Raw genomic sequence first — 72,089 nt, forward strand, 5'->3', positions numbered from 1 at the left:
GTACTGTACAAAGAGAGAAAGGGAATATTGAGCAAGATGTAGAAATATACCAACTCACAGTCTTTGTGACTGCAAGAGTACACGTTGCACTGTACAAAATCCATTTGCAAGTCAGAAAATTCTTTCCAACTTGCAAAATGGCTTTTGTAATTTAACTTGCAATTAGTAGGGTGTGAGAAAGGGGCATTCCCATATTATTTGTGACTAGCAATACTTTATTTCAATTATTTGCCACACCAATTGTGGTCACAAACAATTAAAAGGTTACTAATGCAATGTGGGGTCGTAACCAATTAGCAAATTGAAAGCTGTCCAGGTGAGACAGCATTACCTTTGTGAATGATGATAGGAGAACTCATTGGAGCAAATAGTGGCCCGTGGGACCAAGCTCCCCAGAGCGTCATTTGTTCAAGTGAATATGATTTGACAATTTTTTTTAAAATAATGTTCACAATTAAGGAATGTGAATGAAGGGATAAAGGTCTGCTGTCCCTTGCTGGTCTTCATCCCTACATTTAGAGACATTCACAAGGGGTTGCAAAATGACTGCAATCTCATAAATATAAAAAGGGCATAAGGCTTTGGAACCTTCTGTGAATGTACGTTTTTTGATGTGATTTAGTATTAGAGCATTCAAATCACAAAAACAAGACCCAGATTACAATCCAGTATGCGAAAAATACCACCTATTTCTTGTCCCAAATGCTGACTCCAACACTTCTAAGCTATGGCATTAGACCTGGACACAATACTCCAGATTGTCCCCTTAACATGAGTTGCAGTAATCCAATGAAGACACTGAGACCTCCTCATAAAATAGAGCTTAATCCATTTGGCAATGCTTCACATGCCACCAACAGAACTAAAAGCCAGGTATGGACAAAAACTAGCACAATAGTGCAGTTGTTGCTTCCATAGGTAATAACAATATTTCAGATGTTTCTAACTCTTAATGCCTCAACACTCCAGATGTGACTTTGGACACCTGACACAGTACTCAAGTGTGACCTGTAGAACTGGACATAGAATTCCCGATTTTAGATGTAGAACTCCATACAGTCCTCTAGATGAGGCCTCCAGATCAGGACAGTAAAATGAGGACTGCACAACTGTACACCTTTCAGATACGTTCTAGAAAACTGAGCATAATACTCCATGTAATGCTTCACCAGTGATTAGTAGACTTTTGACTGGTAATATAACTCCCAACTTCAGCACCTCTGCATTGCTCTTGGCCTCACTGTGGCCTTGTCATGTTGTTTGCCCATTTTGAAGACATCCAGTTGGAGAGCTACAAAATTCTCTAAGACAAGGGAAACTTGCTCTGCTTTTTGCACCTGTGCTGTAACAAAGGATGGCCCTAGGCTAGCTGGTATTACCTGGTGCGCTACTGAAAACATGTAATAGGTGCCCGCTTCCTTTTGCCCTTGCTCCCCAGTAGCAAATATAGGCTAATATTTTTTCTCCTTTCGCTTGAACCTTTTTCACTTGTATGTGGCACCCACTTTACTTGGTGACTTAGGCTACCACTCAATTTACCTCTCTAGCTACAAATGTAGTTCCTGAATATAACTATTATGTGTATTAGTGCTATCATCTCTGCTATAGCCATTCTTTGTCAGTGAGGAGCCAGTGCACAGGGAGCTGAAGGAACAATGTCTCTGATGCTGGTTCCTCTTACTTCCAGTTTGCAGTTATCTGGTGGTACCTGGGAAAATGGCGTGTGTGCGTTGTCAGGCATGCTCATAGCGGCTTCATCCTGTGTGTGCACAGTTCTGAAACTGAGCCTTTCTTGTCACTCACATCCCTGAGGCTATAAAGGAGCCAAAATCAAGGAGCCAATTCTCTTCACATAAAGCAGTTCCAGTTCAAAGTGGCTAGTGGTAAATGAAAGGAGGGTAAAAAGAGGGCAAGTATCTGGTAAATGCACCTGAGAGGTAAAGTGTAGCTGGTGATCGTGCAGGGTGTCTAATACAGACCTGTGCTTCTTCCTGCTGCTCACTCCCTGTTTCATCTTATACCTCAAATAATTATTCTGCTGAGAGAGGTGACTTGTTTTCCTCACATTTTTCTGCTTCCCTTGCTGTTTTGATTTGACACTAAGCTATTTAAGTTCCTCCAGAGGTTGTCCTGCCAATATGTTTCCGCACATCCCTGTTAGACTACAGCCAATACTACTGGCCAATGAGAAACCTTTGTTGGGCACTTGGATATTAGACAGATTAAAACACAGGGTATGGAAGATGGCTAGGAAGCCCATCTTCTTTGTTTTGGTCTGTGGCCTTTGTTCAGGTGTCATATTCCAGAAGGTGCAACAGTCAGACATGGTTGCTGAGCATGGCTTTGGTTAAAACATCTATGATGCTCTAGTCACATTAAGTCAGAAACTGCATATCTTACATGACTAGCACACCTCACAACGCAGAAGAGGGTTGTGAGAAATTGGGTTGTTGGTTGAATGGGTGTGAGCCCTGATCAAGCAGCAACCACAATTATATGGCAGGACTGGAGGATCAGATTATTCTTTTGCTCTCTTTACCACTCCAAAACAGCAGCTAATGAGAACACAGAAATATATATAAACAAGCTACATAACCCAAAAAGCTTTGAGCCGTGCCCAACATATGTTGCACCAATAATATCCATTCCATATCCACAAAACAGTGAGACACCATCTTGACTGCCTCTTTCTTTGCTGCGTCAAAATCAAGATAAGTGCCTCACTGTTTATTGATTTGCTATAGTTATGTGTGAATTTGCATTTTTTTGTGCAATTATTATTATTTATTCTTGTTGTGCTTGTATTATATCTTTGTTTCAGTTGAACTTCGCACTTATTGCATTAATGGTTTGCAACTGCCTTTTTTGGCAGCTCGCTTTGTTTTCTTTCTTTCCTCAGGCATGTTTTACTACTCCTCACTTTACCAGGACAGCTCCCAAGCTGGCTTCTTCCCCTCCAGATCCAGGGGTTTTGAGGCTGTTACAACAAAGGTATCAACCAAGGTGGCGAGGCCTTCAATTCCCAAGCTACAGGTAATTCTTTTTCCTTTTTCTGGCTTTCCTTTGGTGGTGGCAGGCATCACTACTTTGTTCACAATTGTGGCTAAATTTCATCAGACTCTCGGGTTCTACACACTGTCCAAGGCTATTGTATAGAACTTTCTTGGACCCTGGTTCATCCCTGCCCGCCTTCTCTCTCCATTTTTCCCTACAAGATATACGTTTTATAGATTCAGGAACATCTGCCAAAACAGGCCATCACTCTTTCTTGGCCTCATCGCTATGGCTTCTGCAACAATATATTTCTGGTCCAAAAGAAAGGTGGGTGTCAGAGACTAGTGCTCAATCTGAAAAGTTCAATCAATGGGTGGTTTTCAACCACTTCAAAATGAAAGGTATTCACCTCCTTCTAGATTTGGTCCAAGAAAAGGACTGGATGCTGCCTCTGGATCTAAACTATGCCTACCTCATAATTCCTATCTGCCCTCCCTTCAGGCGGTTTCTTCAATTCCAATGGCAGAACCAATGGTTCAAGTACCTGACTCTTCCGTTCGGGCTGTCTTCAGCCCCTTGGGTGTTCACAAAACACCTGTGGTTGAAAAGTTGAGGGAAATGGGCATTCAAATTATTGTATACATCAACTATATGATTCTGTTGGGACAGGAGAAGGACAAGCTCCTCATACCTCTGTCCTGGACAACATCACTTCTTCATCAATTGGAATTTGTCATCAATATCAAAAAGTTGGTCATGGAGCCTGCCCAAGAGCTGGAATTCCACAGCTTCCAATTTGACCCAATCAAGGCTCAAATTCAATGATGAAATCCATCAAAAGAGAACTAAAAGTGGTTCTGTGCAAACAGATGGTATAGTTGAGATTCTGAGCTCAAATTGGGGGTCTGTTAGCTTCTTCTATTCACGCAATTTTCCCAAGCCCAATAAAATACTGAGCCCTTCAGAGATTGGAAATCCACCATCTTCAACAAGGTTTCACCAACGACTGTCAAGTCCCGCTTTCTTCAGAGGCAAAAGCAGAACTCAGCTAGTGGTTTCAACACATGGAAGCATGGAACAACAGAGCCATTTTCAGGGCAGTTCTGGACATTGTCATCAAATCTGATACCGGTTATTGGGGCTGGGTCACATAGTGAAGGGAGTTTTCTGCCAGAGGTTGGTGGTGTCCAGAAGAACTCAGTCTGCACATAAACTGCTTGGAACTCCTTGAAGGATCCTTTGCGATCAAATCCTTTTTCCCCAATAAGAGCAATTGTTGCATCCTCCTCCTGAAAGACAATGTATCCACAGTCAGGTACATCAACAGACTGGGGGGTACCAGATCGTGCCTTTTGGAGTACAGCGCTGAGGATATTTAGCACTTCTGCCTTCATCAGAAGATCACTGTGGTGATGGAATACCTTTTAGGGAAGGACAACATTGTGGCAGATAGGAATTTCAGGTCTTTGGTGGATTACAGCGACTGGAAACTCCATCCTGGAGTCTTTCAGTTGATCCTTCAGGTCATGGGCCCTTGTCAGGTGGACCTCCTAGCATCCAGACTGAACTGCCAGTTGAAAGATTTCTACAGCTGTTGGCTGGATCTAGTGGCACTGCAGTGGATGCATTTGTTCAGGACTTCGCCCATTTGCAATTATTCCTAGGGCTCAGGTCTGAAAGCAACGAGTGACACTGCTTTTGATGACCCCCATCTGGAAGACCCAATCTTGGTTCCTGGCCCTTCTGGAGATGTCTACCAGTCTTCCCCTCCTTCTCCCAATATTGACGGATCTCCTGTCAGACCCAGTGGGCCTTTCTCACCCTCTTCTTCTTCAAGCCCAATTGGTTCTCGTGGCCTGGAAAACATCGGGAGACATGGACAAATTGACGGAATTTCAGCAGATGCTGCCAGCTTTACTTAAATAGTTTTTGCTCCATCCACCAACAAATTATATTCTTCTGCATGGAAGAAGTGGGTGGGTTGGTGCCTTCAACAGGATGTGGATCCCTTGGGCTCAGACCTGAAAGATACTCTGAATTTCCTTTCTGGGTGTGCTTCTTCTAGATTATGTCACAGGTCAATAAATACCTTTAGATCTGCCTTGTCTACCGGTCATGACCACATAGGCGGTAAACCGAGGGGTATGCATCCTTTAATATGCAAATTATTCAAGGGTATTAGAGTTGCTAACCCCCAAAACCCAGGTATGCTCAACAGGTATGCACAGGTATGAATTGTGTTTTATCCCTATTTCAGAATTAGCTGAATAATGCAGAGTTATCCATTGAACAGATTTCAGCTAAATTGATGATGCTACTTTGCCTAATCTCCTGTAGGAGAGTATAGGATGTGAGAGCGTTGGACCTAGTAGGTAGGTTATGTTCTCCTGAAGGTGATTCTTTTGTTATATCTAAACGGACAAACGCTATGACAAAAAGTATTGAATATCCAGTTTTGCCCATAATGAGAAATTATGTGTTGTTAAATGTTTGAAAACATATGAAGACCATGCAGTGGCTTGTTGTGCAGATCACTATAGACCTTTGCTTTTGACTCTTTAAAAACCCTATTAGCCAGTGTCTGCTGTGACCTTGACTCCTTAGGACTGTTGGGTCATGGCAGAGGCTGATATTAATGGTTCTAGTTATGGAGCTTATTCAGGTAGTGGGACCATGGAACCAAAGCCTTTATGCTGGGTAATAGGTTGGAAGGTATTTTACATGCAGCTGATTGGTCATCAGACTCTGGGGGTCATTTTGACCTTGGCGGTCTTTTTCCAAGACCGTGAGGGACCACCGTGCGGAAGATCGCCAGTGGTGGCGGCTTGCCGCTCAGCCTATTATGACCGCTGGCAGCTCTCCGTCCTTTTACGGACGGAGAGCCGCAAACAGCCATACTGGCGGGAGGCGGGGAAGTGGAGGTTGCTCCACCTCCACCCCAACAGAACACCGCCCAGCGAATCACGTCCTGTGATTCGCCATGGCGGTGTTCTGTTGACGGTGTGGTGTCGGAGGAGCAGCCCCCATGGCTCCCGTCCCCTCCCAGAGGATCGTCGGACCAGGTAAGTCGATCGTCCGTGAGGGGTGGGGGGTGGGGGTTGTGTGTTGTGTGCGTGCATGGGGGTGTGCATGTGTGTATGTAGAGGGGGTGTGTGAGTGCGTGTATGCTTACGAGGGTGTTTGTGTTTGGGAATGAGTGCGTGTATGTCTGTAGGTATGTCTGTATGGATGTGTGCATGTATGTTTGAATGTGGGTGTGCATGTCTGACTGTGTGTGTGGATGTTAGCATGTATGTCGGTGTGTGTGCGTGTATGTGTGTTGGTGGTGCCTGTGTGCGTGTTGTGTGTGTATGAATGATGTTATGTTGGGGGTCGGGGTGGGTAGGGGGGTCCTGCCACCTTTGGGGGGTGGCAGGGGTGGTGGGGGTGTAGGGGAGGGAGTCGGGGTGGTGTGTGGGGGTGATAGAGACCCCTATCAGTGGCAGGGAAGGAATTCCCTGGCACTGATAGTGCTCACCGCCATGGATTTCATGGCGGTTTCAAACCGCATGAAATCCATGGCGGTCAGCAGGGTCCAAATACCGCCGGCGGTATAGTGACGCCCGCCGGGCTGGAGACCCAGGTCTCCAGCCCAGCAGTCGTCTCTGCACTGGCGGGCGGAACGGAGAAGCGGCGGATGACCATGGCGGTAACCGCCATGGTCATAATACAAAAAAAAAGACCGCAAGCCTGTTGGGGGTCTTACTGCCGCTTCTCCGCCTTCCGCCAGGGTCATAATGACCCCCTCTGTGTTTAAAGCATTTTATTACAAACCAATTGCGCATGCATCCTCTGTTGAGAGGAATCAGATGTGAACCAAAATAATCCGAGCCTTCGGTCCTGCAATGGAATAGAACGTTTTCTAGCATTTGCAACAAGAATTTTAGATTCTACTAAGGACATGGAGGCGAGGATTGTCCCACCCGTTTGGGACAATTTTTATGTATCTTGATGTTGTTTATTACCCACCCTTTGCTACTGTTCATTTGAATCAAGGTTCATACCAGATATTTTGATTTCAGGATCTGATCTGAAGCAACAATGAGACGTTTTGGAACACAAGTTTGCTGGTGATACCGGCTGGCCGCTGTAGTTTATGGAGAAGATTCAGTTGATTTCAGCTTCCCTTGTTATAAGGATATCCTGTGTTAGATGCGGACTTAAGAACATGCAAAGGAAGAGGCAATCAAGATAGTGTCTCACTATTTTATGGATATTAAATGGATATGGTTGGTGCACTATATGTTGGGGCGTGGTTCAAAGCCTTTTGGGGTATATAGTTTGTTTAGATAGTTTTTCTGTGTTTTCATTGGCTGCTGCAGAGTAGTAAAGAGAGAGAAAGCATAATCCTCGCCTCCCTAATACAATCTAAAATTATTGTCACAAATGCTAGAACATTTTCTATTCTTGTCAGAGTAAGGCACAAGCAAACCCCAAATTAACCTGTGCTTACTCTTTGGTTGCTTAGCATAGAGCACTCAGGCTTAAGTTAAAGGCACTGTGTATTTGTGTTACTTACAGAGGGCATTCAGACTGAAGATACTGAAGTGCTAGATGAATAAGAGAGGTTGGTGCGATCCAAAAGAACTACAGTGAAAACAGCCAGGTATTTAGTTGCTTTTGAAACAATACAAGGGGTGTAATACCCCTAATTTTAGCTGGTAGCGTGTTCCATAACTTAACAGCTGCCACTGACTCAAGTTACTGACTTCTCTCATGGAGGTTTGGAACCTATCTGCTATAATGTGTACATTGTCTCGGAAGGAGACAATAATTTGGTTATTGTCAGCATACGAGGACACCTGGAAATTGAAAGATCAAACCAATTTGGCCTGGGGGGGGCGCATACAAATTGAAAAGGGTCAGACTAAGAGATGACATCTAAGGAACTCCACAGGGGAGCTGAAATGGAGCTGAGCTAAATTTCCCAAACCTAACTGTCAATGTTCTTTCTTGGAGGAATGTCTCCAGGATGCTCAAAGCCGAATCCCTCTGACCTGCCTTATATAAATGTTGTGCCATTATCTGGGGCGAGATGGTGTCAAAAGCTGTGATAAATCTAGTAAAATTAGAATAGTGCCACCTCCCTGATCTACCTGCTTTCTAATGGAATCTGTAGTGGCAATCAGGGCGGACTCCAAGCTGTGGTTTTCCGGGGTCTGCGTTGGGAGGGATCCAGACAGTTATGCACTAGCAAGAAAGTGGCAAGCTCTTGGTTGATGTGTTTCTCCGAAATCCTGGCAAGTATAGGCAGGAGGGCAATGGGACGTAAGTTTTTGAGATCGCCTGGGTCCCCTCCTGTTTTTTTTTTTTTTTTTTTGATCGGCCTAACAATGGTCTCTTTCCAAGTAACCAGGAACACACCTGATTTCAGCACCTCTGCATACATCATTTCCAATGGCACTGCAATTGTCACGACCTACTCGAAGTCTGTGTCTGTGACCCACAGGAAGTGTGGCGGGATTCTTGTTCTTGTACGTTTTGCCTTGGCCCAAATAGGGGCAACCCTTTCTGGTAGCCACGGTGCTGCTGACGGAGAGAACACCAAAGGCAGTTCGTGCCATCCAGAAGGAGTCCCCGAGGGAAAAAAACAAAAGGGAACCCCTGAAACAAAACAAAAGTAAAAGAAAATCAAAACAAAAAGGAAAAGGAAAAAAAATGACCAGGAAAAAGCTGGAACAAAATCAAAGTATCGATATCTGACACAGAGGAACAGGAGTGAAGACCACCACCAAACAGGAAGTGTGGCAGCGCAAAGAGAAAAAGAAACACACACCTTATGTACCCCAGGAACAGGAAGTGACCGACACGAAGTAAAAGGTGCCGTATTGAATTGGGATCAAGTCTTAGAATGCTATAGAAAAAACACCATGGTAAATAGGGAACCAGTGCATGCAGGGAAAAAGGAAAGCATGCTGGGAAAAGAGAAAGAAACATGGGTAAAAAAGTAAGTATAAAAGTAGCATAAACAAGAACGACAGAAGAGAAGAATAAAAGAGGTGAGTGGGGGAAACAGGATTTAATTGGGGAGCGCCGCACCAAAGGAAAAACGAGGCCCCATGCCCAATTTGGGGCCTCGACAAATGTAAGAAATGCTCGGGCGCGGTGTGTCCAGCTGCCGCGTGCTGCGTCCCGAGCGGAACATTCAGCTTGCGGAGCGGCACGCTGCGCGACAGCAATAGGTTCATCATCAGAGGTACAGATTTTCTGTGATAAAGTAGCTGAGTTCTTTAGAGACAAAATCCTTAAGATTTAGTTAGTGGAGCGGTTGTGGGCCCAACCGTGGCAAATTTTGCACCTCTGATGACTAATAAAATCAAGTCCTTTTACACTTGGGGTTCCCTTTGGGGACAGGACAATTCACAACTCCATCTTGTGTACTTTGTGTTGTGGGTTTTACACGCAGAGCTCATGTCATCTTTCCCTTGTGTCACCTTCCTTTCTTGAGCACTCCATAGCCTCCTCCCTGAAAGCTTGAACCATTGCTTTTGCACCTGCAGATTTATCATGTGTCTTTTATGCAAGTAACACTATCCGCTGTGACCCACTGAACTGTACCATCATGCACTTGGTGTTCAGATACACTTGTTAATTGTTTCCAACTGCCATTTACACGTGCCACCTGCAAGGCCTCATATCCATTGTCTGTAAAACATGATTCTCTACAGGTTCATTGGAATATTCAATGCTTCCATGTGGGACACGTGCCATCTGGAACAATATCTTCCTATCAGCATAAATACCCCATATGAACCTGCATCTGCACTTGGGCCTCGTTCCAGTCTTGCAAAAGCATCGTCTCTGCACTCATCTCTTGAGTCGCCCAGAACTTCCATTGCTCTAGTCTTCCAAGCCTTCCTGATGATTCTGTGATCCTGGCTTCTGCAATGCTTTTAGTGTCTTCATTCATGATCTATGATGTTTGTCCTCTTGAGCTCCTTACACCACAGCCTCCTGTCTTTTTCAGATTCCAGTTAAAGTGCTAGGCAAGGCTAAGTAATTTACTCTCAGGTTAGTGCTCACCATTCAATAGTTTAGTAGATAATTCCAAGACTGATTTTCATAAAGGCGTGAGCTTGTCTTTGGATATTGGACATTGTTGAAGTATTAACCCCTTAAGGCCCAGCACTCTGGATTCTTTTCGTTGCAGTGCTCCAAAACTTTATTATAACAAAACTGAAAGTTTTGCTAGTGTGTTTCTTGACAAATTGTATCTAGTATTTTAGGAGTAACTTCTAGAGCTTGAAGTTGTATCTGGGTTTGGATCTGAACCTTGTATGGTATGGAGTGCCAAAAAACTCCAGTTTATTCTTGAAATGATGCCTGCTCTTTCTCATGCAATATTTATGAAGAAGTCTGTAAGTGTACATTATCGTGTAAGCAACTGCAAGATCATTTTGAGTTGAGGACTGAGGACAGGTGAGTAATGTTCCTTCTTTTTGTTTTAGTACTCCACACCTGCATTAAATATACGAAGGTCCAGGGAGTCCAGATTCTACTAAGTGGTGTGCAAAACGGCAGAGCGATGCCCCCAGGGATGCAAGTTCATCTTTTCTTTTTGTATTCTCATCTGTGGGGGAAGTTGATGGAGCTAGATTTTTGTTACTTGTTTTATTAAGCTGCCCCAGCTGGGATTGGAGGTCCAGCGTCATTTCCGTGTTTGGAATTAGGTGAGTGCATGACAGGACACAGCAAGTGAGGCTGTGTCTAGCTCCTCCCTCCCATCCTGCTCAGGATGGCCCATCATATCACACCTAATCTCCCATTGTGTGCGGGCTGTTTAGGAGGAATAAACAAAGCCCATCTGCCAATTACACCCAATCAGGTGACCATAGGCAGGCTGCAGACACCAAGGCCCTCATTCTGACCCTGGCGGTCGGTGATAAAGCGGCGGCCAAGCCGCCAACAGGCCGGCGGTCTAAAATATGCAATTCTGACCCTGGCGGGAACCGCCAACACAGCCCGCCAACTTTACACTCCGCCCGCCACAGCGGTACAAACAAACAGCGCGGCGGTTCCCGCCAACAGCCAGGCGGCAGACAATGTACCGCCCACCCTATTACGACCCACCAATCTGCCACCTTTTCCGGGGCGGGAGCACCGCCGATAAGAACACAGCGGAAACAGACTACGAACGGGAAAACGCTCACCTCTACGCACTCCATGCGAGATTCCGGCAGTATGGAACCAGAGTTGCAGGTCATCCCCGCACTCCTATTCCTGCTCATATACCAGGAGCACGCCCGGCGGCGCGGAAGACATCGGTGAGTACTGCACCTACGACACAGGGGAGGGAAAAGATTACCGGCACACACCCACCCACCCACACCCACTACAACACACACATCAATGCATTCCCACAGATCACTGTCACAACCCACAAACCACCCCCCTCCGAAATAATGCAAAGACCAAAAGAAGAGATCATAAACGGGCAGATATATTGAAATATGTACACCAGTAATCCCAATAAATAAATAAACTATGTACAAAATATATACAGCTACTAAATGTAGTCCAACCACTGTCCGTGGATCACAGGGGTCCTGTGCAAAGGGGCAAGGCCCAGTCCCACGACAAGAACTCCACGGAGAGAACACTGCAGGGGCATCAGAAAGAAAATAGGACAGGCACCTCAGGGGGAAGGGAAGGGGGGGCACCTCAGCCACTTGAGTACACGACGCCAGATCCACGAGGGGACTCCATGACCACTGGCCCATCCTGGGGAGAGCAAAGCCACAGTCCAAACAGTCCATACAGTGGGTGGCCTGCCCACTGGGCCATCCTGGGGAGAGCAAAGCCACAGTCCATACAGTCCATACAGTGGGTGGCCTGCCCACTGGGCCATCCTGGGGAGAGCAAAGCCACAGTCCAAACAGTCCATACAGTGGGTGGCCTGCCCACTGGGCCATCCTGGGGAGAGCAAAGCCACAGTCCAAACAGTCCATACAGTGGGTGGCCTGCCCACTGGGCCATCCTGGGGAGAGCAAAGCCACAGTCCAAACAGTCCATACAGTGGGTGGCCTGCCCACTGGGCCATCCTGGGGAGAGCAAAGCCACAGTCCATACAGTCCATACAGTGGGTGGCCTGCCCACTGGGCCATCCTGGGGAGTGCAAAGCCACAGTCCATACAGTCCATACAGTGGGTGGCCTGCCCACTGGGCCATCCTGGGGAGAGCAAAGCCACAGTCCATACAGTCCATACAGTGGGTGGCCTGCCCACTGGGCCATCCTGGGGAGAGCAAAGCCACAGTCCATACAGTCCATACAGTGGGTGGCCTTCCCACTGGGCCATCCTGGGGAGAGCAAAGCCACAGTCCATACAGTCCATAACAGACCCCACTGCCACTGGAGGAGGCAAGTTGGCCAGAGGACATCCTGCAGCCCTGCCCGAGATAGATCCTGCCCTGCCACGTCTGCCAAAGGGCCAGCGGTTCTTGCCTTGAAGGGCCCAGTTCAGCGGTTCCTGAGACGGCGGGGCCTAGTTCAGCGGTTCTTGAGACGGCGGGGCCCAGTGGAGCGGTGCGTGAGACGGCGGGGCCCAGCGGAGCGGTTCTTGAGACGGCGGGGCCCAGCGGAGCGGTGCTTGAGACGGCGGGGCCCAGTTCAGCGGTCCTTGCCCTGAAGGGCCCAGTTAAGCGGTTCTTGAGACGTCGGGGCCCAGTTCAGCGGTTCTTGAGACGGCGGGGCCCAGGGGAGCGGTGCGTGAGACGGCGGGGCCCAGTTCAGCGGTTCTTGAGACGGCGGGGCCCAGTTCAGCGCTCCTTGCCTTGAAGGGCCCAGTTCAGCGGTTCTTGAGACGGCGGGGCCCAGCGGAGCGGTGCGTGAGACGGCGGGCCCAGTTCAGCGGTCCTTGCCCTGAAGGGCCCAGTTAAGCGGTTCTTGAGACGTCGGGGCCCAGTTCAGCGGTTCTTGAGACGGCGGGGCCCAGCGGAGCGGTGCGTGAGACGGCGGGGCCCAGTTCAGCGGTTCTTGAGACGGCGGGGCCCAGTTCAGCACTCCTTGCCTTGAAGGGCCCAGTTCAGCGGTTCTTGAGACGGCGGGGCCCAGTTCAGCGCTCCTTGCCTTGAAGGGCCCAGTTCAGCGGTTCTTGAGACGGCGGGGCCCAGTTCAGCGGTCCTTGCCCTGAAGGGCCCAGTTCAGCGGTTCTTGAGACGGCGGGGCCCAGTTCAGCGCTCCTTGCCTTGAAGGGCCCAGTTCAGCGGTTCTTGAGACGGCGGGGCCCAGTTCAGCGGTCCTTGCCCTGAAGGGCCCAGTTCAGCGGTTCTTGAGACGGCGGGGCCCAGTTCAGCGCTCCTTGCCTTGAAGGGCCCAGTTCAGCGGTTCTTGAGAAGGCGGGGCCCAGTTCAGCGGTCCTTGCCCTGAAGGGCCCAGTTCAGCGGTTCTTGAGACGGTGGCCGGTCTATGGCCAACTGCTAATTGCCTGGTGGTGCCCTCCTGGGCAGCGGGGATGGTGCTCCTTCACTGCCCACCTGGGCTGTGGGTGGTGGGGCCCTCCTGGCCAGCTGGGCTGGGTCCTCCCTGGGCAGCGGCTATGGGGGTGGTGGGCTCTCCCGGGGCAGCTGTGCCGGTTCCTCCCGGGGCAGCGGCTATGGGGGTTGTGGGCTCCTCCTGGGCAGCAGGCCTGCTGCCTGACCTCTCCGACTTGCTGCCCTTGCCCTCCTTAGTCGTGGGCCTGTGGCCCTTTCCTCCCTTTGGAGCTGTGGCTGGTGACTGTCTCTGGGTGGTGTCCGGGGGGGATGTAGAAGGCGGGCTCCTGCGGCGCCCCTTCCGCCTTCTGCTCCTCTTCCCAGGGGGTGGGCTGGCTGTCCCCTTGCTGCTGGGCGAAGATCCAGACATGGGGGCTGGCGGGCTCCAATACCCCTGCACCCTTGTCAAGGGGGCTGCAGGGCTGGTGGTGGCTGAGGTGCTCTTCTTACCCCGACGAGAAGGAGGGGGGGGCTCAGGGTCAGGAAAGAAGTTAGTAGTGGCGAGGAAGAGCTTCTTGGGACAATGGAGAGTGGTAGGTACAGAGGGAATGGGAGTGGAGGGAGAGGATGTGGTTGTAGGTGAGTCACGTTTGCTGTCTTTGGGTGCAGGTGCAGGAGGGATAGGCTGTCGAGAGGTGGATGGCTGTTGGGTGGGTGGGTGGCTGCGTTTGTGTGGTGTGGAAGAGGGGGTGACAGACACAGTGGGAGAGGACACAATGGACGTGTAAATGGCAGTGGGGGTGGTGACTGCACGTGTGCGGACTGGAGTGGAGGGTGTGCTGGTGATGGAAACACTGGCTGATGGTGAGGTGAATGGAGGTGTGAGTGTAGACGTCACAGGGAGGGAGGAGGGAGACGAGGAGGTGGGGGTCACAGAGGTGGTAGTGACTGTTGGCATGTCTGCATCGGAATGTTGCGTGTGTGAAAGTCTGCGTGATCTGTGGTGCTTATGTTTGGATGAGCTTCTCTTGGGTGTTGAGGTGTGTGCAGGCTGGTCTGATGGTGTGGGTGGGACAGGCAGAGGAACAGGAGACTGGGAGGAGGGAGTTAGTAGAGGCAGGCAGGAGACAGGGACAATGGCTGCCGTCAGTGCTGAGGCCAGAGCCTGGAACGATCGCTGATGGGCAGCCTGACCCGAATGAATGCCCTCTAGGTACGCATTGCTGCGATGAACCTCCCTCTCCACCCCCTGGATGGCATTCAAAAGGGTAGTCTGCCCAACAATGAGCGTTCGGAGGAGGTCAATGACCTCCTCACTGAGGGCAGCGGGGGTAACAGGGGCAGGGCCTGAGGTGCCTGGGGCGAAGGAGATGCCCGGCTTCCTGGCAGAGCGGGCACGGGGCGAACGCTGAGGGGCTGCTGGGAGGGCGGAGATGGTGCGCTGGGTGGCGGCTGTACCTGTAATGGCGGGGGGCACGGATGGTGCCACCCCCGCAAGGGAGCCCCCTTCCGAGGACGTGTCCGTGTCGCTGCAGGGTCCAGTCGTCCCCGTCGTGGAGCTCCCCTCGCCCTCCGTCTCACTGGTCCAGTCTGACTCTGTGGCATGGCCCTCCTGGGCCATGTGAGATGCAGCTCCCTCCTGCCCCGATGCCACTTCTCCTCCGCCTGATGATGCTGATGCACACAAGCACAGAAAGACAAACAAAAAGGGGGGGGGAGAGAGAAATAAAGGGATATTGAGTACATGGATCTCCGGTACAGTTAGCGGACATGACAGACACAGATGCCCCCTGCACTAAGTTGCGCACTTGGGGTCCGCTACGCATTCCGTGGAACATGCCCTACACGCCTAGAGTTGACAACTGCACCCATGGATGACACGGCCCAGGGATGGCTGTACTGACAAACTACTGAGGGTGGTGGCTGGGGACACAGGGGCTTACGGGGGTGCCCAGCCTACAGATATCGCCCTGGCCTAGGGGGACCCCCAGCCCTCCTCCCCCAACCAGACACCTCCACTGCGCGACAACAGAGTAGATAATGCTTGTACTCACCCCCTTGTGTCTGCTGTGCTGCCCTCACGCGCCCATCCAATTCAGGGTAGGCCACCGCCAGGATCCGGAACATCAGGGGGCTCAGTTGACGGCAGGCACCCCGCCTACGTTGGGAGGCCATCCCCAGCAGAGACTCGGCGGTCTTCTTGGTCCCGCGGCGGATGTCCTCCCACCTCTTGCGGCAGTGGGTGCCCCGTCGATGGTGGACCCCCAGGGTCCGGACTTCCTTGGCGATGGCACGCCAAATCCCGATCTTCTCATGGGCGCGGACCTATATGACACGTACAGGGAGGGAGAAATACCACGTTCAAGTTTGTCAGCATTTTCCTTTCCAGTGGCCCAACGCCCCCCATCCCCGCCAGGCCCCCCGCCATGCCCCCCGCCAGGCCCAACATGCCCCCCATCCCCACCAGGCCCCCCGCCATGCCCCCCGCCAGGCCCAACATGCCCCCCATCCCCGCCAGGCCCCCCGCCAGGACCCCCGCCAGGCCCAACATGCCCCCCATCCCCGCCAGGCCCCCCGCCAGGACCCCCGCCAGGCCCAACATGCCCCCCATCCCCGCCAGGCCCCCCGCCAGGACCCCCGCCAGGCCCAACATGCCCCCCATCCCCGCCAGGCCCCCCGCCAGGCCCCCCGCCAGGCCCAACATGCCCCCCATCCCCGCCAGGCCCCCCGCCAGGCCCAACATGCCCCCCATCCCCGCCAGGCCCCCCGCCAGGACCCCCGCCAGGCCCAACATGCCCCCCATCCCGCCAGGCCCCCCGCCAGGCCCCCAAGCCAGCCAGTGGCCCCAAATCCATATTGAATTAAACTCACTTGTTGGTCTGGAGGACCGTAGAGTAGCGCATACTGGGGGAGGACCCCATCCACAAGTTTCTCCAACTCCTCTCCAGTGAAGGCAGGGGCCCTTTCCCCAGGCGCAGCAGCCATTGTCCCTTCCAGACCGAGGTCACAGCAACACTTGCAGTATAGGTCCTCTCCTGTGAAAGTTCAAGTCGCAAGTGGATAAGTAGATACAAAATGGCGGTGACGTCCGCGGCGGTGCGTACCGCGGCGGTGCGTCCCGCCACCGCCGGCGCCCTTCGCCATTGGCTCCTGAAACCCATAGGCTTCAATGTTAACCAATGCGGCTTTGCGCCGCGGTCTTCGCCCGCCGCCCGCCGCGGTGTGCCACGCCAGCGCATTGACCTCACATCCCATTGTCACACTTCACAGGTCAGGCAGCCGCCATTTCCAGGGCCCACATGGCTCAATTTCAACTGCGTCACACAGGCCTAGGCCTTGCATAGCCACTCAGACACGCCATTCACTGCATAGAGAATCGTATACTGTGCTAGCTGTGAGTACGTACCTGTGGGTTGCTTGACTGTGTGCTCCATGTTGTCCTTCCTAGGCACCGTCCGCTGGGTTGGGCGAGGAGACGGATGAATCCTCCCGTGTACCGACCGCTGGTGGACCTGTCGACAATGGAAGAACGCCACATTATCCTGACCTACCGTCTTAACCGTGCCACTATCCATGAACTGTGTGCCCAGCTGGAGCCCGACCTGATGTCCCCCATCCGCCAACCCACAGGGATTCCCCCTCTGGTGCAGGTCATGTCAGTACTCCATTTCTTGGCAAGTGGGTCATTTCAGACAACCGTGGGAATTGCTTCTGGGATGTCTCAGCCCATGTTTTCGAAGGTGTTATCCAGAGTGTTGTCTGCCCTGATGAAATCCGTGAGGAGCTACATCATTTTCCCTGAGGTGGGCGAATTGGCTACAGTGAAGGGTGATTTCTACGCCCTTGGACATATTCCCAACGTAATTGGTGCCATTGATGGGACCCATGTGGCTTTGGTTCCCCCAAGAGACAGGGAGCAGGTGTACAGGAACAGAAAAAATTACCATTCAATGAACATCCAGGTGGTGTGTTTGGCTGACCAGTACATCTCGCATGTAAATGCCAAATTCCCAGGGTCAGTGCATGACGCCTACATCCTCAGGAATAGCAGCATCCCTTACGTGATGGAACAGCTACAGAGACACCGTGTATGGCTAGTGGGGGACTCTGGGTACCCCAACCTGTCGTGGCTACTGACCCCAGTAAGGAATCCCCGGACCAGGGCAGAGGAACGGTACAATGAGGCCCATGGGCGTACTAGGAGGGTGATCAAACGCACCTTTGGCCTCCTAAAGGCCAGGTTTCGGTGCCTGCATATGACAGGTGGATCCCTAATGTACTCACCTAAGAAGATGTGTCACATCATCGTGGCCTGCTGCATGCTTCACAACCTGGCTTTGCGCCGCCAGGTGCCTTTCCTGCAGGAGGATGGTCGAGACGGTGGTGTTGTGGCAGCGGTGGAACCTGAGGAGAGTGACGAGGAGGAAGACGACGGGGCTGAAACAGACAACAGGGACAGAATCATTGAACAGTACTTCCAATAGGACACAGGTAACATTTCAAAGATAATTTAGTAAATGTTAACTACTCTCCAGCATCTCTGCTGCCTGTCTATTTGCCCCAGTGTATGATGACTGAGTTTTGGCTTTTCCCTCCCTATTTCAGATCTGGGGTCCCCACTACGAGTCCTGTGCTTCGTTTCCCCATGGACTACAGCTTTGTGGCAGCTGTTTGTTGACTTCACCATGTACAAGGACATATTTGCACTGTCATGTCAATTACAATCTATTGAAATCACAGCCAGACTCCAGATATTTTGGTGCAAAATAGGTGTTTATTTAAGTGCTCAAAATGGGATGGGTGGTTTCAAGTGGGTGGGGGCTATGGTGAAGGAATGTCCATGGCAGAGTCCAGAGTAACAGTCACACAGGTGCATTGTCCAGAGGCCTGTGGAGAGATGGAGCATGGGCAGTTCAAGGATGGACAGGGTGACAATGTGGGACAGTGGGATGACATCAGGTGGTATCCATTGCTGGCGGGGGTCTTGACATCCTACTCTGTCTTCTTGCGAGATCTCAGGGCCCTCTTGCGGGGTGGTTCTTCTCCTGCAGGAGGTGGGGTTCTGGTGGGCTGCTGCTGTGCGGGGGCCTCCTGTCCACTAGCGCCGGCGGAGGTGGTTGGCTGTTCTTGGTCCAGGCTAGTGGCAGGGGCCCTTGGGTGTTGTTCAGTGTCCGCCCTGTTGTTGACGAGGTCCTGCAGCAGCCCTACCATGGTAACCAGGGTGGTGTTGATGGCTCTGATGTCCTCCCTGTACCCCCGATAGTGTTCCTCCTGCAGTACCTGGATCTCCTGGAACCGGGCCAGTACCGTCGCCATCGTCTCCTGGGAGCGGTTGTATGCTCCCATGATGGTGGTGAGGACCTCGTGGAGAGTGGGTTCCCTGGGCCTCTCCTCCCCCCCCTGTCGCACAGCTGCCCTCCGAGTTCCCCTGTTTCCCTGGGCCTCTGCCCCCTGGCCGGTGTGCCCACTACCACTGCCCCCAGGTCCCTGTTGTTGTTGGGGTGGTGGGTTATCCTGGGTGCCCTGTAGTGGTAGACACACCGCAGATTGACACGCCCTGGAGACAGAGGCATGGGCCCGCTGGGTGGGAGCTGTGCTGGTGTTCCCAGAGGGGTTTGGGTCTGTAGTGGCCTGGGCCTGTGTGAGGGGAACCGACTGTCCAGAGGTCCCCGATGGTCCGGGCTGGTCATCGGTGTCCAGGTCGACAGAGCTGCTGTCATCGCTAACGGCCTCTTGGGTGGGGGGTGTGGAGAATTCTGGCCCCTCCGCCGCGGTGTGTTGACGGTCGGGTCCTGCAGGGGTATAGAGGTATGGTTATAGTTTCAATGTGTGGCATATGGGTGTATCTGTGGGTTCTCGTGTCCCCAAGTGCTGGCATTCGTGTGTGGGGGCTTTGGTGAGGGTGGCTTGTGGGGGGGATGTGTATATGCATTGGGCATGCTTTGGTGATGGGTGTCCATGCTTAGTGGACGCATGCAGGCCTAGGTTTTGGGATGTGTGGGTTGTGATGGTGAGACATTGGCGGGGAATAGGTGTGCTGGGGGTGGGGGTGAGGATGGTGGTGGGGGTGAGGATGGTGGTGGGGGTGAGGATGGTGGTGGGGGTGAGGGTGGGGGTGAGGATGGGGGTGGGGGTGAGGGTGGGGTTCGAGGATGGGGGTGAGGGTTGGGGTCTGATTTGGCATGCAGGTGGGGGGGAAGCAGTATTGAAGCTTCAACTTACCAGTATCCATTCCTCCGCCGACTCCTGCGAGGCCGTCAGGATGCAGGATGTTCAAGACTTCCTCCTCCCATGATGTGAATTGTGGGGGTTGAGGTGGGGGTCCTCCGCCAGTCTTCTGCACGGCGATGTTGTGCCTGGATACCATGGAACGCACCTTCCCCCGTAGGTCGTTCCATCGCTTCCTGATGTCTTCCCGATTTCTGGGGTGCTGTCCCACTGCGTTGACCCTGTCGACAATCCTCTGCCATAGCTCCGTCCTCCGGGCAATGCTGGTGTATTGTATCTGTGTGCCGAACAGCTGGGGCTCTACCCGAACGATTTCCTCCACCATGACCCTGAGTTCTTCGTCTGTGAAGCGGGGTTGTCTTTGGGGTGCCATGGGGTGGTGTGTATGATGTGTGGGGTGGAGTATGTGTATTTAAGTGAGTTGAGTGTGGTGGTGTGTGTTGTTTTGTGTGTGGGTGATGGTGTTGAGTGGCTGTGGCTGTTATTTTTTGGATGCTGGTGTCTCGCTCTTGCCTTCTTTACGAATTTTTTAGCGTAGGGGTTTGTGGGTGATGTGGGTGGGTGTTTTATATTGTATTGTGTGTGTGGGAGTGGTGTGTGTATGTGTATCAGGTGTGTGGGATTCAAATCGTCCAATGTGGCTGAGTTTTGTTCGTGTGTGTGTATTCTGACCGCGGCGGTGTGTCCCGCCAATGGAATACCGCGTTTGAATGACCGCCGCGTGGATTCGTGGGTCGTAATGGCATGGGCGTATTTCTGTTGGCGTGACGGTGGAGGTTTTGTCACCTCCACCTTTCCGCCGACCGCTGGTCTGGCGGTCTGTTGTGGCGGTCGGATTTTCGGAGGTTTGCCTTCTGCGGGTCAGAATGACCGTGGTGGGTTTCCGCGACCGCGGCGGGATTATGGAGGATTTCTGACCGGCGGTAGGCGCCTTTTACCGCCGAGGTCAGAATGACCACCCAAATGGCTAGGGCAAGAAAATGTCAACTTTCTAAAAGTGGCATTTTCATAATTGCAATTTAAAATCTAACTTCACCATAAATTAGGAATTTAAATTATGATTCCAGAGACACCAAACTTGAAGGGAACATCTCTTCCCATTTGGAAATTGCACTTACAAAGTGTAATAAGGCAAGTCCAATGTTAACCTACGGGAGAGATAGACCTTGAAGTGTTGAAAAATGAATTTAAGAGTTTTTCACCACCAGGATATATAAAACTAAAAAGTACATGCCCTACTTTTTAAACATCGCACTCTGCCTTCCGGGCTGTCGAGGGTCTACCATATGGGTTACATATGTATTAAAAGGAAGCTTTGGGCCTGGCAAAAGGTTTATTTTGCCAGGTTTAAAAGGTAGTTCAAAACTGCACACACAGGCTATGCAATGGCAGGTCTGAGACATGTTTAAAGGGCTACTTAAGAAGGGGGGCACAATCAGTACTGCAGGCCCACCAGTAGCATTTCGTTTACAAGCTCTGGGCACAAGTAGTGCACTTTACTGGGGACTGAAGAGTAAATTAAATAAGGCAGTTGTGGACAATCCACTGTTACCATCTTTAGGCAGAGAGCACATGCATGTTAGCACTGGTTAGCAGTAATAACATGCCCAGCATAAACAAAGTCGGCAAAACTTTAGGCAAAAAAGTCAGGGGAAACCATGCCAAGGATGCCCGGTCTAACAATGATGTACTGTAGTAAAGTTGCTGTGCAGCATTGCTGCAACTAAACAAAAAAAGTTGTCTGATGTGCTGACATGGTAGAGAACTTTTTTCCTTTACTTTTCTGATATGCTGCACACCAGCAACCCTGCTGTACAACAGGACAAAGCAAAACATTGACAAAGTCAATAGCTCTCACACAGGACAGACCTATTAATTGGCTTTGCCATGCTAGTTATCTGTAGTAACTACAGGAGTGCAGTTTGTGAATGGCAATGGTCTTATTCTTCTGAATTGGCATTTGTCCCTCCCTGTACCTACCCCCTTAACCCTTTCTTAACCTCCTCCGTAAACCTCTCCAAGTTACTCCATTCTGTAGTAAGTATTCTCCATTCTCCAGCCACTAACTGTGGTCCTTCTTTTTGTAATTGTGTAAGACCTTGCATCACAGAGTCCAAGGTGGCCATCCTGACCAGCACTTACACAGATCGAGAGGAATGTAATCTCGTGGGCTTACTATTCTGTCAAGGCCCAATTCCTCTGGATCTGTGCGTTGCTAATCAAGGGGCCCTCCTCCAGGCAGCACCAACTCAGTTGCCTTAATGGTGCTGACGGTTGGAGAGGCCAGGCGGGGGGAAGGGAAGGAAAGGAACAGCCAGGAGGGAGATCTGAAAAATAAATCGTTAGGTACAAAATATGCACTATATAACCATATGCTCAAAAGTAATTCTAATAGAAACAAAGGTCCCAAAAAGGCAGCTCAAGAGTTTAAGGATGACACTCCAGGCCAAACCACAAGGCTAAACTACAATCACCAAATGTCTATCAAGAGCATATGTCAGGAGCCCAAAAAGGACCACCGCTATCTGATCAAGGAATAATAATAGCCATGAAACCAACAGTGTCGATATATCGTAATCACCACACACAATTGTAAAGAATATTTCTCAGAATCAACCAGCAATATAAACGTTCTTAATAAACACGCAAGCAAAGAGGAAGATAATCATTTAACATGAAAAGAGCTCGCACATAACATTATAACATCAGATAAAATGCAATATACATCAGAACTTTGCAAGAGATAATTGTATTTTTTTCCCCGGAGCATTAAGCACAACCAAGGACAAAGGTCGCAGAAAAGTGCTGGCTGAAGAAATCCAGTTGCGATGGCCACAAGAACTCTGCTAGTCTTCGAGGACCCAGGAGAAGCGGATACAAAGTAGCAAAGTTTACACAAGGCCGGCAGGGGAAGCCCCGTCGGAACGAACTCACCAGAGCGAGTCAGTCCACTCGCTGAAAGGAATTCCTTTCTCCAGACGGCAGGAAGGAAAAAAGGAAAGCTCTTACCCAAGGAGGTTCACAAAATAGTAAGCACTGGAACATGGGTGGGGCTAGCTTATATAGCCTGGCCCCACCCTAAAGATGGCCGCTATTGAAGATTGCTGGGAGTTGTAGTTCTAGGTTGGGGGGCAATGTAACCACCATCTAGCATTGCCTCTAGGCAGGTGGAACTTGCCACAAAGAGGATGCGAGCGGCGCGATCTGCTGCATAGAAGGGCGGAGCAGACACGCATCGCATCAGGGAGATCGCGTTGACCCTTGAGAGGTGTGTTGTTGAGACCGCGCCATGGTGTATGAGCGCGCTGATCCCAAGTCCTGACAACCGCGCACTCACAGTGGACACCCACAGACAAAACAACACCACATTGGACAATTCAAACAACACACACCTGACAACCATACACACACCACACCCACACCACTATAAAACACCCACCCACAGTACCCACAACCCGTTACGAATACAATTCATTGGCACAAGACTGACACCAAGACCAATGACACAACTACATACTCACACCACATTCACCCATACATCCCTCACACACCCCACTTCACACACCCCAATACATTACCCAACACACCCTCACCAGCACACATCACATAACACCCATGGCACCACAAAGGCACCTCTGTTTCACTGAGGAGGAGTTCAGGGTCATGGTGGAGGAAATTTGTCAGGGTAGAGCCACAGCTGTTTGGAGCACAGGTGTAGCAGATATCAATGGCCAGGAAGATGGAACTATGGCAGAGAACCGTGGACATGGTCAATGCTGTGGGACAGCACCCCAGAACAAGGGACGACATCAGGAAGAGGTGGAACGACCTACGGGGGAAGGTATGTTTCATAGTAGCAAGACAGCAGCTCGCTATCCAGAGGACTGGCGGTGGACCCCCACCTCCTCCCCCACAACTCAAAGCATGGGAGGAGCAAGTCTTGGGAATACTGCATCCTGAGGGCCTGGCCGGAGTCGGAGGAGGACTGGACTCTGGTAAGTCAACTCTCTACTATTATCACCCCCCTACCTGCATGCCATCACATACCCTCATCCTCACCCTCACTCCCATCACTCCACTACATCCCACACTCCCCCACCATCACATCTCACTAATCCCAATGCCAAGCCCTGCATGCCATACCAATGCATGGACACCCCTCACAGTCCTGCATGGACACTCATCACTAAAGCATGCACAGCATAGAGAACTAACAATCCCACCATACACCAACATACACAAGTAAAAGCTGTCAGGGTGACAACAACCATAGAGGGGAAGTAAGAGGTGTACAATATCTAACAGACATGAAGCATAATACATCACTTACATCCCCACAGGTACCCCAGCCAATGTCACCAGAGAGTAAGTGCCAGCACTATCTAGTCCCCCAACAGAAGAGACCTGCAGTGATGCCGGTAACTCTGGACTTCAGGATCTGGACGATCTACCTGGCCCATCAGGGACCACTGGACAGCCGGTTACCCAGGCCCAGTCACAGACCACCACAGAGCTCCCCAATCAGAAAACAACACCACAGCACCCACCCAGCGTACCCAAACCTCTGTCACCAGGACACATCAATCAGAAGTGTGCCGACCTCTACAGGGACCCCAGGCTACACCTCGCACCCAAGACAATCAGGGTCCTGGGGTAAGTGGCAGTGGGCACACTGATAAGGGGACAAAGGCACAGGCCAATAAGGACACTGGGAGGACTGCTGTGTGCCAGGGGGAGGACAGGACCGGTGAAGCGACTCTCCAGGAGGCACTCTCTGAAATCCTGGGAGCCTATCAACATTCCCAGGACACGATGGGCCAGATCCTAGACAACGTGCAGGAAAACAGGCGGCTGCAGAAGGGACAATACCAGGGGATCAAAAGGCCCACCTCCCGGCGTCACCAACTCAGAAAGCTATCAGAGCGCAGAGTATTGATGAAGCCAGGCAGGGGGAGGGAATTAGTATATAATTATGATTTTCATTAATTCAAGTGTTTTTTGAGGACTTGGATGACCTGCCAGAGGATGAGTATGCAACCAATGAAAAGCTGTCTCTCTTAACTCTTCAGTAGCCAGAAACACTCGAGATTCGTGTAGAGGTATGCCTTGTTGAATGGACCTTTTGGTGTCTTGTTGTAACCATTCTTGCCACTTGGTGATATGAAAATGATTACGAATGAGATCAAAGAATTTTTCGGCCGCTATTAAACACAACACTTTTGAAGGCGTTATAATAGGCATGGGTTTTTGTTCAGTATGTGTGATTGAAGAATCTTGCCTAGACAATGCATCGGCCTTGCGGTTATCTACTCCTCGTCTAAAAGTCACTATGAAATCAAATTCTGCAAAGAATAACATCCATCTCAGTTGGCTGGGAGTTAGTAGTCTGGCAGAGCTCATAAATTGTAAATTTCTATGGTCAGAGTGTACAGTTATGGTGTGCTTTGCTCCCAATAGATAATGGTTCCATTCTTTGAAAGCATTGCGGATTGCTAGTAATTCTTTTTCCGCAATGGAGTAATTCTGTTCCGCTTCATTCAGTTTTCGTGACACATATGCTATGGGATGCAATTGTCCAGTTTCTAGGTGACGTTGGGAAAGGATGGTCCCAACAGCGACGTTGGATGCATCGGCTTCCACAATGAATAGTTCCTCCACATTGGGATGAGATAGAATGGGAGCTGAAGTAAAAGCCTTTTTTAACTCTTGAAATGCCTTCTCTGTCTCTTGGGACCAGTTGAAGACAGCCTTTTTCCTTAGCAATTTGGTGATTGGTGCTACCTTTTGGGAGAAGTGATGGATGAAGCGTTGGTAAAAATTTGCAAAGCCCAGAAAACATTGAATGTCACGTACTGATTTAGGTGTGGGCCATTCTGCTACAGCCTGAACTTTTCTCTCAGTCATTTGCATGCCGTCAGGTGTTAAAATGACTCCCAAAAATTCTACTTCTTTGGTATGAAATTCGCATTTACTTAATTTGCAAAACAAATTATGTTTTCGTAGAGTTTGTAACACCTTTGTTACATGTTCTTCATGAATGTCTTCAGAGTTTGAATAGATCAATATATCGTCAATATAAACTATAACAAAGATGTCTAGGTATTCTCTCAGAATATCGTTTAGGAAATATTAAAAAGCTGCTGGGGCATTACATAGACCAAACGGCATCACTAGATACTCAAAGAGACCATAACGAGTTTTAAAAGACGCTTTCCACTCATCTTCCTCTCGAATTTGAACTAGGAGATAAGCACCTCATAAATCAAGTTTGGTGTAAATAACTGCTGATTTTACCTGATCTAATAAGACTGGTATGAGAGGTAGTGGGTATTTATTTTGAACAGTAATCTTGTTTATTGCTCTAAAGTCAATACAGGGTCTCAATTCGCCATTGCCTTTGGGTACGAAAAACAGCGGAGAAGCCACTGGAGATCGTGATGGCCTAATTACCTCATTGGCTAAGCATTGATCGAGGTATTCTCGTAGGACTTGGTTTTCTTTCTCCGTTAATGCATAGATTCTACAATTTGGTATATTGGCACCAGGTACAAGATCGATCTGGCAGTCATATGACCTGTGAGGTGGTAATGAGCTTGCTTTCTTTTCACAGAAAACATCAGTATATTCTGAATACTGTTGTGGAAGATCAATTTCCTCCTCGGCTGCAGTAGCAATAGAGTATTGAGGATTCCCTTCTTTGTCTCTTCTTGGTTGAAGACACTTGTTTAAACAAGAGGAAGAAGAAAAACCCAAAACCTGGTTGCGCCAGTCTGTGCATGGATTGTGTAACATTAACCATGGCATTCCTAAAATAAAACCATATTGGGGTGCTTGGATTATATTGAGGCGAATTATCTCACAGTGGTTCTGATTCCCATTATTTTTGCAAATCATTTGCATTTGTGATAGTAATGGGGCCTCCTGCCAATTCACTACCATCGACTGCATAAACAACTTCAGTAACCTTTTTCTTGACACTGGGTATTTGCAAGTCTAGTGCATTTTGTTGGTCCACAAAATTTCCTGTTGCCCCTGAATCATTTAGAACTTGTACAGTATGATGTTTTCCCCGTACAGTTAGTTGTGCTAGAATTCGGAAATGTTTGACATAACGATTTGTACAAGAACACACTGAAGGGATCGTCAGTTTGCCCAAGTGGTCCCATTCGTTTTTTCTTGGGCACTTTAGTTTTCCTGTGTATTTTCCAAAACAACCGCTATCTTTTTCTTTGCCACAAGTGTTGGATCAAGTTTACCTTTGGGTTTCACTTGACATTCCTATACGAAATGACTCTTTTTTCCATAGTACAGACACTGTCCATTTCTTCGTCGTATGTCTTTCTCCTCTTTGGACGAATAGTTCCGATATCCATTGGTTCTATATTAGGGTCTGAGGACAACTGAGGGTGTCTAAACCTTTTAATTCGCCAGTTGGGCCTTTCCCATTTTTTCCTTACTCCTTTTCTTTCTGTGAGTCTATGGTCTAGCTGCAGGGTTAGATTAATTAAATCAGTACAAGTTTTCGGTTGCGGTTCAGTTTAGGCCAAAACGTCTTTCAGTTCGTCTTTTAGTGCTTGATAAAACACTGCTGACCTTTTTTCCTTTGGCCAAGCAGTTTCCACTAACCGGTTGAAGTGTGACAAATACATTATCAAGTCTTTGTTTCCTTGGCGTAACTCAGTAACTCTTTATCTGCAGACATGGTAATTGAGGGCCTGTCAAATACCTTTTCAAATTCCTCCACAAAACGACGCCAGTTATACAAAAGGGGACTATCTAATCGGACTAATGGCACTGCGCAAGTAGCTGCATCACCATTCAAATAGGATATAAGGAATGCAATTCTAGATTGTGGATCCGGAAAGGCACTGGGACAGCACGTAAAGTGTAGTTCCAAATGTGTGAGAAAATCTTGAACCTTATTGGGATCCCCAGAAAACATTTCTGGTGCAGCCAGAGGAATTTGTGTTGGCACGTTCATGGCTATGTTAGTAGGTGTGGAATGCGTAGGACGAGACTCAGGTTCTCACCCATCTACCTTACTCTGTAGCTGGGTTACTTTGTTAACTAAATCATCTGTAACATTTTTTGAGTCTGAGTGACAACTTGCATAAGGGTGTCTAAGGTGTCTTGCGCAGCTCATGTACAGACCAAGAGGAAAGTATAAACTTGTGGGCTCACTATTCTGTCACAGTGCTCTTTTCTCGGGATCTGCATGCTGCTTACCAACAGGCCCACCTCCCGGCGTCACCAACTCAGAAAGCTATCAGAGCGCAGAGCATTGATGAAGCCAGGCGGGGGGGAAGGGAATTAGGGTAGGGAACTGCAGGGAGAGAGATCTGAAAAGAAAATGGTTAGGACAAATATGCATATACTCTTTCATAACAGTATAAACTCTCCAATAGACTCTGGAACAAAGGCGTCTCTGTGATATCGGATTGAGACCCTTTGTGGGCCGGGCGTTGTCCCTTCTTTGAATCATGGAACAAGAACGAACTGCAATCTCTGTACCTAGAGATGGCAGGAGCTTTGGACTATGATCATACTCTGAATATTAACCATGCAACAATTATGCTTTCATAACATAAATGTTTGATCTCAGCCTAGAAATGCACAAAGATTTAAATATGTATCTCACATATTGTACTTACCAAAAAACAATGAAACTACAGCTTGCTTTTCTCAAGCGCTCTCACATTTTCAATTGAGGCCTGAAAAGTTTTACAAATTGAACTTGAAGCGATTTGATCGTCATGCATGAAGCGCTTTACTCATTATGGCATGGGCGCTTCTACATGTTTTGCCTCAAGCGCTTTGATTGTCATGCCAAGGGCGCTTTACTCGTGTGGCCTGAAGCAATTTGATTGTCGTGCCAAGGGCACTTTACTCGTGTGGCCTGAAGTGCTTTGATTGTTGTGACAAGGGCGCTTTCCTCGTGTGGCCTGAAGCGCTTTGATTGTCGTGCCAAGGGCGCTTTGCTCATGTGGCCTGAAGCGCTTTGATTGTCATGCCAAGGGTGCTTTCCTCGTGTGGCCTGAGGTGCTTTGGTTATTGTGCCAAGGGCGCTTTTCTCATTTAGCCTGAAGCGCTTTGGTTGTCGTGCCAAGGGCGCTTTACTTGTTTAGCCTGAAGCGCGTTGATTGTCGTGTCAAGGGCGCTTTACTCGTTTAGCCTGAAGCGCTTTGCTCGTTGTGCTAAGAGGCGCTTTACTCATGTGGCCTGAAGCACTTTGATTGTCGTGCCAAGGACGCTTTACTTGTTTGGCCTGAAGCGCTTTGATTGTCATGTCAGGAGTGCTTTACTTTTGGCCTAAAGCATTTTGCTCGTTTTGCTAAGCGGCGCTTTACTTTTGGAAGTAAACAACCCCCTTCAAGATTTGACTCATCAAGACCTTAGCGATACGAGTACAACCTACTCGTTTTTGAATTCACCATGGAAACAAGGATACTCTGACATGCTGCCACTCTGCCATGCAGGAAATCTGCTTTCATCAGAGGAACTCCCCACGAGGTCCGACTGCACCAAAGTTTTCAAAATAGTGAGCAATGTGCTTGGGTGTGGCTGGGCTTTATAGGCCTGCCACACCCCAAGATGGCCGCTGCCTTTAAAAACTTGGGAGTTGTAGTCCATTCATAGAATGGCATTGATGAGTGCATCTTGTCCACCAATGTCCTGACCCTGCACCTACATGAGCTTCACCACAGGGCAGGTGACGCTGATGACCACATCTGGAGCAAGCAGGGATGACAAGCGGCGCGCATGACGCACCGCAAAGACGCGAAGCAGAGGTCAGGGTGGGTCCTGGACTGCGCACAGCCTTATTCCTGACAGCAGGCCATCAAGAACACCCTGATCTCCACAGCAGGGGTGCTGGCAGACATTATGAGGGAGGCAGTTTCACACCAGCGGGCCCCTGCCACTGGCCAGTCATCTGAACAGCCTTACACTTCCGCTGCCAGGAGGTCCACAGGACTTACAGGCAAACCAGCACCCCTCCCCCTGCAGAAGGTGAACCACCCCATAAACGTTCCCTGCAATCCAGACAGAAGCCGGAGACACTTGCCAAGACCCCGCCAGGAAATTAGATTCTTCTGATTGTCCTCCTTGAGTCCCACTCAGTCACCCTCGCCACCTTGAACTGCCATTGCTCTCCTTCCTATGTCCTCTTGTACAATGCACTTCTGCTACAAACAGACTGGAACAATACCCTGGACTCTCCTCCATCATCACCCCATCCCATTGCACTTTCCCCTCTAGATATTAGCACTTCAATAAACACCCTTTGATAAAAATTGATTTTGAGTACGTTATGTATTTCAAATATGTATTGATTGAAATAGGTACAAATATTACAAATGAACTGTACATAGAATGAGCATAGAATTAATGATCTGTAGCTGGCTGTTGTGATCACACCAGGAGTATTTGTCAAATCACCAACATCTGCAAAATGAATAGCCAGAGGGAACAGTAAGCGGGCATAGAAGTGGGAAATACCAGCATGCTAATGCCACACAGAATACACCAAAGTCATTGAAATGTAAAGTTACACTGTCTCACCTGTGTATCATTGGAAGTACTGATGGATTACAGATGTTCTGTTGTCCTCATCCTCATCTTCTGCCTCCTCATCCTCACTGTCCACAGGGTCCACTGCTGCCACAGGGGCATCTCCAGTCTCCTCCTCCTGCAGAAAAGGAACATGGCGTCTGAGGGCCAGGTAGTGCAACATGCAGCATGCCACTACTATCTGGCAGACCTTCTTGGGTGAGTAGCACAGGAATCCACCTGTTAGATGGAGGCACTGGAACATGGATTTCAGGAGGCCAAAGGTTCTCTCAATCATCCTTCTGGTTCACCCATGTGCCTCATTATAACGTTCTTCTAACCTTGTCCTGGCATTCCTCACAGGGGTTAGCAGCCATGATAGGTTTGGGTAACCAGAGACACCTGCAAATATTGAGGGACAACATTTAGCCACACACTATCCTGTATGGCCAACACCATAGCCATTCACCAACATATACTGGGTGGGACCTAGGGCTCACCTATTAGCCACACCCTGTGCCTCTGTAGTTGGGCCATCGCATTTGGGATGCTGCTATTCCTCAGCACACTATCTGCACATTCATAGAGTGGAAACTCTTATTATTCCTGAACACCTGTTCATTATGGCGGGGGACACACAAATGCAATCTGTGTCCTGTCAATCGCACCAATTATATTGGGATATGTCCCATTGCATAAAACTCTGCCTTCACAGTGGCTAAATTGTCCACCTGGGGGAATGCAATGTAGCTGCACATGTGTTTTATCAGGGCAGACAACACTCTTGTTGGCACTATTGAGAACATTGGCTGTGACATTCCTGCTGCCAAGACCACTGTCACTTGGAAAGACCCAGTTGTCAGGAAATGGAGAACTGACAGCACTTGCATAAGAGGGGGGATCCCAGTGGGGTGACAGATAGCAGATATCAGGTCAGGCTCCAATTGGGCACACAGCTCTGTGATTGTGGCCCTGTCCAGTCTATAGGTGAGTATTATGTGCCTGTCCTCCAGTAAAGCCAAGTCAACCAGTGGTCTGTACACGGGGGTATGTCTCCATCTCCTATTCATCTGCAGCGGTAGGAATATAAGGGACAAAAGAGTGAGGAGGCTGTCACAAACTGAACAACAGAGCCACAATAGTAGTCTGCAATCTGCAAACATGTAATTAGTCAGTGTGATTTGTCCAGTGTGTGCCTGTTTCTCCTGTGACGCAGTATTATTCCATGGGCCTGCCCCCTCGCCTCCCGGAATAGTGTCCGCCTGTCCTGTGTGGAGAGACAGGTGGAAGTGAGGTAATGCCGCTGACGTTGTGCGCCGTGGCGGGAGGTGTTCAGGAACCGCTGTGCAACTCAGCATTGGTTAAAATTAGGCCCTATGGGATACAGTGGCCAATGGTGATCTAAACCGGCGGTGACGGTGTGCACCGTTGCGGACGTGACTACCATTTTCTATCTGATTCCTCACTTGTTCCCTGACCTTCCATAGGAGAGGACCTACACTGCATGTGCTGCTGTGACCTGTGTCTGGAACCTACCATGGCCTGTGTGACAGGGGAAAGGGCCCCAGCCTTCACTTCAGAGGAGTTGGAGAGACTGGTGGATGGGGTCCTACCCCAGTACAGACTGCTGTATGGACCTACCGACCAACAGGTGAGTACACTGTGGGCACGATGCATGCGGCATGAATGTATGGAGGTGTGTGTGAAGGCATCATGTAAGGAGGGAGGGATGTCCTTCTGGCTGGGTACACATTGAGGGCTGGGCTATGTGTGTGCCAATAGTGCTGGAAACAGGTATGGTGGGCCATTTGTTTTACTGGCTGGACTGTTTGTCTAATGGAGTTCTCCTGTCTGTATTGCCTCTGCATGTCAGCGCCCATCAAAAGAAGGGTATATGGCGTGCCGTCGCCAAGGAGGTACGGACCCGGGGGGTTTATGGCAGGCGGAGCACCCACTGTCGCAAATGGTGGGAGGACCTGAGACACTGGGCAGGCTAAGACCGCAGAGGCCCACCTGGGGATGGCCTCCCAACGAGGAAGGGGTGCCCGTTGAACACTGACCCCCCTGATGGCTCGCATACTGGCGGTGGCCTATCCAGAGCTGGATGGGCGCTTGAGGGCATCATAGCAACCACAAGAGGGTGAGTACAGTGGCCATCATTGAAGCTCACAGCTGGAGGGGTGGTTGTGTGTCAGTGGGTGCTCCTAGGCCAGGCCAGACATAACAGGTAGGTCCTCTGGTAGATAAGAGTCTGAAGGGGAAATACTGCCTACCTAGCTTGTTAGCATCCACTATTGGTCAGGGCTGCGTGGGTCCCAGGTGTGCTGCAGTTTGTGGTGTGTGCTCCTCCTCATGCCTTGGTGGTTAGCAATATCACTGGTAGTGCAATGCATAGTCCATAGGCCTGTCCCCTGTGTGTGAGGGTGCTGTGTGCGCCAACGGTGATGTTGGTGCAGTCATTGACCCAGTGTATCCTTTGTCTCTCTCCCCCTCTTTCTTGTTTTGTCATCCAGTCCTTATGTGCATTAGCATCATCTGGTGGAGGAGCAGAGGCACCGGCGACGGAGGGAGCTGCATCCCACAGGACCCAGGAGGCAGAATCCACTGAGGCTGAAGGCACCAGTGGGACGGAGGGCGAGGGGAGCACCATAGCGCAGACTTAAGGGGACAATACAGACTCAGATACCTCCTCCGATGGGAGCTCCCTGGTGGTGGCGGGTACCTCTGTGACCACCCCAGCTATAGATACAGCCGTACCAGCATTGCCCTCACAGCAGACCTTCAGCGAGTTGCCCGTGCCCGCTCACCTTCGCAACAGGCACCTCAGGCCCTGCCCCAGTGAACCATGCTGCCCTGAATGAGGAAGCTATTGACCTCCTGAGATCCATCTCTGTAGGGCAATCAACCATTGTGAATGCCATCCAGGGGCTGGCAGCCAAGATGCAACAATCTAATGCTTTCCTTGAGGGCATTCACACTGGATTGGTGGCCCAACAGTGATCGATCCAGGCTCTGGCCTCCTCTCTGATGGCAGCCATTGTCCCTGTTTCAGCCGCCCCCCCTCCAACTTCTACTTTCCAGTGCCATTCTGCTCAACCCCAACCCATCCCATAGCATGCACACAAGACAACACCCAAGAGTGTCACAGGCAAACACAAGCACCACGCTTCATCCCACACGCACTCCCACAAACACCATCCAGTTGCAGACACAACAACATCCACTGTCTCCACTGTCTCCCCCTCCTCCTCCTCCACCTCCCACCCAGTTCTGTCCACACTCACACCTGCATGCACTACATCATCATCCACAACCTGCATCATCACCACACCAAGCAGAACACACACTTCACTGGCATCCATGCACACGTCCCTTGTGTCCTCTCCCACTGTGTCTGTCCCCCTCCTAAAGTACACAAATGCAAGCACTCAGACACCCAACAGCCATCGACGTCCCAACAGCATACAACCCATGCACCTGCACCCAAATCCAGCAGACAAACACCTCCAACAACCACTCCCTCATCCTCCACTCCCATTTCTTCTCCCTCTTCCCACCCCAATGTCCCTAAAAAGCTTTTCCTTTCTACCTTTGACCTCTTCCCTACCCCTCCCCCCCATCCTACACGTATGGCCAGGGTACCAAGAACCCAGACAAGCACCTCAGCCAAACAGTCAACGGAACAGTTCCATCAGCACCTACTCGTGGTGGAAAGGATTCCAGGCCACAAATACTGAAGGAGAAGGAGCCTGCATCAGCCAGCAGAAAGGGGAAGGAAGCTGCACCAGCCAGCAGAAAGGGGAAGGAGCCTGCACTGCCCAGCAGAACTGGGAAGGAGCCTGCACCGCCCAGCAGAAAGGGGAAGGAGCCTGCACCGCCCAGCAGAAAGGGGAAGGAGCTTGCACCAGCCAGCAGAAAGGGGAAGAAGCCTGCACCAGCCAGGAAAAAGGGGAAGGAGCCTGCACCAGCCAGGAAAAAGGGGAAGGAGCCTGCACCAGCAGCTGTCACAGAGCCCCCACCGCCAGCCGTGGTTGTGCAGCCATCAGTGAGTGCAGGGGCTGAGCAGGAGCCTCCCACTACCACCATCACCACAGTGCAGCCATCAGAGGGTGCAGGGGCTGAGCAGGAGCCTCCCACTACCACCACCACCACCACCACAGTGCAGCCATCGGAGGGTGCAGGGGCAGCAGAGCAGGAGCCTCCCACTACCACCACCACCACAGTGCAGCCGTCACCACAGGCGGACATCATGTAATGCACCCTCCAGGGGCTACTGTGTGGGCTGCCCCCTCCAGACCCAGTGGGCAAGTCACCCACTCCAGAGACTGTGGCCTTGCACTCCCCAGGACAAAGCACAAGGCATGTTCCCCCCTCCAGAACCAGTGGGGAACACACCCACTTGAGAGACTGTGGCCTTGCACTCCCTAGGACCTAGCACAGGGCATGATGCCCCCCCCAGAACCAGTGGGGAAGACACCCATGTGTGAGATTGTGGCCTGGCACTCCCCAGGACAAGCACAGGGCATGTTGCCCCCTCCAAAACCAGTGGGGAAGACACCCACTTGAGAGACTGTGGCCTTGCACTCCCCAGGACCTAGCACAGGGCATGTTGCCCCCTCCAGAACCAGTGAGGAAGACACCCACTTGAGAGACTGTGGCCTTGCATTCCCCAGGACCTAGCACAGGGCATGTTACCCCCTCCAGAACCGGTGGGCAAGTCACACACCTGAGAGACTGCGGCCTTGCACTCCCCAGGACCAAGCACAGGGCATGTTGCCCTCTCCAGAACCAATGGGGAAGACACCCACTTGAGAGCCTGTGGCCTTGCACTCCCCAGGACCTAGCACAGGGCATGTTGCCCCCCCCAGAACCAGTGGGGAAGACACCCACTTGTGAGATTGTGGCCTGGCACTCCCCAGGACAAGCCCAGGGCATGTTGCCCCCTCCAAAACCAGTGGGGAAGACACCCACTTGAGAGACTATGGTCTTGCACTCCCCAGGACTAAGCACAGGGCATGTTGCCCTCTCCAGAACCAGTGGGGAAGACACCCACTTGAGAGACTGTGGCCTTGCACTCCCCAGGACCTAGCACAGGGTGTGTTGCCCCCTCCAGAACCAGTGGGGAAGACACCCACTTTAGAGACTATGGCCTTGCACTCCCCAGGACTAAGCACAGGGCATGTTGCCCTCTCCAGAACCAGTGGGGAAGACACCCACTTGAGAGACTGTGGCCTTCCACTCCCCAGGACTAAGCACAGAACCAGTGATCTTGTTTCCGTATCCGGCTGAGGTACCCCCCTCCTGAGGTGCCTGCCTATTTGCCAACTGATGCCCCTGCAGTGTTCTCTCCATATTGGTGCAGGGAACGAGTGGGGCCTTGGACTTTGCCCTGTGGCCATGTGGCCCCTGTGAACTGAGGACTGGGCAGTAACCCTTTTTTATACATTTGTACACATCTGTTGCATTGCCAAATCGATTTTTTACTTATGATGTTAATCTGATTACAATCACTTTAGTCAATTCCTGTTGTCCTTGCATTATTCAGGTGATTTACGGGGGTAAATTGTTTTTGTAATGCATCTGGTTGTATGTATGGCGTATGTGTGTGTGGTGTGTGTTGTGCGTGTGTGTGTGCCACTCTCGTTTTCCTCACCCCCTCCCTTGTGTGCTAGGCGGCTGTACTCACCATGTGCTCTGTGTCCGCCAGCCTTTTGATGGTGTTGGTACCACCCCGGAAAAGGTGGCGGATTGGCATGTCATAATATGGTGGGCAGAACATTGTCTTCAGTCTGGCTGTGGGCGGCTACTGCTGTGCTGGATGTTGTTTCCACCCTGGCGGTTGGTGTGGTACATTGGCTGTCTATGGGAGTTATCACCACCATGGTCATAATTTGGCGGTACTTACCGCCAGCTTGTTGGCGGTATTACCACCACTTTATCACCGACCGCCAGGGTCGTAATGACGGCCTATGTGTTGTATAAATAAATCAAAAAGGCTCTCACATCAAGAGTCGAGGGTGGGTTATGTGAGGATTGAAACATGAGAGTAGTGACAATGAGATTGCACTTTAGGTTTAAACGTTGAAACCAGTTTAATAACTCCCTTGTGTAGGAAAAAGTTCATATATGATTAGGGAATTAACAAAGAATGTAACTCTTCATTCTGCAGAGGTGATAGCAACCAGGAATTTTGGAGGAAACCCAAGAAATGTTGTCATGATCTAAAGGTTCAAAAGAATACTTTGAATGCCTTCCAAAACTAATGATTGGTCCCAAAGAATCGGAGATTAAAAAATAACGTTTTTTAACTAAAACCGCTACGGGAACTTTTTACCTAAAGGCAAGCTAACAGAAAAATCTCCTCTGGATTCCTATGGAAGACCTGATGGATGGCCACTGGGAAGGCTGGACTGAGGGAGCTAAACCTTTTGCAAATCCGTCCCTCAAAAAATCAAAAGTTTTGAAGGTATAATCAGATACAGGATCACAGAAAACACCAAGAAAAGAAGTGTTTCCAGTATTTGGAATATGCCAGTTGGCTCCCATTGGCCGCCTCGCTCCCACCTCCCAGCTGCTCCTCCCTCCCTCTGCCCTCATATGGAGGCCGCGAAGCGGTGGTAGAGAGCGACCCTTGACCCTGTTACCAGGCAGGTCGCTCACCCCCATCTGCCACGCAGCCCTCTGTGGGTTGAACCTCCGTTGCCGCTTTTGCCGCCTGTCTACTCGCTCCCTTTTTTCTGTACCCCTGCGCTTGGCTTCTGTGCCACTTCATTTTTTCATTCTGTGCCCCTGTGTTTTGCTTTCTGTACCCCTGTGCTCTGTTGTTCCTCTCCCGCTGTCTTTTCCTGCCGTTTTTTCCCCAGGTTTTTCCCTTGCTGCTGAGCCTCTGCTGCCCCGCCCCTTTCACTCCCATTGGCCGCCCCGCTCCCACCTCCCAGCTGCTCCTCCCTCCCACTGCCCTCATATGGAGGCTGCGAAGCGGACGTGCGCAGCAGGCGCGCCACTGGCACGCCTAAGGCAAGCCCGTCTACGCCCGTCTGCGCCTGGACCTCACCCAGCACCAGAACCCCTGGAACCCGCACCACCGCAACGCCAGACTGCACTACGACCCAAGCACCCTCCACGCACTCAACACCAGACAAGACCACCCCTGCTACCGGGCCACCCCGAAACGCACCCAGGGGCCTTTCACCTGCCGGAACTGCAGATTCACCAGCATCCAACCCTCCACACCACCAGCCAGAGAACCCAACCACCTCCGCTGCATCCTCCTCAACACCCGCTCTGCTCGCAAGCACGCCATGGAACTTTGGGACCTCCTAGACTCCACCGCCCCCGATGTTGCCTTCCTGACAGAGACCTGGCTGAACGCCACCTCAGCACCAGACATCGCCATAGCCATCCCACAGGGCTACAAGATCTCCCGCAGAGACCGCACCAACGGAGTGGGAGGAGGAATCGCCATCATCCACAAAGACTCCATCAAAATCACAACGAACACCGATGACACCCTCACCACCGCCGAGCACATGCACTTCCAGATCCACACCGACCCCAACACCACCGTCAGAGGAACTCTCATCTACAGACCTCCCGGACCCCGCCCACAGTTCAGTGACACCATCGCCGACCTCATCAGCACCCACGCCCTCGCTTCTACGGACTACATCCTCCTTGGGGACCTGAACTTCCACCTCGAGAACAACAACGACACCAACTCCACCGCCCTGATCGACAACCTTGACAACCTCGGACTCAAACAGCTGATAACGACACCCACTCACGCCGCTGGACGCACGCTCGACCCCATCTTCTCCGCAAGCCCCCACGTCTCCTTCAACCACACCACCGAACCACACTAGACCGACCACAGATGCGTCCACTTCACCTTCAGAAAACCCACCACACACCACCGCACCCAACAGCTACCACGCCGCTGCTGGGGCAAGGTCACCGAGGACCAACTGACTACCGCCCTCGCCCTGAGACCACCCACCGACCCCACCCACCCAGACACCGCCGCGACCAACCTCACACAGTGGATCAACGACTGCTCCAACAGCCTCGCCCCTCTCAAGATCTTTACAACCAACCACACCAACAAGAAAGCCGCCTGGTTCACCGAGGACCTCCGGATCTCCAAGCATACCTGTCGGAAGCTGGAGAAGAAATGGCTCCACGACCGAACACCAGACAACCACACAGCCCTCAAGAGCGCCACCCGCAGACATCACCAACTCATCAGGACCGCCAAGAAGACCGCCTTCAAGGACCGCCTAGACAACAACGCACACAACACCAAAGAGCTCTTCAGCATCATGAAATAACTCTCCACCCCCAGCTCCATCACCAACGACATCCCGCCATCTCAAGACCTGTGCGACTCCCTGGCCACCTTCTTCCACCGCAAGATCACCGACATCCATGACAGCTTCAACCCCGACCCCCCCGCACCCACCACCGAGTCCACCACCCCTGCGACTACCACTCGCACCAGTCGCCTGACCGTCTGGTCCAGCATCAGCGACGAAAACACCATCAAAACCATGAACTCCATCCACTCCGGATCCCCATCGGGCCCCTGCCCTCACCACGTCTTCAACAAAGCCAGCGCAGCCATCGCGCCCCACCTCCGGAAAACAATCAACCTTCCCAGAAACCTGGAAGCACGCCAAGATCAACGCCCTTCTGAAGAAGCCCAAGGCGGACCCCAAGGACCTCAAGAACTTCCGGCCCATCTCCCTGCTCCCTTTCCCGGCAAAAGTGACCGAGAAGATTGTCAACAAACAGCTGACCCGCTACCTCGAAGTCAACAACTTCCTGGACCCTTCCCAATCTGGTTTTCGCAGTAACCACAGCACTGAGACCGCCCTCATCGCCGCCACTGACGACCTCCGGACCCTGTTGGACAAAGGAGAAACAGCCGCCCTCATCCTCCTGGACCTATCAGCAGCCTTTTACACAGTCTGCCACCGCACCCTATCAGCACGCCTCCATGATGCTGGTATCCAAGAGAAGGCCCTGGCCTGGACCACATCCTTCCTCTCCGGCAGAACCCAGAGAGACCTGCCTCCTGTGGTGGTGCGTTGGATGCGGGGGACTGTGGCTAGGTCGGCTGATCGGAGGTTGCGTGTGGGAGTGTGGAAGTTAACTCTTTCATTGAGGTAGGTTGGGCCGGTGTTGTGGAGGGATATGTGTGCAAGGATGAGGATCTTGAATGTGATTCTCTTGTCTATGGGGAGCCAGTGAAGGGATTTGAGGTGTGATGAGATTCGTTTGTGGCGGGGGGATGCCAAGAATGAGGCGTGCAGCTGTGTTCTATGCCAGTTGACTTGTCTCTTCAACTATATATTGGGTATCAGCATTATGAGCAAAACACTTTTTGAATGAAAATGATTGAAAATCTGTTTGGTAGCCTTGATGGACATCTTTCATATTATGTGGGCTGAAAGGCTGAAGCAACTTATTTTCCCTTTCTGCCTTGTTCACTAGATTATCTGAATGTGAAGTGAAAAGTAAAGTGGTAAGTAAGGGTAAGAGATTTCTGTGTTTGGTCAATTTATGTCTCTGCAGAGGTGGGCAAGGAACAGAGGAAATTAAAAGATACATCAGATAGAAACTGTGCCAGAAGTTATATGTTTCCTAAAAATTACATAGTATCCTTCTGCTCACTGAGACAGTCATGTAGGAGCTGGAAACCTTTAAGAGGGTCTATGAGATATAGGGTGTAAATGCAACATTTGCAGTTGCATTTTCTCTTTTCAAAGATCCTTACACATTTTTATCTGTAGCATCTGATAAAGAAGCATCTTCTGAAACCAAAGAAATAGCTGAAGCCACACTGGCCAAAATATTGTTCTATTTCAAAACTTTTCTTCACATTATCACACTTAAAAGGTATCTTTTAAAAAAGAAGCATAGAAGGTATGTCTTGTCTGAGTCTTCCATCCTTATTCAACATACCCTCAATAACCTCAAGGATTGGCAGGTGATCTATGACAGGAGTCTTGCAGTGGGAGAAAAAAATAATTTTTAGGCAACTCTTTGGGCTAAAAACCCAACATCTTCCTGACATGCTTTAACACATCCTGGAGCTGTACTCCTTGCACACATTTCCCTTTTGTGCTAGAATCAGCCGATGGCTATGATGAAACTGCATTCACAGCATCAGTCGAAATAGTCATAGACGTTGTGATGAAGAGGGGGTGTTGTTTTGTGGGCCCTGGGCCCACATGCTATGCAAGTAATGGACCCAGACACATATACATACGTATGGTACTAGTAACTGGCCCTGAGCACGTGCGCTCAGACCATTTTCATTAGCAGGCACCACATCACTCTTGATGCCTTTGTTGGGTGCGTGTGGGGTGAGTGTGGAAGCCAGCTGTCTCAGAGTGGCTGGTGGAAACACTAGAATTTCATTCCTCCCTAACTTTAGTAAAAACACAACTCCCACATGTGAGAAAAACCAAAACACTGAACATCAACATAGTCTCTCAGCCTCGAGACGTAGTCCGCAAGACAGTATTGGACAGGTGCAGCCAGGCATCTTTAACCAGATGCTACTGGGCCTGAACACTGTGCACAGATTCTTTAACAGCTGGTTGGTTGAGACAATGTTCACTCATGCAGTGTTGGTCAGTCGCGGTGATGTGGTTGATGTCAAAACAGTTCAAACTTGGTGCATCAGGTGCATTGGTGAAGTCCGCTGCAGATGTTTCTTCGGAGGTGCCCTGGCTCCATGAATGGCAAACCTGTAAGGATGGGGATGACGGTGTGATGGTTAGACATCTTCCACTGAGGCCTTGGTGCCTCCTGGTATCTGTCGGTGGAGAAGCTTCAGACTCATCTCTTGTGCCAGGATTCCATCTCATATGAACTTGCCTGAGGCCCTTTTTCTGGGTTACTACGGGACTGCATGGGCTGTGCTGGATTTCTCATAGGCCGTGCGAAGGGAACCTCCAACAGGGCATGACCAAGTCACTTGTGCAACCACCAAGGGTGGGTGGCTTATGGTCGGTGTGCTCCTCTCAGCAGGACTCAGGTGCATGTGGGGCCTAACAGATGGTCTCTGGGTGACTGGTCTCTCACTGCACCAGGAGGTCCCTTAGTGTTGATGTTTTGCAGGCGTAAGGCTCCACTCTGGTGGTGAGATGCTCCTTAGGTGGCTCTGCTGATGCATGTGGCAATGATGGTGTGTTTTCATTGGACAACCTGGACAGCAGGAGGTGATGACTTGCTAGAGTGAAAGTGACAAGAGGGACTTGGTGGCTCTGGTGATGCATGTGGCAATGATGGTGTGTTGTCTCATTGGACAACCTGGATGACAGGAGGTGATGACTTGCTAGAGTGAAAGTGACAAGAGGGACTTTGCAGCCACATGTCTCATTGTGTAGTTGGTGCATTTCTTTTCCTTCTGCATATACAGTGGCTAGCAGGGACGCCATCTGCTTCACGCAGCCAGTGACAGGTGGCTGGACGGTCACACTGTAAAGCATGGGGCAGACACACAGTTTGCGCATGCAGTTGGCTTACTTTTGGCACTCCTGCTAGGCTGTCTCCAGTGACGTCACTGCACCCTGGAGGCTGGCTTATGTTGGTAGGTGCACTCTCGATTAATGGCATGAATCCTCCATCACTTCAACCAGTGTGATAGGTCTGTCACATGATCTTTTCTCTTCTCCCTTTCCTTCCTTCTTCATGGCGTGGCTTCTTGCCATGGTCATGTTTTGCTTGCTGTAATGTGGTGTCCGGCCACATGTCTTCTTTTTGCATGAACCTCTCACAGGTCCGTCCCATCGGAGGACTAGGCGTCTTCTCTTTGTGCCACTTGGGGCGTGCCACTCTCCTCATACCTGTAATGGGTCACTGGTGAATCTGTCTTGAGGCAGGGTGGGGGAGGACACTCCTTGAACAATCTTTGGCCCTCTGCAGGGCTGTCGTACAGCAGTTAGGGTGTAAATGATTTCCCTGCATTTGGGCCATATGGGGCCTGCTTCTGGGATTCCTTAGTGCGCCTCTCCATGGATGCCTCCTCTTCGCTCGGGGTGCAGTACTTGCACCTTGGGGCTGTGCCGTCACGGTGCTTGGTACTGCTTAGGGCCGTGTGTGAGGTAGATGGCAGGCAACTTTTTACTTGTCTTCCTGAGGGGAGTAGTGCCAGTCTAGCTCCTCCTGGCAACAGCAGCAACATCTCTCTAGCGGGCACCCGCAAGGTACCTTGCTACTTGCTCAGTCTCTTTTAGGATGCCCTCTTCTGGTTCCCCATATGCGTGCTCTTCTCTCTCTTTCAGTGGCAGACACTTGCCACCAAGGGGGGCGTGCAATACACTCTACTCCTATCATGGAGAAAGCCAGTCAGTTTCTCCTCTTTTGCTGCACCAATAGGCAACCCTCAGATGGTATGCGGCAGCAGTGATTGACCACCAGGGGGTTACACTGTGTTCTCGCTTCCCCTCCGTGCTTCCTTTATTACAGGCAAATAACCGCAGGTCCACGGGGGACAGTCTTTCCGTCTCCTGAGCTGTTAGCGCTGCCTGAGTTTCAGTCACATTCCCCCAGGCTTCCCAAAGCACAGCAGGTGACTGGGTTTGGTGGGGGAAACCATGTCGCTCTTCTGTCTTCCTGGGCAAACGTGCGGTGTGGTGCAGTGTGCAACCACTAGGTGGTGCTGCTGTGGCCCTTCTCACCAGCGCTAGACCTTTGCACAACAGCTGTCCGGCACCTCATGGGAAAGCTGCTTACAGTGGCAGGGAGTATTCAGCAGGTGAGTGTATTGGAGGCGATGTTACGGGGCACTGAATGCTTTGTCGCTAATGCTGGGTGGTGGGGGGCTTGTCTTTCTCAATATGCTAGCCTCATCAGGTCACGGTCCATGATGCGGTGCAGACAAGCAACCGCTAGGTGGCACTGCAGCCACCAATTCACTCCACTTAGGCCACAGTAGTCTCAGCAGTCTCCCTGAAGATGGTTACCGGCAGGAAAGCTGTTCACCAGAGTGCTTCTAGCCAGGCCGCCATATCTTTTTCATGTACCACGGTGCACAGCATGCAGGTAAGGGAATGGACCAGTGAAGTTTGGTGATGATGAGTGGTTGCAGGGAGCTCCGCAAGGTCTTTATGGGCTCACCCTGTGCTGCATGCTTTCAACCACTCAGTTACAGAATGATGTTCCCAGCGGTTCATGCCTCTGACTTGCAGCGGTCACAGTGGCACTCTGGGTGCCGTTGGCCTTGTCGGGAGGGCGCTTCTACCTTCTCTTCTCAAAAGCACTGATGCCAACAGGTCGGGGCAGCTTACGGGTGCCTCAGCAGGTAGGGGACAATGTCAATCAGTGGCCCTGGCATACCTTGCTGCGCATCAGCATCTTGATGGTGGCACTGCTTTCTGTTTTGCTGCGCTGCCAGCTTCACATAGTCCCGCAGCAGATGGATGGTGGCAGGTGTGATGAGGTGCTAGGGGGGGGTCTTGGTTTCTCTTTTCTCATGGAGGGAGAGGGTTCACCCTCATCTTGGGGTGATGTGTAGGCAGTCATGTCAGTGCCTACGGGTTTCTCTGCCACCTGAGCACATGCTCTTGGACACTATTTATTAGCCGCCACCTCACGCCTCTCGTGACACCTGTTTTGTGTGGGTGTGAGGTGAGTGTGGAAGCCGACCCTCACCGAGTGGCTGGTGGATACACTAGAATGTGTTTAGCAGGACACTACGTCGAGGTCCTCTGGATGGTACCACCATCCCACTTCATCCAGCCGCAGATGCTGCAGGGGACTGGGTTATGCTCCTGAGTAGCCAGTTTGAATCACTTCTTGATCTAAAAGGTGTTTTCTTTGATTAATACTTATAAACTTCTTTTGTCATACTATTAAATCATTTAAGCTGGTTTTCATGCAGCTTCTGATCGGCATCCGTGCTCACACCTCATTCTCCAAGACACAACAGCCAGAGTTAAAGTAAGAAGACGTTGTCTGATTTTCTCTGCAATGTACCTGTGTGGCCAAGACAACAGTTCTTGAAAGAACAAAAAAGGCAAGGGCTCTATTCTCCTAGGACAGACAAAAGTGCTGCATTGAGTAGACTCAATCAACACCCTCTACTAGTTGGAGCCACATTTAGAGGGGCTGAACAAGAAGTTGTCCTGGGCAGGACATTATAGCTGTTGGCTGCTATTGTTTTAGTTCAAAGGCATCTGGCTAGATCTGAGAGTAAATTTAATGGGTGATGTGGGGCAGGGGGAGGAGTAGAGTGGGAATGGATCAGACAATGGAGGTCGGAAGGGAAGTTAACTTGTGGAAGCATATACAAAAAGTGTTTTTACAAGGTGCATAGCTCAGAGAGGAGCTGGCCAAAGACTGGACAAACTACCAGATCAAATCCATGCTGCTGTACTAGCTGAAATAATGGAAGCATGGTAAGTCTCCTTTCATCACATTGGGGGTCATTACAACATTGGCGGTAAAAGGTGCTTACCGCCGTGAAGAAGACCGCCAATACACCGCCGCGGCCACGGAAATCCACCACAGCTATTATGACCCACATCTCGGAATCTGCCAAAATTCAGACACCCACACAAGTCCGCCACACCAAAGGTCAGTGATAAACTGGCGAAAACAAAACCTCCACAGTCACGCCAACAGAAACACGCCCATGCTATCACGACCCACGAATCCACGTGGCGGTCTTTCAACCGCAGTATTCCATTGGCGGTACACACCACAGCGCTCAAAATACACACACATCTCAAAAAACACCGCCACAATGGACAATTCAAAATACACACACCTGATACACATACAAACACCACTCCCACACACCCAACACAATATAAAACACACACCCACATCACCCACAAACCCCTACGACCAAATAGTATTGACGAAGGCGAGAGAGAGAGTACAGCATAGACAACCCCACCACACAGAGGCACACGACACCATCACCCACACAGCATCCACGCACAAAACACCCCACACCACTACACATCACTGCACTCATCACCACATACACCACCCCACACATCACCTACACCACCCCATGGCACGGCAAAGACACCCCAGGTTCTCCGAGGAGGAGCTCAAGGTCATGGTGGGGGTAATCGTACGGGTAGAGCCACAACTATTTGGATCACAGGTGCAGCACACCTCCATAGCTAGGAAGATGGAGCTATGGCGAAGAATCGTGGACAGGGTCAACGCAGTGGGACAGCACCCAAGAAATTGGGAGGATATCAGGAAGAGGTGGAACGACCTAAGGGGAAAGGTGCGTTCCATGGTCTCCAGGCACAACATCGTGGTTCAGCGGACTGGCGGCGGACCCCCACCTCCTCCCCCACAACTAACAACATTGGAGGAGCAGGTCTTGACCATTATGCATCCTGAGGGCCTCGGAGGAGTCGGTGGAGGAATGGACACTGGTAAGTCAAATCTTAACTATCATATCCCCCACTCCAACTCCTCACTAATGTACTAATAACACAAACCACCCATCCCAACACCAAGCCCTGCATGACACAACAAAGCATGGTCACCCCTCACACCTAAAGCATGCCCACTGCACATACCCATAACACCCCCCCAACCATCATCACACAAGCCCCCACACAGGAATGCTAGCACTGGGGTACACGCTCACCCACCCATTGCACACCATGACACACACAGATGCAATAATCATGCTTTTACACCCCTGTAGGACCACTAACTAACGTCACCAGACAGGAGGGTCCAGACATCTCTACCCCACCCACAGAAGAGGCCCACAGTGATGACAGCAGCTCTGGCCAACTGGATCCAGATGATCACCCCGGACCATCGTGGGCCTCGGGACAGTCGGTTCCCCTTGCACAGGCAAAGCCCAACACTGACCTTCCACCCTCTGGAAACACCAGCACAGCACCCACCCAGCGGGCCCATACCTCCGTCCCCAGGACACGTCAATCAGCTGTGTGTCCACCACTACAGGGAACCCAGGATAACCCACCACCCCAACAACAACAGGTACCTGGGGGCAGTGGTAGTGGGCACACGGTCCAGGGGACGGAGGCCCAGGAACACAGGGGAACTGGGAGGGCTGCTGTGCGACAGGGGGTGGACAGGCCAAGGGAACCCACTCTCCACGAGGCCCTCTCCTCCATCATGGGAGCATACCACCACTCCCAGGAGACGATGGCTACGGTCCTGGCCAAGTTTCAGGAGACCCAGCGCCTGCAGGAGGAACAGTATTTAGGGTTCAGGGAGGAACTCAGAACCATCAGCTCCTCCCTGGGCACCATCGTAGGGGTGCTGCAGGACATACAGAACACCATGAGGGACACTGTGGCACTCCAAGGGGCCCCTGACACTAGCATGGACGATGAACTGCCCACAACCTCCACCGGCACTAGTGGACAGGACGCCCCGCCACAGGACCACCACACCAGCACCCCACCCCCTGCAGATGGAGAATCACCCCGCAAGCGGTCCCTGAGATCCAGGAACAGGACAGAGCATGATGCCAAGACCCCCGCAAAGAAATTAGACCACCCTGATTTTCTTTCCACTGTCCCACTTTGTAACCCTGTCCATATTGGAACTGCCCCAGCTCCACTTCCTATGCCCATATGGGCAGTGCACCTGTGAGACTAATAGACTGGACTCTCCAATGGACATTCCTCCACCATCACCCATCACCATTTTACCACCCCTTCAATAATTAGCACTTCAATAAACACCCTTGAAGCACAAAACAATCTGGAGTCAGTCTGTGATTTAGAAAATGTGTATTAGCAATGACAGTGACAAAATGCGTTTTCAAATGTAATGTCAACATACCTATGTCACACATCACAAGTCCATGAAGCATGCAACAGATGACACACGTTGGTAACCACACCTGTGAAACCGTAATGTACAACTCAGCTACCAAATACTGCTTGAAATAGACAGACAGGATAAAGGTAGAAGTGTGAAAGTACTTGTAGTAGGCAAGAAAGTGTTCTCACCTGTGTGTCACTGGAAATATTGCTGGATGACTGAGTCCCTGTTGTCAATGTCTTCTTCCTCTGCTTCCTCCTCATCACTGTCCACAGGCTCCACAGCTGCCACAACACCGTCATCTGGACCATCCTCCTGCAGAAAAGGCACCTGGCGTCGCAAAGCAAGATTGTGAAGCATACAGCAGGCGATGATGATCTAGCACACCTTCCTTGGTGAGTAGAATAGGGAAAAGGCATCTGAACCTGGCCTTCAGGAGGCCGAAGGTGCGTTCGATCGCCCTCCTAGCCCGCCCATGGGCCTCATTGTAGCTTTCCTCTGCCCTGGTCCTGGGATTCCTCACTGGGGTCAGTAGCCATTACAGGTTGGGGTAACCAGAGTCCCCTAATAGCCACACCCGGTGCCTCTGGAGTTGACCCATCACATAAGGGATGCTGCTATTCTGCAGGATGTAGGCGTCATGCACAGAGCCAGGGAACATAGCATTTACCTGGGAGATGTACTGGTCTGCCAAACATACCATCTGTACATTCATGGAATGATAACTCTTCCGGTTCCTGTACACCTGTTCACTCCTGTGGGGGGGGACCAGAGCTACATGGGTCCCATCAATGGCACCTATGATGTTGGGGATATGTCCAAGGGCATAGAAGTCACCTTTAACAGTAGCCAAATCCTCCACCTGAGGGAAAACTATGTAGCTCCTCATGTGTTTCAGCAGGGCAGACAACACTTTGGCCAACACGTTGGAAAACATAGGCTGGGACATCCCTGATGCCATGGCCACTGTTGTTTGAAAAGACCCACTTGCAAGGAAATGGAGCACTGACAGCACCTGCACTTCAGGGGGGATTCCTGTGGGATGGCGGATTGCTGACATCAGGTCAGGCCACAACTGGGTACACAGTTCCTGGATTGTGGCACGGTCAAACCTGTAGGTGATGATTAAATGTCACTCCTCCATTGTCAACAGGTCCACCAGCGGTCGGTACACCGGAGGATTCCGCCATCTCCTCACATGTCCCAGCTGACGGTGCCTAGGAAGGACAACAGCGACCACAGAGTCAAGCAACTCAGACGTATGTACCCACAGCTACACAGAACACGAAACATAATCCAAAACGTTGTCTGTAAGTGTGTTGAGTCCAGGCCTAGGTATGTGTGACGCAGTTGAAAATGAATCCATGTGGGCCCCTGAAATGGCGGCTGCCTGACCTCTAAAGTGGGACAATGGGATGTGAGGTAACTGCGCTGGCGTTTTACACCGTCGCGGTAGGCGGTCGAAGACCGCTGCGCAATGCTGCATTGGTTAACATTGGACCCTATGGGTCCCAGGAGCCAATGACGAAGTGCGCCGGCGGTGATGATACGCACCGCCGTGGACGTCACCGCCACGGACGTGACCGGCATTTTCTATCTGTTGAATCACTCAATACCTGATCCTCGACAGGAGAGGACCTACACTGCAAGTGCTGCTGTGACCTCGGTCTGGAAGAGACAATGGCTCGTGCGTCTGGGGAAAGGGCCCCTGCCTTCACTGCACAGGAGTTGGAGAAGCTCGTGGATGGTGTCCTCCCCCAGTACACGCTACTCTACGGTCCTCCAGACCAACAGGTGAGTACATAGGGTGCAAGTTGTATGGGCTATGCCTGGGTGGAGAGGGCTGGTTGTAAGAAGGCAGGGGGCAGAGTTCTGCAAGCATGAAGGACTGTGAAGGCATGTGCCACATGGCAAGGGCAGGGATGTGGGCCACTCACTTCGACGGTGCAGTTGGTAATGACTTCTCTTCTTCCCCTGTACATGTCATGTAGGCCAGCACCCACCAAAAGAAGGCTATTTGGCGTGCCATCGCCAAGGACGTCCGAACCCTGGGGGTCCACCAGAGACGGAGCACCCACTGCCGGAAAAGATGGGAGGACATTCGCCGCTGGATCAAGAAGACGGTGGAGGCTCAGATGGGGATGGCCTCCCAACGTGGGAGGGGTGCCCGTCGCACCATGACCCCCCTGATGTTCCGGATTCTGGCGGTGGCCTACCCTGAGTTGGATGGGCGCTTGAGGGCATCACAGCAGACACAAGGGGGTGAGTACAACATCATTCTGCAGACTTTGCGTGCAGTGAAGGTGTCTGGGTGGGGGAGGAGGGCTGTGGGTTTCCCTAGGCCAGGCGAGTTCCGTAGGCTAGGCCCGTCTGTAATGCAGGCCATATGGCACTCCACCCCACCTCTGTAGAGTGGCAAGTACAGGTATACATGCCCCTGTGTCATCTATGTGTGCTGATGTCCACCATAGCCATGTAGGCCATATCCCAGGAACTGCATCAGTAGAGCCTAACAGCGCGGCGTAGTGCAGGGGTCTGCTTTGTCTGTATTGTCCGCCAACGGTAGCGGTATGCCATGCACTAAAACTCTCTTTCTTCTGTCGTTCCTCCCCCCCCTTTTTGTGCTCTCCCTGTTCTTTTGTGCATCAGCATCATCAGGCGGAGGTACAGTGGCACCGGAGCACGAGGGAGCTGCATCCCACATGGCCATGGAGGGCCACACCACGGACTCTGAATACACCAGTGGGACGGAGGTCGAGGGGAGCTTCACGGCGGTCACCGGATCAGCAACCAGCGACACAGACTCGTCCTCCGATGGGAGCTCCCTTGTGGTGGCGGCAAAATCTGTGCCCCCACTTCTACAGGTACAGCCTCCACCCCCCCTGCAGGCACCGCCCTCCCAGCAGCCCCTCAGCCTTCGCCCCGTGCCTGCTCACCCAGGAGGGTGGGCATCACCTTCGCCCTAGGCACCTCAGCCTCTGCCCCTGTCACCTCTGCTGCCCTCAATGAGGAGGCCATTGACCTCCTCTGGTCACTCACTGTTGGGCAGTCTACCATTGTGAATGCCATCCAGGGTTTAGAAAGGGAGTTGCAACACACTAATGCATTCCTGGAGGGCATTCATTCTGGTCAGGCTGCCCATCATCGAACCCTGCAATCTCTGGCCTCAGCACTGATGGCAGCCATTGTCCCTGTCTCTAGCCTCCCCCCTCCAACTTCCTCCACCCAGACCCAATCCCCTGTACCTCTGCCTATCCCAAGCACACCATCAGACCAGCCTGCACACACGTCAACACACAAGGGAAGCTCAGGCAAACATAGGCACCACACATCCCACAGGCACTCACACAAGCATCACCCACACACAGACACAGCAACATCTACTGCCTCCACTGTGTCCCCCTCGTCGTCGTCTCCCTCCCAGTGTCGTCTACACTCTCACCTGCATGCACTACCACTACAGCCACTAGGACCCGCACCAGCACACCCACCACCACACCCCGCTCACCTGCACTCACCACCATTTACACGTCCCCTGTGTCCTCTCCCAGTGTGTCTGTGACGCCCTCTCCCAAAGTACACAAACGCGGGCATACACACACCCATCATCCATCCACCTCACAACAGCCTCCAGAACATGCATCTGCACCCAAATCATCAAAAGTTACACCTCCTATAACCACCTCCTCTTCCTCCACTCCCAGACCCCCTCCAGCTACCCGTATCAGTGTTCCTAAGAAACTTTTCCTGAGCAACGTTGACCTCTTTCCCACCACCCCCCCTCCAATTCATAGGTCCCGTACTAGCACCTCAGCCCAAAAAATCTCCGGTACCAGTGGTGCCTGTTAGAGGTATGTGGAGTGCACCAGGCACCAGGGCAGCCAGTGTGACATGGAGCCAAAGCACAGCCGGTCCCCCCCGTGAAGCACCAGAAGTTGGACAGTGCCCAGAGGGATAGGGGGAAGACTCCAGCCAGCAAAGCCGTTCACAAGGGTCCCGGGGGGAGTGTCGACTCAGCTGTGACTCCTCCCAAGGTGGGGAAGGGGCAGAAGAAAGCGCCAAAGTCTGGGAAGATCAGCACGGCGGAGAAGGCCGTTGTCATCCCCGCTGCCCAGGAGGCCACCGCCAGCCCGATCAGTGCCCAGGAGGGCAGTCCCATCGTCAGTGGCCAGGAGGCCACCGCCAGAGTCAGTGCCCAGGAGGGCAGTCCCATCGTCACTGGTCAGGAGACCACCACCAGAGTCAGTGCCCAAGAGGGCTGTCCCATCGTCAGTGGCCAGGAGGCCACCGCCAGAGTCAATGCCCAGGAGGGCAGTCCCATCATCACTGGTCAGGAGACCACCGCCAGAGGCAGTGCCCAGGAGGGCAGTCCCATCGTCACTGGTCAGGAGACCACCGCCAGAGTCAGTGCCCAGGAGGGCCCCGGCAGCCACAGCCCTGCTGGGCAATGAGGGACCGCCATGGCAAACACCGCTGCACAGGTCAGAGACAGCAAAGTCAAGCACCGCTGAACAGGGCAAAGACTGCCATGGCAAGCACCGCTGAACAGGTCAGAAACTGCTAAGTCCAGCACCGCTGAACAGGGCAAAGACCGCCATGGCAAGCACCGCTGAACAGGGCAAAGACCGCCATGGCAAGCACCGCTGAACAGGGCAAGCACCCCTGAACAGGGCAAGCACTGCTGAACAGGGCAAAGACCGCCATGGCAAGCACCGCTGAACAGGGCAAGCACCGCTGAACAGGGCAAAGACCGCCATGACAAGCACCGCTGAACAGGGCATGCACCGCTGAACAGGGCAAGCACCGCCAACTCAAGCACCGCTAGCCCATGTGATGCACTCTGGGCACCAGTCCCCCTCCAGAACCAGTGGAGAACAGCATCCACTACCTGAGTCCTTAACAGGATGAAGCACTCTGGGCACCAGTCCACCTCCAGAACCAGTGGAGACTGTTATCCACTTGAGAGACTCCCCAGGATGGTACAGTGGGCAAACCACCCACTGAAAAGACTTGTGAGACTGTGGCTTTGCACTCCCCAGGATGGTCCAGTGGGCAAACCACCCACTGCAAAGACTTGTGAGACTGTGGCTTTGCACTCCCCAGGATAGAGCAGTGGGCAACCCACCCACTGCAAAGACTTGTGAGACTGTGGCTTTGCACTCCCCTGGATGGTCCAGTGGGCAAACCACCCACTGCAAAGACTTGTGAGACTGTGGTTTGCACTCCCCAGGATACATCAATGGGCATGGAGCCCCGTCGTGGATCTGGCGTGGTGCTGTCATCCGGCTGAGGTGCCCCCCGTTCCCTTCCCCCTGAGGTGCCTGTTGTATTTCTATCTGATGCCCCTGCAGTAGATGCAGTACTCACCGTTGTCTTCGGCGCCGGCGTTGATGATGATCGTACAGAAGCAGGAAGACTATCGCAGGGAGTATTTGGAGTTCCGGCTCCATGGTGCCCTCCTTCCTCGTGGAGTGTATAGAGTTGAGCATTTTCCCATTGAAATGGCTGTTTCCGCCGTGTTTTTATCCACACTGAATCCGCCCCGGAAAAGGTGGCGGATTGGTAGGTTGTGATACTGTGGGCGGTACTTTGTCTCCCGCCTGTCTGTTGGCGGTGACCGCCGCGCTGCTTGTCTGTACCGCCGTGGCGGTCGGAGTGTTAAAGTGGCTGTCTTTGTTGGCGGTTTCCGCCACGGTCATAATTCCCTTTTTTTGTCCGCCGGCCTGTTTGCGGTCTTACCGCCGCTTTAACACCGTCCGCCAGGGTTGTAATGACCCCCATTGTCTCTTTTCACCATGAAATGTCATTCACTACTAATAATGAAAGTAGACATTGTTCTGGGAGGATATTCTGTAAATTCATGAGTTTGTCTCAATATGTAAACTAGAAATATAAGCATTTGCAATGCAATGGGTCTCACATTAGCTCAAGTTAAAGCTATTAGCGTTTTAAACTCCTAACCAGACTTTTCTTGCCATATAAAATGAAAAGTAAAACAGTTTCACAAAAGCGAGCCGACAGCCGCCATGAGCACCAAGCAGACACACAAAAGGAAACAGAAGTTTGCTGGCAGTGAAACGTATTGGCAGAAGTGCAATTATCCATGTAACAGGGTCGATGTCATGCAAAGCGCTCGATTCCTGCCCAGTGAGATCGCGCAGCCTACGAAATTAAAAATAAAAAGTAGTCCAGAAACCGTACAGAAAACATGAAGCCTCATATGTTTTCAGTAGTTGGCCAGGGTGATCGAAGAGAGCTAGACACCAGAAAAGGCATGACTTGTGCATCCCTTTCACGAATGAAATCCAGCGAATTTCAAAAGGCAAGCCCACGAACTAACCAAACTGATGAGCGTGACATGGGCATGGTTAAAAGCCCATAGAGAGATTACACCAGGGACATAGCACTTTGTGCGCTCAACCCTAAAAAAGTGCCCCTGGGATCCAAGAATAGAATTGGGCATGCATAGAGGGGAGACGACAGCAGGGAAATCACAGGGGAAGCTGATTCATCCTTACCCTGTCAGGGCAGCAACCTACCAAGGACTTTGCCTCTAACTCTTGCATGTGCAGATAGCGCTTCTAGCTTGAGTCTGAGCTACACTTGATTAGGGCTCATGAGACCGGGGCTCATCTGAATGGATCCAATGTTACTGGATTTAACAAATATCTATTTCTACAGAGAAAGATGATAAGGTTTGAAACACCTGATCAGTTACCATCACAAAAAGTAAAACTATGGACACCAAACATATTTTTGGGTAAGCAAGCAATGGAAACTGTATATTTGTGCTGCTAACTGTGTGTTCTTTCAGTTTAACACTTTCCTTAAAGAACATCAATAGAAATCTGTGACAAAGGCAAAAGCAGTAGGTAAATGTTTGATGAGCCTTATATGGCATGGGAAATCAAAATATCTTGTTTGTAAAACAAACATACAATAAAGAAACACACACCTTAAAGGTTTAATGTACAAAAGGATTTCAACTTTGTGCAAAATCACAGGTTTTGCAATTGCACATTTCCTTTCTGTGGTGTACAAACCTTCAGTTGAGAGTTAGAAAAGTCTCTCCCAGTCACCAAGGGGTCCTGTGACTCATTCTGAATCACATTTTTGATGGGGTGTGAAAGGGAAATCCACTCCTAATTGTGAAGATTTGTATCCGTGGTTTATGACCACAATTACTGTTGCAAATCAGATACCAACACCTACATTGTTTTAGTACCTGATTCTTAAAAGGAATTATTTGGTAATTTGGGTAGGCAGCCTTGGGGGGAGCAGACAACTGCCCAACTGCATTAAGCAGTTTGTTTTGCAACCATCTTCAAATGAGCATTCTGCAGTGCAACTTACTAGTACATAGGTCACAGAGCAAAATGACAGCCAGATTGCAAAAAGTCAGTGCACTCACTACTTGTTTCCAACTTGTAGGTATCTGAGGCTCTAACTTCAGTCTGACATAAGTGAAACAGAGGTTCTCTGTGGACTCAGTGAAATCTTTACACTATCATTAAGCAGGTAAATTACTTAGAATATTCAATGTGAAAGAAAAAGGCAGAGAGAGACTAGCTTAATTATGAAATATTTTAATAGGTTATACAAGAACTAAAAGAATCAACATGGCACCTGAAGTGCTGAATGTCGCCAGTGATCACGGTGTAGAACGTTGATAAAGGTGAATAGTGGGGCAGAGCAAGCAACTTACACTATGATGATACAACTGGGTACTCAACTGCTACTACACAGCATGATCTCTGAGAATACCCAGTCTATTTGCTTCAGTCAACAATTCTTCAACTTTACATTTAATTAAATGGTCATCACCAGGACAGCGAGGGATACCTAGGCAGACAGCCATATCAGAGAAGCAAACTGTATAAGTAAAGGGTGATGTGGGCACAATCAGTGATAGCAACACTCATGAAAGTAGTCACCAGTAATAAAGGGATGGGAGCAGGGGGTCATTTGATGTCTGAAATTGTGAGGCAGTTAGCAGTCCAGCAGCATGCCCACCATTGTCCAGTGCAAGAGGCAAGACAGCAAGAGGCTAGAAGTAAGGAATGCATGCAGGGTTTTAAAGCTGGATTCTGATGTTTTCAGATGTTCTTTCTAGGTGAGTGGTTCTACTTTGGGCTTGTATGTAAGTAGTGAGGTAATTACAAAGTTCCTTGTTTTTTATTATACTTACTTGTCAGACAGCGACTGAATTTGCCTCCCACTTCGGGGTGGGTAGAAAGATTTGTTGTGCCCTGAGGGTGGATAGGGGACTAAAGTCTAGATAGGCTTGTCGTCACTCAGACAAAAGAGTCACATGACCCTGGGTAGTGGCGGGACTAATTGCTCATGCCTTGAGGCCTGCTCACACCCATAAAAATAATCCACTGGTATCTAGAGTTCTTTCTACCCACCTATGATGAACTTTAGTTTTAAAGCTTGAATTACTCCCATAGTGTGATAGAGAGTGTGTTGATGCCCTTCGAGTAGAGAGGCGTGGCCCAAAGCCAATTGGGGTCAGGCACCAAAACCTTTTCTTACAGAAAATATCCCTGGAGCTTAACAGTGCTAAACCAGTGTAAACCCAGTCTGTTTTCCCTCTTTGGGCCCCTGGTGTGGAGGGATGTGGCTCTGTACCAATAGGTATAAAAATAAATTTGCAGTGCCTAGTGGTGCTCTTTGCCCCTCTGGGTGGGCAGATTGGGGGTGAACTCCACAGTCTGACTTGGGGAGGTCAATGGAACAGACTGTCTTTACGGGTCCTGTAGTAGAGTAGTGCGGGCTGACGTGAATAGAGACCACACCACTTGTTGTTATATTTTAAAAATCGGCCCTCACATCTTGCTGTGCTTTCTATCCCCGGTGATGGGCAAGATAGAGTCTAAACATAATTTGTCCCCACCTTTTCAGGCAGAAACTGTCACTGTCTGCACGTCTCTTACCGCTGTAGGCTGCAATACTTGGAAGGACGCCTGGTTTCTTACTGGTTCTGGACTGGCCAAGATAAGGATGACCCCTTCTAGTAGCCACAGTGCTGCTGACTAGAAAAACGCCAAGGCAGACAGTACCCTCCAGAAGGAGTCCCAGAGGAAAAACCCAAGTAATGGGAAAAACCTCTATCACAGGGACTCCTGAAAAAGAGGAAAAAACAATGAAAAAGGCAAAAATAGAAGTCAAATCCACAGGAAAAAATAAGCAGGAGAGAGCAGAAAACTGGAAACAGGAGCGAGGATCACCACCCAGACAGAAGTTTTTGCAACGCAAGGAAGGAGGGAACTGTAGTGCTAATATACCATGAAACAGGAAGCGACAAAACCGGAAGAACGTACAACACCATCTTGGATTGGGAAAAGCCACATAGAAATCAATGAGAACAAAAAAAAAAAAACAAGTAGAAAAGGAAAAGGAACAAGGCATACTGAGAAGACAACCACCACAGAAGAAGACAATATGGATAACTAAGAAGAAAGAAGAAAAAGAAGAAAAAAGAAGAAAAGAAAAAGAACCCAAATAAAAGTTAGTGGGAAGGGAAAGTCAGGGAGGCTGCCAGGGGCCACGGTGTGTCCCAGAGCACGAAATGTGCCTCCTGGGACACACCGTGGCACCGTGGCACAAAATGCCCCAAAAATGTCAAAATACGGGCCGCTGCGGTTCCGGCATCCCCAAACGAGGACTGCCGGCCTGAGCGAAGCCCAAGAAAGGGACGCTGTGGTAGTATGCGGCGACACAAAAACACTATGTGGGGCTTAGTTCTGCCTGAAACAAAATGAATCAAACCCACCCTATAGATAGAAACACATATTCTCTGGTGTGCAATGGTGCCTTCTTCCCACCTGCATAAGCTGATTGGAAGTAAACCCAATCTTCTGCTCATCCTTAAGAGAGCAAAATGTCTGTGTTATCCCTTGCAATGATAGGGTGAAGCCCAATGCCAATATGGGTTGGTCCTCACCCCCTTCTCAGTTAGAAAGAATAGCCCCTCGTGGCTACTGTTGCTGTCTGCCCCAAGGGATGAGACAATTTGAGTAAAAATGTCTAGAACACATGTATGGGGGCCGCCAGATGACAGGTTGGGTAGCTATTCCTTTATCATTTTAAAAACTTTTGCATTGGCTTATTGTGGCTGTTCTGACTGCCTGGTGTGGGCAGGTTGATAGTAAGACTGTCTAAAGCCCTACGGGTAGAAGGGTGTCCTGATGCAAAGTGAGCCAATCCCCCAGCCCGTTTATCAAAAAATAAGTCATCCCTGGTGTTTGGCGATGCTTTCTGTCACCCCATCTTGCGGTGAGCTTATTGGGATTAAATCCCAATTCGGCCCAATTTCGGGGGCTGAAAGACTGTTTGGGGCCCTTGTGGAGGGAGAGCAATTGGCCATGACTAGGTGGCCACACACCATTACAGCCTTGGTCCCAGTGGGTGGATTGCTACTTCTAGATGGACACCATAGTATGACGATTGACAGTCATAATGGCTACCTTTAATTACTGAGATCCCTATTGGACTTTCATCCCAAAAGTTGTGTTGGAAGCACTAATTTTGTGAATATTATTTGGACACAATTATACTTATAAGAGCCCCCATGTTTCTAATAACACTATGCCATTCTATTGCTGCCCACTCAAATTTCCAATATTGATATTTTCATCTTGCAACATGCTCAAAATGTACTAGTAGTACAAGATCCCATTACCCATTTCCATGTAATTCAGCAATAGGTGCCTGAGCATAGTCATGCTGCTGCTAACACCCTCTAAAAGAAATATGCTTATGCAATATTGCCATGCTCCTGTTTTCTAAGGTAGTACAAGGTTTTACTCTTCCAGAAGTTCACATCCCATAGGCCCATAAAATTAATTCCTCAGTGAAGTGCCCACACACAATCAGTAACATGGTCAAACCCGTTGCTGTAAAACTGGACCTCCCTCCTGTATTGTCGGTCCATACCGTATACCAGGTCTTACATTAAATTCACACCATCTTTATACCCAAGTATTGGTTGTGCCTCTTTTTGAGCTGGATAAAGGAAAACTGGAATATGAGATATGAGCTATCCTCGATTTACAACAGGTAAGGGGGGGGTCACTTGTTCTATCTTATTGATTAAAAGAGTTATGGTGGCTGAAGACAGGTAAGGGTTATCCACATCCAATGTCTACGTCACACATCTTTTGCAATATTTCTGCCAGCTGTACTCAAAACAGAAAACTGTGGGGGTACCTTGGCCTGAGGTTCTGGCATGATCCACAACTGGACCATTACCAGAAAATGGGAAATCCTCAATTTTGTTTTTAGCCTGATGCCTTGCCATGTAGCTGGTTTCATCGCAATTCCCCTGTGCACCCCTGTCTTGGTCCTTAGATTTGAACCTTAAGACTCCCTGTTTGTTGTTGAGCCTCTTGGTATTCCTCATGATGTTTCTTGGCAGGCCCCACACTCTAGCCCATATGCTACTCCAGAACAGTTTTTTTGACATATCTTTTGATTGCGGTCAGCACAAATAAAAAGACTACAAAAAGCAAAACATTAACTAGCATACGTTTCTCATCGAGGCAAAGCAAGTTTTCTCCCCTCTCAGGCCTCTCCAGATAAACCCTCACTCCCTCCCTAACCCCCCTGTGTAGTCAGCCACAGCTGGTGTCCGATCCTCAGTTTCATCAATTATATTTGCATCAGTTGTACATGAGAGAGCGTAGCTAAAATACTCAGAAACTAACATGAAATGTTTATGAACTAATGCATAATAATGCCGCATAGAAAATGTATTAATGTGTTTCTACTAAACGTGCACTTGAAATGTGCCCACGGGGAGTGGCCGTCAATATATAACAGACAGGCGGAGGACAATGTACCGCCCACAGTATCACAACCTACCAATCCGCCACCTTTTCCGGGGCAGATTAACTGCGAACAAAAACACAGCGGAATCTGGATTTCGAAGGGAAAACGCTCACCTCTACACACCCCACGAGGAACCAGGACGCCATGGAACCAGAGCTGCACATTCTCCCTGCCCTTATCTTCTTGCTCCTCTACCAGGAGCACGATACGCCGGCGGCGAAGACCACAGTGAGTACTGCCCCTACGACACAGGGGAGGGGGGAGGGAAAAAACAGGGACACACACGTGCAACACGCAACACGCAACACCCCCACCCCCACCCTCACCCACTACAACACACACACTAATACAGCATGATACATTACAGTTACACCCCCCAAGCCCCCTGGACGAATGCAAAGACAAAAGGAAATGAGTGTAACCATTGTAAAATATTAAAATCCAGTACGCAAAAATATATATACACTATTAACAAATATATACACCAAGAATAGTAGTCCAGGTATAGCTCCATTGAAGTCCGTGGAACACTGGGCCCACACGGCATGGGCGAGGCCCACACTCAATACCCGAACATGACGGAGAGAACACTGCAGGGGCATCAGATAGCAATAAAACAGGCACCTCAGGGGGAAAGGAAAAGGGGGGCACCTCAGCCAGTTCCACGAGGGGGCCCCATGCCCACTGTTCAATCCTGGGGAGTGCAAAGCCACAGCCTCTCAAGTCTCTACAGTGGGTGGGTTGCCCACTGCCATATCCTGGGGAGTGCAAAGCCACAGTCTCTCAAGTGTCTCCAGTGGGTGGGTTGCCAACTGCTCAATCCTGGGGAGTGCAAAGCCACAGTCTCTCCACTGGTTCTGGAGGGGGCTTTGTGCCCAGAGTGCTTCATCTGACAGAGTGTAGGAAAGTACCATCTTGCCTGGCATGTTACCCCCATTTTTCACTGTATATATGTTGTTTCAGTTGTATGTGTCACTGGGACCCTGGTAACCCAGGGCCCCAGTGCTCATAAGTGTGCCTGAATGTGTTACCTGTGTAGTGACTAACTGTCTCACTGAGGCTCTGCTAATCAGAACCTCAGTGGTTATGCTCTCTCATTTCTTTCCAAATTGTCACTAACAGGCTAGTGACCATTTTTACCAATTTACATTGGCTTACTGGAACACCCTTATAATTCCCTAGTATATGGTACTGAGGTACCCAGGGTATTGGGGTTCCAGGAGATCCCTATGGGCTGCAGCATTTCTTTTGCCACCCATAGGGAGCTCTGACAATTCTTACACAGGCCTGCCACTGCAGCCTGAGTGAAATAACGTCCACGTTATTTCACAGCCATTTTACACTGCACTTAAGTAACTTATAAGTCACCTATATGTCTAACCTTTACCTGGTAAAGGTTAGATGCAAAGTTACTTAGTGTGAGGGCACCCTGGCACTAGCCAAGGTGCCCCCACATTGTTCAGAGTCAATTCCCTGAACTTTGTGGGTGCGGGGACACCATGACACGCGTGCACTACATATAGGTCACTACCTATATGTAGCTTCACAATGGTAACTCCGAATATGGCCATGTAACATGTCTATGATCATGGAATTGCCCCCTCTATGCCATCCTGGCATAGTTGGCACAATCCCATGATCCCAGTGGTCTGTAGCACAGACCCTGGTACTGCCAAACTGCCCTTCCTGGGGTTTCACTGCAGCTGCTGCTGCTGCCAACCCCTCAGACAGGCATCTGCCCTCCTGGGGTCCAGCCAGGCCTGGCCCAGGATGGCAGAACAAAGGACTTCCTCTGAGTGAGGGTGTTACACCCTCTCCCTTTGGAAAATGGTGGGAAGGCAGGGGAGGAGTAGCCTCCCCCAGCCTCTGGAAATGCTTTGTTGGGCACAGATGTGCCCAATTCTGCATAAGCCAGTCTACACCGGTTCAGGGGACCCCTTAGCCCTGCTCTGGCGCGAAACTGGACAAAGGAAAGGGGAGTGACCACTCCCCTGACCTGCACCTCCCCTGGGAGGTGTCCAGAGCTCCTCCAGTGTGCTCCAGACCTCTGCCATCTTGGAAACAGAGGTGCCGCTGGCACACTGGACTGCTCTGAGTGGCCAGTGCCACCAGGTGACGTCAGAGACTCCTTCTGATAGGCTCCTTCAGGTGTTAGTAGCCTATCCTCTCTCCTAGGTAGCAAACCCTCTTTTCTGGCTATTTAGGGTCTCTATCTCTGGGGAAACTTTAGATAACGAATGCAAGAGCTCATCCGAGTTCCTCTGCATCTCTCTCTTCACCTTCTGCCAAGGAATCGACTGCTGACCGCGCTGGAAGCCTGCAAACCTGCAACATAGTAGCAAAGACGACTACTGCAACTCTGTAACGCTGATCCTGCCGCCTTCTCGACTGTTTTCCTGCTTGTGCATGCTGTGGGGGTAGTCTGCCTCCTCTCTGCACCAGAAGCTCCGAAGAAATCTCCCGTGGGTCAACGGAATCTTCCCCCTGCAACCGCAGGCACCAAAAAGTTGCATTACCGGTCCCTTGGGTCTCCTCTCAGCACGACGAGCGAGGTCCCTCGAATCCAGCGACTCTGTCCAAGTGACCCCTACAGTCCAGTGACTCTTCAGTCCAAGTTTGGTGGAGATAAGTCCTTGCCTCACCTCGCTGGGCTGCATTGCTGGGAACCGTGACTTTTGCAGCTACTCCGGCCCCTGTGCACTTCCGGCGGAAATCCTTTGTGCACAGCCAAGCCTGGGTCCACGGCACTCTAACCTGCATTGCACGACTTTCTAAGTTGGTCTCCGGCGACGTGGGACTCCTTTGTGCGACTTCGGGTGAGCACCGTTTCACGCATCCTCGTAGTGCCTGTTTCTGGCACTTCTCCGGGTGCTACCTGCTGCTGAGAGGGCTCCTTGTCTTGCTCGACGTCCCCTCTCTCTCCTGGTCCAATTTGCGACCTCCTGGTCCCTCCAGGGCCACAGCAGCGTCCAAAAACGCTAACCGCACGATTTGCAGCTAGCAAGGCTTGTTGGCGTTCTTTCGGCGGGAAAACACTTCTGCACGACTCTCCACGGCAAGAGGGATCCATTCACCAAAGGGGAAGTCTCTAGCCCTTTTCATTCCTGCAGAAACCTCAGCTTCTTCTGTCCAGTAGAAGCTTCTTTGCACCCGCAGCTGGCATTTCCTGGGCATTTGCCCATCTCCGACTTGCTTGTGACTTTTGGACTTGGTCCCCTTGTTCCACAGGTACCCTAGATTGGAAATCCACAGTTGTTGCATTGTTGGTTTGTGTCTTTCCTGCATTATTCCTCTAACACGACTTCTTTGTCCTTAGGGGAACTTTAGTGCACTTTGCACTCACTTTTCAGGGTCTTGGGGAGGGTTATTTTTCTAACTCTCACTATTTTCTAATAGTCCCAGCGACCCTCTACAAGGTCACATAGGTTTGGGGTCCATTCGTGGTTCGCATTCCACTTTTGGAGTATATGGTTTGTGTTGCCCCTATCCCTATGTTTCCCCATTGCATCCTATTGTAACTATACATTGTTTGCACTGTTTTCTAAGACTATACTGCATATTTTTGCTATTGTGTATATATATCTTGTGTATATTTCCTATCCTCTCACTGAGGGTACACTCTAATATACTTTGGCATATTGTCATAAAAATAAAGTACCTTTATTTTTAGTATAACTGTGTATTGTGTTTTCTTATGATATTGTGCATATGACACTAAGTGGTACTGTAGTAGCTTCACACGTCTCCTAGTTCAGCCTAAGCTGCTCTGCTAAGCTACCATTATCTATCAGCCTAAGCTGCTAGACACCCTATACACTAATAAGGGATAACTGGGCCTGGTGCAACGTGCAAGTACCCCTTGGTACTCACTACAAGCCAGTCCAGCCTCCTACATTGGTTGTGCAGCGGTGGGATAAGTGCTTTGAGACTACTTACCACTCTTGTCATTGTACTTTTCATAAGAGAAAAATATACAAAACAAGGTCAGTGTATATACACATAGCCAAAAAGTTTTGCATTTCCTCTTTTCACTCTTTTCTAAGTGCTGAAAAGTACTTCTAACTTTCTAAAAAGTTCTAAAAAGTTTTAAAAGTTTTTTTCTCTGTCTTTCTAAAAGCTCTGACAAACTTTTTTTTCTTTTTCTATCACTTTAAGTCTCTCTAAAAATGTCTGGCACAGGCCAAAATGTTGATCTGTCCAAACTTGCATATGATCACCTTAGCTGGAAAGGAGCAAGGAGTCTCTGCATAGAGAGAGGTTTGAGTGTAGGGAAGAATACTTCCTTAGAACTGTTAATTAACATGCTTAGAGAACAGGATAAGGCTAAAAGTGCCCCATCTGTTGAAAAAGTAGCTAATGGTTCTCAATCTGATCCAGGGACTCCCCCAGGAAAAGATTCTGGAAAGAAACTTCCTAGCCTGCACATTACTAGACAGTCTAGCATAGTTGGTAATGATGATGAGCCACACCATACAAATAGTGTTGTCTCACATCATAGCAAAAGCATTTATTCTCACCATACTGGTAGTGATGTTTCTGTTAGCCAAGCTGTTAGGGTGGCTTCTGTAAGGGACAGGTCTCCTTCTGTCCATTCTCACCATACTTCTGTTTCAAGGCATGTCCCTCCCACCCACCCTGATGACAGATTGTTAGAAAGGGAGCTCAATAGATTGAGAGTGGAACAACCCAGACTGAAGCTCAAGAAGCAACAGCTGGATTTGGATAGACAGACTTTAGAAGTAGAGAAGGAGAGACAGAAACTGGGTTTAGAAACCCATGGTGGCAGCAGCAGTATTCCCCATAGTCATCCTGCAAAAGAGCATGATTCCAGGAATCTGCACAAGATAGTTCCCCCTTATAAGGAGGGGGATGACATTAATAAGTGGTTTGCTGCACTTGAGAGGGCCTGTGCTGTACAGGATGTCCCTCAAAGGCAGTGGGCTGCTATCCTATGGCTATCATTTAGTGGAAAAGGTAGGGATAGGCTCCTTACTGTAAAGAAAATGAAGCTAATGATTACAAAGTTCTTAAGAATGCACTCCTGGACGGTTATGGCTTAACCACTGAACAATACAGGATAAAGTTCAGAGAGACCAAAAAGGAGTCTTCACAAGACTGGGTTGATTTCATTGACCATTCAGTGAAGGCCTTGGAGGGGTGGTTACATGGCAGTAAAGTTACTGATTATGACAGCCTGTATAACTTGATCCTGAGAGAGCATATTCTTAATAATTGTGTGTCTGATTTGTTGCACCAGTACTTGGTGGACTCTGATCTGACCTCTCCCCAAGAATTGGGAAAGAAGGCAGACAAATGGGTCAGAACAAGAGTGAACAGAAAAGTTCATACAGGGGGTGACAAAGATGGCAACAAGAAGAAGGATGGTAAGTCTTCTGACAAGGGTGGGGACAAATCTAAAAATGAGTCTTCATCAGGCCCACAAAAACACTCTGGTGGGGGTGGTGGGCCCAAATCCTCTTCTAATCAAAACAAGGAAAAGAAACCATGGTGCTATTTATGTAAAATAAAAGGCCATTGGACAACAGATCCCAGTTGTCCAAAGAAAGGCACCAAGCCTCCTACCACTACAACCCCTACTGCTACACCTAGTGTCCCTACTAATAGCAGTGGTGGTGGGAGCAAACCTACTAATAGCCAATCCAAGGGAGTAGCTGGGCTCACTATTGGTAACTTAGTTGGGGTTGGCCTTGTTAGGGAGGCCACAGAGGCCGTGTTAGTCTCTGAGGGGGCTATTGATTTAGCCACCTTAGTTGCTTGTCCCCTTAATATGGATAAGTACAAGCAGCTACCCCTAATAAATGGTGTTGAGGTTCAGGCCTACAGGGACACTGGTGCCAGTGTGACTATGGTCATAGAGAAACTGGTCCACCCTGAACAACACCTACTTGGTCACCAGTACCAAGTAACCGATGCTCACAACAACACACTTAGCCACCCCATGGCTGTTGTAAATCTCAACTGGGGGGGGTTACTGGTCCAAAGAAAGTTGTGGTAGCTTCAGATTTACCTGTAGACTGTCTATTAGGGAATGATTTGGAGACATCAGCTTGGTCAGATGTGGAGTTGGAGGCCCATGCAGCAATGCTGGGCATCCCAGGGCATATTTGTGCTTTGACAAGGGCTCAGGCCAAAAAGCAAAAAGGACAGGGAAGCTTGGATCCTGGAACAATGGACCAAGTGCTCCCTAAAGCTAGGGCTAGTAGAAGCAAACCACTTCCTACTATCCCTCCCTCTACAGTGGATTCTACTTCTGAGGAAGAATAATTCCCTCCCTGTGCAGAACCTACACCAGAGGAGCTGGAAGCAGACACTGCTGAGCTTTTGGGTGAAGGGGGGCCTGCCAGAGAGGAGCTGAGTGTGGCACAGCAAACCTGTCCCACATTAGAGGGTCTCAGACAGCAAGCTGTCAAACAGGCTAATGGGGATGTCAGTGACTCTCACAGAGTTTACTGGGAGGACAACCTCTTGTACACTGAGCATAGGGATCCTAAACCTGGAGCTGCCAGGAGATTAGTGATTCCTCAGGAGTACAGAAAGTTCCTCCTAACCCTGGCACATGACATTCCCCTAGCTGGGCATCTAGGACAAATGAAAACTTGGGACAGGCTTGTTCCCCTGTTTCATTGGCCTAGAATGTCTGAGGACACAAAGGAATTTTGTAAGTCCTGTGAAACCTGTCAAGCCAGTGGCAAGACAGGTGGCACCCCAAAGGCACCCCTTATTCCACTGCCTGTGGTTGGGGTTCCCTTTGAAAGGGTAGGGGTTGACATAGTTGGCCCCCTTGACCCTCCTACTGCTTCAGGCAATAGATTCATCTTAGTGGTAGTGGACCATGCCACAAGATATCCTGAAGCTATTCCTTTAAGGACCACTACAGCTCCTGCAGTGGCAAAGGCCCTCCTGGGAATATTTTCCAGGGTGGGCTTCCCAAAGGAAGTAGTATCAGACAGGGGAAGCAATTTCATGTCTGCATACTTAAAGGCCATGAGGAAGGAGTGTGGTGTAACTTATAAGTTCACAACACCCTATCATCCACAAACAAATGGACTGGTGGAGAGATTTAACAAAACTCTCAAAGGCATGATTATGGGTCTCCCTGAAAAACTCCGCAGGAAATGGGATATCCTTCTACCATGCCTCCTTTTTGCCTCCAGGGAGGTACCCCAGAAAGGAGTGGGCTTCAGCGCCTTTGAACTTCTTTTTGGACACACTGTTAGGGGTCCACTCACACTTGTAAAGGAGGGTTGGGAACAACCTTTAAAAGCTCCTAAGCAGGATATTGTGGATTATGTACTTGGCCTCAGATCAAGGATGGCTGAGTACATGAAAAAGGCCAGTAAAAACCTTCAGGCCAGCCAAGAGCTCCAGAAGCAATGGCATGATCAGAAGGCTGTTTTGGTTCAGTACCAACCAGGGCAGAAAGTGTGGGTCTTGGAGCCTGTGGCCCCAAGAGCACTCCAAGATAAATGGAGTGGACCCCACACAATTGTTGAAAAGAAGGGAGAAGTCACCTATTTAGTTGACTTAGGCACTGCCAGGAGTCCCCTTAGGGTGCTCCATGTCAACCGCCTGAAACCCTACTATGACAGGGCTGATCTCACCCTGCTCATGGCAACTGATGAGGGACAGGAAGAAGACAGTGATCCTCTGCCTGATCTCTTCTCTTCCACAGAACAAGATGCTCTTGTGGAAGGTGTAGTTTTGGCTGACTGTCTTACTGCTGAGCAGAAAGACAATTGCATAAATCTCCTAGATCAATTCTCTGAACTCTTCTCTACTGTGCCAGGTACCACTTCTTGGTGTGAGCACACTATAGCTTGCCTGTCAAAAGTAAGATCTATAGGCAGCCTGACCATGTCAGGGACTGCATAAAGCAAGAGGTCCAGAAAATGTTAGAACTAGGAGTGGTTGAGCACTCTGACAGTCCATGGGCTTCTCCTGTGGTACTGGTACCAAACCCCCATTCCAAAGATGGAAAGAAGGAAATGCGGTTTTGTGTAGACTATAGAGGTCTCAACTTGTTAACCAAAACTGATGCTCACCCTATACCCAGGGCAGATGAGCTCATAGATACACTGGCATCTGCCAAGTATCTAAACACTTTTGACTTGACTGCAGGGTATTGGCAGATCAAATTGTCAGAAGATGCTAAACCTAAGACTGCATTTTCAACCATTGGAGGACATTAACAGTTTACTGTAATGCCTTTTGGTTTGAAAAATGCACCTGCCACTTTTCAGAGGTTGGTAAACACAGTCCTGCAAGGGCTGGAAGCTTTCAGTGCAGCATATTTGGACGATATAGCTGTCTTTAGCTCCAGCTGGGATGATCACCTGGTCCACCTATGGAAAGTTTTGGAGGCCCTGCAAAAGGCAGGCCTCACTATCAAGGCTTCAAAGGGCCAGATAGGGCAGGGTAAGGTGGTTTATCTGGGACACCTTGTTGGTGGGGAACAGATTGCACCACTACAGGGGAAAATCCAAACAATTATTGATTGGATTCCCCCTACCACTCAGACTCAGGTGAGAGCCTTCCTAGGCCTCACTGGGTATTACAGGAGGTTCATTAAGAACTATGGCTCCATTGCGCCCCTCTTAATGACCTCACATCCAAGAAAATGCCTAAAAAGGTATTATGGACAGCAAACTGTCAGAAAGCTTTTGAGGAGCTGAAGCAGGCCATGTGCTCTGCACCTGTCCTGAAAAGCCCTTGTTACTCTAAAAAATTCTATGTCCAAACTGATGCATCTGAATTAGGAGTAGGGGCAGTCCTATCACAACTTAATTCTGAGGGCCAGGATCAACCTGTTGCTTTTATTAGTAGGAGGTTGACCCCTAGAGAAAAGCGTTGGTCTGCCATTGAGAGGGAGGCCTTTGCTGTGGTCTGGGCACTGAAGAAGTTGAGGCCATACCTGTTTGGCACTCACTTCATTGTTCAGACAGACCACAAGCCTCTACTTTGGCTAAAACAAATGAAAGGTGAAAATCCTAAATTGTTGAGGTGGTCCATATCCCTACAGGGAATGGACTATACAGTGGAACATAGACCTGGGAGTAGCCACTCCAATGCAGATGGACTCTCCAGATATTTCCACTTAGACAATGAAGACTCATCAGGTTATGGCTAGTCTTATTGTCCTTCGTTTGGGGGGGGGTTGTGTAGGAAAGTACCATCTTGCCTGGCATGTTACCCCCATTTTTCACTGTATATATGTTGTTTTAGTTGTATGTGTCACTGGGACCCTGGTAACCCAGGGCCCCAGTGCTCATAAGTGTGCCTGAATGTGTTACCTGTGTAGTGACTAACTGTCTCACTGAGGCTCTGCTAATCAGAACCTCAGTGGTTATGCTCTCTCATTTCTTTCCAAATTGTCACTAACAAGCTAGTGACCATTTTACCAATTTACATTGGCTTACTGGAACACCCTTATAATTCCCTAGTATATGGTACTGAGGTACCCAGGGTATTGGGGTTCCAGGAGATCCCTATGGCTGCAGCATTTCTTTTGCCACCCATAGGGAGCTCTGACAATTCTTACACAGGCCTGCCACTGCAGCCTGAGTGAAATAACGTCCACGTTATTTCACAGCCATTTTACACTGCACTTAAGTAACTTATAAGTCACCTATATGTCTAACTTTTACCTGGTAAAGGTTAGGTGCAAAGTTACTTAGTGTGAGGGCACCCTGGCACTAGCCAAGGTGCCCCCACATTGTTCAGAGCCAATTCCCTGAACTTTGTGAGTGCGGGGACACCATTACACGCGTGCACTACATATAGGTCACTACCTATATGTAGCTTCACAATGGTAACTCCGAATATGGCCATTTAACATGTCTATGATCATGGAATTGCCCCCTCTATGCCATCCTGGCATAGTTGGCACAATCCCATGATCTCAGTGGTCTGTAGCACAGACCCTGGTACTGCCAAACTGCCCTTCCTGGGGTTTCACTGCAGCTGCTGCTGCTGCCAACCCCTCAGACAGGCATCTGCCCTCCTGGGGTTCAGCCAGGCCTGGCCCAGGATGGCAGAACAAAGGACTTCCTCTGAGAGAGGGTGTTACACCCTCTCCCTTTGGAAAATGGTGTGAAGGCAGGGGAGGAGTAGCCTCCCCCAGCCTCTGGAAATGCTTTGTTGGGCACAGATGTGCCCAATTCTGCATAAGCCAGTCTAAACCGGTTCAGGGGACCCCTTAGCCCTGCTCTGGCGCGAAACTGGACAAAGGAAAGGGGAGTGACCACTCCCCTGACCTGCACCTCCCTGGGAGGTGTCCAGAGCTCCTCCAGTGTGCTCCAGACCTCTGCCATCTTGGAAACAGAGGTGCTGCTGGCACACTGGACTGCTCTGAGTGGCCAGTGCCACCAGGTGACGTCAGAGACTCCTTCTGATAGGCTCCTTCAGGTGTTAGTAGCCTATCCTCTCTCCTAGGTAGCCAAACCCTCTTTTCTGGCTATTTAGGGTCTCTGTCTCTGGGGAAACTTTAGATAACGAATGCAAGAGCTCATCCGAGTTCCTCTGCATCTCTCTCTTCACCTTCTGCCAAGGAATCGACTGCTGACCGCGCTGGAAGCCTGCAAACCTGCAACATAGTAGCAAAGACGACTACTGCAACTCTGTAACGCTGATCCTGCTGCCTTCTCAACTGTTTTCCTGCTTGTGCATGCTGTGGGGGTAGTCTGCCTCCTCTCTGCACCAGAAGCTCCGAAGAAATCTCCTGTGGGTCGACGGAATCTTCCCCCTGCAACCGCAGGCACCAAAAAGCTGCATTACCGGTCCCTTGGGTCTCCTCTCAGCACGACGAGCGAGGTCCCTCGAATCCAGCAACTCTGTCCAAGTGACCCCCACAGTCCAGTGACTCTTCAGTCCAAGTTTGGTGGAGGTAAGTCCTTGCCTCACCTCGCTGGGCTGCATTGCTGGGAACCGCGACTTTTGCAGCTACTCCGGCCCCTGTGCACTTCCGGCGGAAATCCTTTGTGCACAGCCAAGCCTGGGTCCACGGCACTCTAACCTGCATTGCACTTTCTAATGTGGGACTCCTTTGTGCGACTTCGGGTGAGCACTGTTTCACGCATCCTTGTAGTGCCTATTTTTGGCACTTCTCCGGGTGCTACCTGCTGCTGAGAGGGCTCCTTGTCTTGCTCGACGTCCCCTCTCTCTCCTGGTCCAATTTGCGACCTCCTGGTCCCTCCAGGGCCACAGCAGCGTCCAAAAACGCTAACCGCACGATTTGCAGCTAGCAAGGCTTGTTGGCATTCTTTCGGCGGGAAAACACTTCTGCACGACTCTCCACGGCAAGAGGGACCCGTCCACCAAAGGGGAAGTCTCTAGCCCTTTTGGTTCTTGCAGAAACCTCAGCTTCTTCTGTCCAGTAGAAGCTTCTTTGCACCGCCAGCTGGCATTTCCTGGGCATTTGCCCATCTCCGACTTGCTTGTGACTTTTGGACTTGGTCCCCTTGTTCCACAGGTTCCCTAGATTGGAAATCCACAGTTGTTGCATTGTTGGTTTGTGTCTTTCCTGCATTATTCCTCTAACACGACTTCTTTGTCCTTAGGGGAACTTTAGTGCACTTTGCACTCACTTTTCAGGGTCTTGGGGAGGGTTATTTTTCTAACTCTCACTATTTTCTAATAGTCCCAGCGACCCTCTACAAGGTCACATAGGTTTGGGGTCCATTCGTGGTTCGCATTCCACTTTTGGAGTATATGGTTTGTGTTGCCCCTATCCCTATGTTTCCCCATTGCATCCTATTGTAACTATACATTGTTTGCACTGTTTTCTAAGACTATACTGCATATTTTTGCTATTGTGTATATATATCTTGTGTATATTTCCTATCCTCTCACTGAGGGTACACTCTAAGATACTTTGGCATATTGTCATAAAAATAAAGTACCTTTATTTTTAGTATAACTGTGTATTGTGTTTTCTTATGATATTGTGCATATGACACTAAGTGGTACTGTAGTAGCTTCACACGTCTCCTAGTTCAGCCTAAGCTGCTCTGCTAAGCTACCATTATCTATCAGCCTAAGCTGCTAGACACCCTATACACTAATAAGGGATAACTGGGCCTGGTGCAAGGTGCAAGTACCCCTTGGTACTCACTACAAGCCAGTCCAGCCTCCTACACAGAGGTAGTGGATGCCTTTCTCCACTGGTTCTGGAGGGGGCTTTGTGCCCATAGTGCTTCATCCTGCCAAGGACTGAGGTAGTGGATGCCTTTCTCCACTGGTTCTGGAGGGGGCTTTGTGCCCAGAGTGCTTCATCCTGCCAAGGACAGAGGTAGTGGATGCCTTTATCCACTGGTTCCGGAGGGGGCATTGTGCTCAGAGTGCTTCATCCTGCTCGTGGCGGACACAGTAGCGTCAGTGCCCTTGGCGCTCATGGGCCAGCGGTGCTTGTGGTGGCGGTGTCCTGTTCAGCGGTGCTTGTGGTGGCGGTGTCCTGTTCATCGGTGCATGTGGCGGCGGTCTCCTATTCAGCGGTGCTTGTTGCGGCGGGGTCCTTGGCAGTGACACAGCTGCTGGCGGTCCTGTCTGGGCCAGCGGGGCTGGTGCTAGAGGTCCTGTCTGGGCCAGCGGGGCTGGTGGTCCCTTCTGGCCCAGCGGGGCTGGTGCTGGTGGTGCTGGCGGTCCTTTCTGGCCCAGCGGGGCTGGTGCTGACGGTCCTTTCTGGCCCAGCGGGGCTGGTGCTGGCGGTCCTGTCTGGCCCAGCGGGGATGATGGCGGTGGCCTCCTGGGCAGCGGGGATGATGGCGGTGGCCTCCTGGGCCGCGGGGATGATGGCGGTGGCCTCCTGGGCAGCAGGGATGATGGCGGTCTTCTCCACCGTGCTGCTCTTCACAGACTTGCTGAGTTTCTTGTGCCCCTTCCCCACCTTGGAAGGTGTCGCAGCTGACTCCGCACTCCCACCTGTACCCCTGGGAGTAGCTTTGGTGGCTGGAGTCTTCCCCCTCTCCCACCGGGCACTGGCCAACTTTTGATGCTTGACAGGTGGGGGACTGTCCGTGCTGCAGCTCCTTGCCACACTGGCTGCCCTGCTGCCTGGTGCACTCCAGAATCCGGTGACTACTGGCACCACTGGTCCCGGAGAATTTGTGGCTGAGGTGCTAGGTTGGGACCTGGAGAGTCGGGCCCTAGGAGACTGACGGGGTGTGGGAGGTGAGGGAAAGAGGTCAAGGGTAGACAGGAATAGTTTCTTGGGAACACTGGGATGGGTAGCTGGA

The sequence above is a fragment of the Pleurodeles waltl genome, chromosome 4_1, assembly GCF_031143425.1.
Source record: "Pleurodeles waltl isolate 20211129_DDA chromosome 4_1, aPleWal1.hap1.20221129, whole genome shotgun sequence".
In the NCBI taxonomy this organism is placed as follows: domain Eukaryota; kingdom Metazoa; phylum Chordata; class Amphibia; order Caudata; family Salamandridae; genus Pleurodeles; species Pleurodeles waltl.